Source organism: Lipophrys pholis (assembly GCF_963383615.2).
Source record: "Lipophrys pholis genome assembly, chromosome: 10".
NCBI classification, from domain to species: domain Eukaryota; kingdom Metazoa; phylum Chordata; class Actinopteri; order Blenniiformes; family Blenniidae; genus Lipophrys; species Lipophrys pholis.
This window is the reverse complement of record NC_137640.1, coordinates 5,438,318-5,509,514: the sequence shown is the minus strand read 5'-3', so window position 1 is coordinate 5,509,514 and position 71,197 is coordinate 5,438,318. Positions and strand designations below refer to the sequence as shown.

Below are 71,197 nucleotides of genomic sequence, written 5' to 3'. Positions count from 1 at the left end.
CACTCATGACAAGCGCCTCCATTGCTTCTTTCGTTCAGGCCCTTCATCCTGGAATTTTAGAGATATTTCAATAAATTGCCTTCACACAAAGAGTGTCTTTAAGTAGACCCAAGCTAAACAAGCCTGACAGCATCATGTGGATTTTTTTTATTTTAATTTTTTTTCTCCCTTTTGAATTATTCTGTCATTATTCTGCGCGGCGTCGAAAGGAAGCCAAGTGTGGCAGGTGAGAGTGTCTCGACGAAGACAGCTGTCAAAGCCACTCCGAATGCATGCAGGGGCAGAGCAGGAGAGCAGCATCACCGGCGGAGGCCTCACCGCTCTGACTGCTGAGGAGCTGGTACAGCCAGCGCTACAGCAAATACACACACACACATATGCAGCACTGGAGGACACATACACCTGCATGGGTGGTTTCATCACCATGGCAACCGGTGATTGATCCCCTGAGTTATGCCGTGTGAGAGAGAGAGAGAATATTAATGATGGAGGAGAAGCAGCAGCAGCAGGATGGGAAGTGATGGCACAGAAGGTGAGAAAACAGCTAATATAGCTCCACGTAGAGACCTGCAAAAATATACCGAGGGGAGGATCAAAGAAAACAGCATGTACGACGATTCGTGTTTGTCCCAGTCTGTGAGACGACACTGTCTGCGTTTCAACCCGCTGCCCGCCGCTGAGCGTTTAGACGACCGGTTGAACTATTTCGATTCATGAGTTCAATACCTATAGCTCGAGTGTAATTTGTAAAGAAGCCAACAGGGTAAAACTACAAAACAAAAGTAACTTTCTATACGGTAATTTCCGGACTATTGAGCGCACCTGAATATAAACCACACCCACCAAGTTTAAAAAGAAAAAAAGAATAGAAAGACAGCATCTGACCAGCTTGGTTACTTTGAAGTAATGAAGTGACCAAAGAGAAAAGGCAAAAATAATTGTTAAACTCACAGGCAAAGAACACATTTACATAAAATTCTATCCAATAAAACATTTTAGATATAAACTTAAATCTTATAGATTTCCCCATTAAAACATATCTCTTTATGTTTTAGCAGAAAAGGGGACACACAGATGGGCAGGAGGTAATACTCTCTCTAAAAAAAAAAAAAAAAGACTAAAATCAATAACACGCCATAAAATGTGAATCTGCATTTTACAGCACTTTAAAGAGAAAGCTAATTTGCACTATTGGCCACGGCCCAACAGCAGAGGTGTCAGTAGAGAAGCCCAGGATGTCCTTTTTGCACAATTCAATTTGTTAGCATGAATAGTGTTTGACTTGGAGGTGTCAGACTGGCGTTCCCCACGGAGGACAAAAATGAATTGCCGGTTCCTGGGAGGTTAAAGCGGGGAGGGTAACGTGCAAGCATTTCTTGGACTTCACCCAATCCGAGGACTCGGGATTTCTCCTCTTCTGCTGCTGCTGCTGCTGCTGCTGCTGCTGCTGCTTTACCTTAACTCAATATTTAATTTCTGATTTTAAACTTTTTTTTCAGCTCCGTATGAAACTTCTGGACAGAACCTGCTCAACATGGATAAAAATGAAGAGATCACAGAATCATCAGCACAGGATCAAAGGTGTAGCCGTCAGGCCATAGACAGTCATTACTGGAATGATAGTTATTGCACCAGCCTGCTTGGGTGAGAATCATTACCGTAGTTTTTTTCTAATGTTTTATTTAGCCACACTATAGTCCTGCATTGATTACCATGTCCAAATCTATTATTGGATCAGGAACTTCCTCGGACTGTACGCTCACTTAGATCACGACCATCTGTCTTGAAGAATTTCTCTTTTACAGCTTCTTTTCCTCAACATTTGGAAGCACATTAATGAGGCATCTGCAGCCGGCTGACCCCCCCCCCCCCGAACATTCCCTGAAAAAATAAAGAAATAAAGAAATCCAGCATCTACCTGAGTTAACACTAATGGGGACTACATGAGATACCGGAGCCTGTATTGATTAATCAGTGTGACCTGTGCTGTATGTCGTGTGTGAAGGTGGCAGCAAGTGTTTTCAATTGGAATCCATTCATTCATTATTTACCAAACACCCATTTTGTACTGCCTCTGCAGGGCCGCAGGAGCTGGAGGTCTGCCCGCATAAGGATTTACAACTGCAAGGTATTTATAGTCGCCAATTAACCTTTCTTTGGGCTGTGGAAGGAAAAACACCTGCTCATTTAAAAACATGCAAACTCACCACTTAACTTTCTTCTTCAAACGCATTCCCTCCTCACTGTGACTGAAGCTACTTCATCAGCAGACCAGAGCGAAGGCCTCAAAATGAATGTGTTTTACATTTTTAATAGAGCAGAACCGTAAACTGTCTGAAAATCACACAATTAGCTTACAATTCGAGGCGCCTGTTGGCCTAACACGGGAGTGTCAAACTCATTTTAGTCGGGACGACACAAACAACTCAATCTGATCATGAACAAATTGGCTGCAAAATAACACTGAAACACACATTTTTGGATGACCCCTGGTATTGTCTTTATTTTAATGCAAAGAGGTACGATACATGTTTAGATAATCTGACCAAATTGAGATTTATGTATTTTTTTATGTATATATATAGATAATTAACTACAATTTCAACAATGTGACATTTAATGACGCCAACGTGTGCAGAGGTCACAGACCAGGCAGATATCTGGACTACAGGCTGGAAAACCGTTTAACTATTGGAATATCGGTTCCCGAAGTGGGGGATGACGTGACATGTGACGAGGACATGTTATATAGCATATCTTAGGAGCGCAGAATGTTAAAAAGTCAAAATGTTATAGTGCAAAAATTATAAAACGGGATACTCTTTTAGAAACTTAATTTTTGATGTAATTTTGTTTGAGATTTATTTTGTCTGGTTTAATCATTTTGACATTTTCAGAAGACTTTCACATTTACATGGAAACAGCAGAAACATTGAAAATGATGTAGCCGGCTTGCCATGCCACAAGTTGGTGCTGTTGACTGTTTCTGTAATGAAACATCACTTCTATAGCGCTTTTCAAATGTGTGAGCAGTCCCAACGCGCTTGACAACGTTAATCACATTCACCCATTCACTCAAGGCTACTGCTATCAAAGTCAACTATAAAACTACCAGGTTTCAGGAGAAGATGGACTGGGAGTCATGACACTCTGGAGGCAAATGTTGTTGTTATTGTCCATCCACGTGCACATGTGCAGAAGAACAATTTACCGTGGCCTTAGTGCCCATGTGCAGTCGCAGCATTTCAAAAAGGTGCGCTTGCCCATTTACACTCCTAAAAAGCTACGAAAGTTTTCCATTTTCAATGGAAAATGTAGTGTGACAGCACCACCCTGTGGCCTGGCATGCAAACTACATCATTTTTACCGCTTCTGCGATTTCTGTGGAAACAGTCATTGTTTTCGAAAACATAGCTTTTTCACTTGAAGTGTTGTTGTGGAAATGAGGTCCCAGTTCTTTAAAAAGTTTCGACCACTGCATGTTTGTTTTTGTTTTTTTTACCTCAAAAATACATGGTTAGCATACAACAGCCAGCCTTTTCATCCAAACCATCCTCATTGGGGTTTTTTGTTTTTATAAATCCCAGAATACCTGTGTTTCTCACAGGCTCTCAAAAATATTACATAACCTTCAGATTAATTACCTGAAACTCAAATTTAAAATTTTGCTGAAAGGCAGAGAGTGCTGCTGCCGTCTCCTACACCCACAGGTGTGAATAGGGAGATGATTCGTTTCTCTTTTTTCTTTTTTTTCTCTAGAAGTACACAGTTTCTGGTGGTGGTTACTTGAAGTTTATTTCAACAGAAAGTTGTGGCACATTCAGAGTCATTTTCCATCGTATTTCCAACATAGTCCTGCGACAACAGAAATGCTATTCCTGCGAAGGTTTTGACTCTCATGTGCACCGTGGACGCAGGATGGTAGCACAGAACAGCAAAAAAACCCAGATAAGCGAAGTGTCTGGCACGAGGAAGAGAGTGATAACTGGATTATGAGGGACGAGGCATCAGGCTCATTATCAGCGAGGACTTGTATCAAATGCCATATCTGTCAATCACGAGTCAGTATAGGAACAAACCCTCATTCTGAAATGCTTGTAATACAGATGCAAAATAAAAAAAATAAAAAAAAGTCTGTTCCAATGCTGTGTAATAACACCGCAAGCACAACTCTCTGAGAAAACTGTCATTCACACATTTTCTCTTCAAAAAAAGACGGAATAAATAGCATGCATAATCACAGAGAACACTTATTATCCAACACCTGACTCCTCACTAGCAGAACACTTACATTATTAATGTGTTTTTCTTCCCTTTTGCAAGCAGCTATGAGTGTGTAAAACTGCAGCCGCAGACAGCAGATTTTTCATTCTGTTTCTTGGAGGACAATGAGTCCCTGCTTGCTGAAAACTTCCCCCATCTTTGACTTCCGGCCAGCAGAGCCTGTAACCCCCGCGGCGCCAACCTGGAGACCCGCTGGCCCCCGCAGCACGGTAATTTCTCCACCGCCGATGCGCCTTCCCCTGCAAAAGAAGATTACTGTGGTTCTGAAAAAGCGTTTAAGTTGCCGCAAGGTCAACGTTATTCCTGGTCCAGATAAAGAGACACATGGAGACCTGGCACTCTGCTCAGGGGCTCTGAAGCCAGTTGATAAAACTGTACTGGAGGGAGGGGGGGGCTGGGATTCAAAAAAAAGATAAGAAGAAGAAGAAGAAGAAGAAGAAGAAGAAGAAGAAGAAGAAGAAGAAGAAGAAGAAAAAGAAGAAGAAGAAGAAGAAGAAGAAGAAGAAGAAGAAGAAGAAGAAGAAGAAGAAGAAGAAGAAGAAGAAGAGGAGGAGAGACTTCAGTGACAATCGATTTCCAACAGCCAACCGGACGTCATGTGTGATTGCTGCAGGCCACCCACACGGGAACAGCAGCAGCTGCGACAGGCCGTTTACTTATCTACCTTGGCCCCACTGAGCCTCAGGAGTTGAGGATTATTAAAGATAAATGCCGCCTGTTCCTTCTGATGTGTGGCACCACTTACTTTGCTGTATTTGTAATTGTCCCATTTGTGCTCAGCTTTTCTTTTCTTTTTTTCTTTTTTTAACCCCCCATACAAGTCTGGAGGTTAACATTCATTTTAAGGGGAAACGCAAACCAAAGCAAGTGCTTGTCGACTGCAATTAGCAGCAGAGCTCGTTTCTTCACATATTATCAGACTTTCTGGGGTGTCTGGTGTCCCTGCTGCAAAGTTTTTCCACACCCCTGTTAATGAGATAATTTGGAGAGTTCAAGATTCACTGTGTGGCTGTTATACAACTCTGCCCTCTTCAGTACAAATATGACATTGCACCCCTCGCCTTGGGTGGGAACTGGAAAGGGAAAAAAAAAAAAAAAAAAAAAAAAAGGTCAAGTTATGTGAAATGAAAGCTGATTTTCCAGGCTGTTAAGGTTGAATTGAAGTCGACATGATAGCTTTGCAGTGTGAGTAATGTGTCAAATATTTAGCCAAAGCATTTAAAGTCTTTTGATTAATCTATTGATTTTTATTTAGTTTTAGATTTATTTTTTTCGTCTTACTGATTTTACAGAGCTTCTCTTTTATAACAGTGTTCATAAAAGTGCCAGATGAGTAAAGTTATTATTCTACATGTGTTTTTAAAGTGGTGTGTTGGTTAGCAGCCTAACCAATACACCACTCTGAGAATATTCCCAGTTCAGGTCTGAGTCTTTTAAGCTTGGATTTGCATGTTCTTCATGTGCTTGCATGGATTTTCTCCTTCCACAATCCAGAAACATGCATTTGGAATCAGCTCCAGCCCACCCGTTGATCCTCACTTAGACAGAGCGTGGAGGGCTGTTAGAATTTTTTTTTATCAAAAATGATTCTTCTGATACATTTCAAATGGTTGATTTACCCTGGAGTTGGTCTGTATCTCATATGCTGCGATATTATCAAAGAGTGTTTCACTTTTGATATTCCGCCTGTGATTTAAATGTCAGTCAAACACAAAGGGCAAGAAAGTGGGAGAGAGAAAGGAAATCACAAGACATGCAGCGCTCATTGAGCACCTTTTGAGCATTCAATTAATGTATACATTCATTACCATTTTAATGGGGAGCTTGTATGATTGTCTGATAAATGTGTTTCATCGATTTTGGGGCAGACACCCCCCCCCCCCCCCCCCTCCCCCAAAAAAACGAGCTTGGCAAGGTGCTGTTGACCCTATTTGTAGGGGACGAGTGCACTTCACATTGTGCTGTGATACAGATCAGGGGAAGTAGGGTTCAGTAAGTGCCTCAGCATCTTCCAGGGGGCCGTTTTATTTGCCATCTTGTATCAAGAGCTCCAGGATTACTGTGCTCAAGGAGCTGTGAAATCTCTTCCGACACCCCGAGCCTCTGAAACAACTGGTGTCCGCCTCTCCTATCACAGAAACACACACCGGCCAGCATCCATCCTGAATAACAAGGAGGCAAAGAACCACACACACACGCACAGTCAAAAGAATTGGGACCTGTCCTTTTTAGACTTTTAAACACTAACCTGACATGCCACCAATCCAATTTGTGTCAACCGCGGTCCCTCCACCAAACCCTTCCCTGACGACGACAACAACAACAACAACAACAAAAACAGCAATTTGTGTTGACAGCAGTCAGGGGGGAAAAAAAACTAACTTGACACGTTGTCAAGTAACCTTCCTTAAAACAAATGTCACCGTCGATAGCGTGGCCTGTCTCGGCTGACACAAGCCGTGTCCAGTCCTCCAGCAGAAACATTTAAAAACTAAAGATGACACACGAGCGGGAGAAGAGCGAGGATTCATTTGAGACCGAGAAATATAACGGTGAACTCATGTGTCTGATTTTTACCACTGTAATCCGTCATCTCGATGACAACTTTCGTGTTCAGTATGTTCAGAGAATATTTTGGGGGCGCTTAGTGAAGCAAGTTTTAGAATAGAATAGAATAGAATTAAGTTATTGATACAAGAAGGTAATTTTTTTAAACGCATTGCCCCACAAATAGAAAAGAAAGTTAAATATCACACGCACGCACGCAGGCACGCACACACACACACAAACATAAACACACACAATATAAAGCAAATTGATAAAATGATGAAATGTGATACAATATGATATGATGTACAATGCTACAATAGAATGCAGTACGAAACAGTGGTATACAGTATAATTTGATACAATGCAACAAGATATTACACAAATAGATATGATATGATATCATATCATATCATATCATATCATATCATATCATATCATATCATACAGTGCTATACGACATGTGATTCAAAATGCTACAATATAGTGCACTATGATACAGAGTTATAGATAAACAAAATTAGACTAAACTTAGTCTAAAATCAGCTGTAAATCTAGACTAAACTTTGTCTAAAATATCTTTTAAATTTGATGAAATTTAGTAATAAATCAGCTGTAAAACTAGACTAAATTAGTCGAATATCATCTGTGAAATTAGCCTAAACTTCCTCTGCCATTTTTTGAATCTTTACTATTGATTTAGTTTTCCCCCCACAGCTTAGATTTTAAGACAGATAATCTCTCCTATTGCACTTTCCTTTTTCTTTTTTAGCCAAAGTCATATTTATTTGTTACAGCACTCCCAGACGTGTGATAACTTTCTCCACATATTGCATTCTGAGCTTGTGGGAGCTCAGCACTCTATCCAGTGATGCAACAGCAAACTCAAGGAAGTGAACACGGTTACAGTTGCATTTCCAGTAGATGTTTTCTTATGTAAATATGGCCTGATGCACACAAAGCCCCCATTTGGATGTTCGTGTTTACATGTGGGTTTACTGATGATTCGCAATGTATTTGCATACCATTTTGCATGCTTTACACAGGCCTTTCGGTTCTATATTGTATTTGTCAAGCTGACACAGTTGCTTCCATAAAGGCTGTATTGTAGAGAGTAAGTATGATTTATAGGTATAGGAGCCATTTTATGTTTTATATGTTTTAGTCTTGCTTCTTCATGTTTCTATGTTCACCAGTCGAGCTGCCTCATGTGCGAGTACTATGTTCACCCAGAAGGGGGAGCTTGGGTAAGGAGAGGAGCAAATTAATTCCTCCAGGTGATTGAGGCCAGGTGTGCAGGACAGGGGTCAGGGAAATGTGTCAGGTTGGCTGATATGCAACGTTTATTTGGTGTTTGTTGGAAAATGGGAATCTAGGAACTTAGTATTGGGCTGGGCAGAACAAGGATGACAGGCATCAACTGTTCCACTGCTGGAAACTGAATGCCAATAAATGGATTGGCATATCCAAGGACAAACAGCACTTTGGACCTTGATCATTGTTGCTCTGTACACACCTTCTAAACCAAGTTACCCATCCTCACCAGAGCAGCACTTTCAATAAGTTAAAGTGCCGCTACACAGGTATATTAAGCAGGCCTTGATGCCATCTTGTCTAGTCTAAATATCTACAAGTCCCTGATTTTAGTTTCACAAGGTTTTTTCCTCCTCATCTCATTCAGACGTACGACCCAGTTGTTTGTATTTTCTGTTTTTCTGGGGAGGTAATAAAATGTGTTTTATTTTGACAGAGCTCACCCTAATGCCATTTCGATACTGAGAAGAAATTATGAGTTTTGTGCAGTGCGGCGATTGTGGCCCCGCTTGTCCTTGAGAGTGGAAAAACAGAGAGGAGTCACTTCATGTTGTGCTCGGGGTGGAACAACAATAAATCCTCTCAAACCATCAAAAAGCTTTGCCCGAGAGACAAAACCCCATAATAAGAAACTGTGTTTGTAATTGAACCACTTGGGTTTATCATTTAATGATATTTTGTAAAGCTGCAAAAAAAAAAAAAAACTGTCATATCATTTATCTACACGGTACATCACCCCACACGGCAATTCAAGACAAAAACAACATTCATTGCTGAACCGCAAAGCTTCAAAAACCATTGAAAAAACCTGAGGCCACAAATGAGAGGAAACAGTCATTATTATCAATTCATCTTTTTAAAAGAAAACACACAAAACAATACATTCATCAATTGCAGGTAAGATAAAGTGGATGGATGGATGGATGGATGGATGGATGGATGGATGGATGGGTGGATGGCATAATTGGATTTTACAAAGTTCAATCATATTACAGATGGTGTAAGGCTCATCATTAAAGAAGCCAAACCTTTGGATTAATTAATTTTCTTTCTTTTTTTTTTTATTTTTATAAATTGGTCAGAAATGCCTTTAACAATGTAATCAATATGTTTGTGACAAGTAGAACTGCCTTTGAGAATCTCCAGAACTCTTTGGAAACAATTTCCTGGGCCCTCACGGTGTAGTTGTTATTCCTGTATTTGTAAGAGTAATGAAAGATTAACAGCACTCCTTGTGATCGGTTTGACATTTGAACTCATTCAAGTGAAGTTTCGCCAATGAATCTAGACACACAACAATTAGAATGACAAGTGTTGTTATCAAGTGTTATAGTTGGAGTGTCACAATTTAAGGCGACCTCGCCACAACAAATTCCAAATGATTCCACTGCCAGACTTCATGCACTTCTATCTTGATCATTTGCTTTGTCTGAGTTCAATCGCATCACAAAGCATCAAAAGTTTTGTCTTCCTCTCTGAATTTCTGTAAGGCATCGCTGCATTGGGGGGCACAGCCAGAGAGGGAAAAGAAAACAAACCTTATGCATGATCACACCCTGACAGCCAATCGGCAACCTGAGTCATGAGTGTAATCAGGAACGGCTGCTGGATCTGCTTCGTCCTGCTGGAGAAACGGGTGATTGTCCGCCGGTGGAGGAGGTGGGGCTAGGGAGGAGGGCGCCAACGCAATTCATGACAAGCTTTTTTCTTCTTTTTTTTTTTTTTTTTTGCAGAACCTTGCAGACTGATTACACGTCCGAGAAAATGCATGAGGCAAACGCGGATATTAAATCAGCAGAGCCTATTTCTGCGCCAGTAAAGAAATTCCTGCACACGGCCGAGAAGCATGTGAAGCCAACCGCTGTCGAGGCAGTGTGAGGATTACTTTTCTGATGAGGCCCTGGATGAGTTCGGCAATCTCAATGGCAATGATCAATAGTGAAGGTAGCATAAATTGTTCTATCTGGGAATCTGCTGTTTTGCTCTGGGAAGCCACTCTGAGTTTTGAGGCCAGTGGTTGTTGGATCGGCAGTCAACAACGGAGTGCGGATACAGAAAAATAATATAATAAAATAAAATACTTTCACCCAACAGGAGAGCCACAGTAGGTGCACTGAAATGAAATGTCATTGGCCATGCACAGATTTGAAGGAGTTATTATCTCCTCCAGACCAAAAGGTTCAGAGGGAAATCTAATTTAGTCTTCTCATTTGATCTCTAACTCGCTGTGCTTGTACAGCTCGTTTTCCGTCATCTGCACTAAAGGGAACTTTATCTTTAGCGCATTCGTACCTCACATGACATCTTTAAGTGAAAATAGCAAACATCTATGTTTGTTTACACGACACTGGGATCACTGAAGGAGCTTTTTGAAAAAATGTTTCCCAGAGGGCAACGTTTTCAGCGTAAACAAGTAATATGTAAACTAACTCCACATAGCCTCTGCATGACGTCCATGTGCACCTCCAACAGCATTACAGTCTACAGTATCTATCTTTTAAAATAGCTTTAAACATCTGCTTTCTTTTAAAAATCTGACGTTCCTGAAGATGTCAGCAATACTCTTAACACTATGGTTTGAGTGTTAGAAAACACTCATCTATAGGCATCAATCAGATACTATCATCAGGTCCATGAATTAATTTGGAATTTGGACACTTGTTGGCGTTTTTGTTTTAGTTTGAGAATGAGTTTTGATTCAAGAATATGGAGAGAAGCATATGCAAACAAGTGGTTAACGTTAACATGAATATCTCAAAATTGGTGTGAAGTTGTCAGGAGAATTTCCTTATAAAAAATTTTTTTAAAAACCCATGCAGGGAGACAGAATACACAGGAATCAGACTTGAGAGCGATTTAAAAAGCTGAAGACCATTTTATTCCATTATTCTTGCAAGAAGAGACAAAGTCACAGTACAACCTTTGCATGAGTGTCCAGCAGTTTGTCTAACTATGAAGTCAGACAGCGTCGCCTTAAAGGTTGAACTCTTCTGAGAAAGAGCACAGAGGTTCCAGAAGTGCTGACCCAGGCCATCCTTGAAACTCAGACTGCAAAATCACACATCATTCTTTATGAGACGAAAACAGAGATTTATGTCCCAAAATCAACTAATTAAGCTTAATGGACATATACACCGACATAGTGTTATTTAATATATTCTTGCAAGGCATTTTTACACTTGGAGAACCAACTTTATACAGTAATATTAATAATATTGGTGTTTATTTTGCCCTGATCTCCTCTGACTGCCGGCCTGAAACGTTTGGTCCTGATTTGACAGACTTTGGATCTTACCTATTCCCTGCTGACTGGATCCAGTCTCAACTGACGGCTTTATCAACATGTAGAAATAGAGATTCTGGCCACAGCAAAGCCGCCTTCCTGCCTGAAACTCACACGGAGTGGAAAAATCCCGGTGACACACACTTTACGTACCTGCATGATAAGTGTTATTGATTTTGGTGTTAGCTTATTGACGAACTGACTAAAAATGAGTTATTATGCACTTTACCAATTGCTTGTTAAGCAGAAACTCCACAGCACTCAATCAAGCCGCAGCCAAGAGCTACACTTTGATCAATGGAGACGACGATTGAGGCATTTTTTTTTTTTTTTTTTTTTTTTTTTACCTTCTTCTTTTTCTTCAGCATCAGGCTACTTGGCCTGAGGCAAATGCAAACTGTAGAGAAAAATAAAGTCATGTGCCGAGGAAAATCTCACAAAGCAAACATCTGAAAGCCCACTTCAAACCTCGGGACGGCAGAAAGAAAACAACGCGTTGTGAATATAACAATTGAAGGCTGTTTATTTGCCTTTTGATCTTTCAAAGCAGGTATAAAATACACAAATCAAAAGTCATTTGCAAACAACAGTGTTTGAACATGCAGGAACTTCATCATGGACTGATTACAAAGGGTAATGTACAGTGGAAACTAAATTGAATTCATACTGTTAACGCACATGATTTTCGTATTTATGACCCCAAAATTACTCTGCATTACATTAAGCGCAGAGTAATTAGACTTGATATCTAGTTTAAATGTGGTTAAATTTACTTTCCTCTTCTCATCGCCTCTAAAAACCTTCATTTATTTCTGGAAATTGGCTCCTGGTAATCTGATAATGAATAAAAGGGCACATGTGGTAAACAAGACACTGGTGGCCATGTGTGGCAAACAAATAGCAACATCCATCCATCCATCCATCCATCCATCCATCCATCCGTTTCATCATTTACATTTACATTTTTTTTTTTTTCCTTTCTTTGCATTGACTGATTTCAAAAAAATCTCTGATGTGCATTAGATGGTACAATCTAAATGGCATTAATGGCTTGTCTTATCACAGAGCAACCTTACACTATTAGAAACTGACAATTTAGAATCGCTAATAACCAAACACGCTTGTAAATAGTCAAATTCACACCAGAAGGTTGGTATCTGAAGGAAAATCCTTAAATGCACAGGAGCCGTCCTGCTGTGAAGTATCAACCAGTACACGAAGAATGTGTTAATAGAAGAATAGAAAATTAACACATAGCCGCAATGTTCACAGTGACACAGCCCACGAAAGAAGGTAATCTTGATTTCCTCCAAAGAGTTGATGAAAAGACTTTATTCGTCACGCCTGTGTCCCCACAACGTGCATCACTTACTTTCCTAAACACAACAGAGGAGAGGCAGTCTGCATCCAATAATCTGACTCACTCCCACTTTTGACATGTAAAAAGAAAAGCATCTTCCATAAATCTTCCAGCATGCGTCTTCACGAGTGTTTGTTGGATGACCGAATAGCTCCTGAACGCCTCGCAGGAGAAACTGTGTGAAATTATACGTTGTTATCCTCAAATTTCCATAATAATGTGGCTCCGTCGTCTGCGTGATGGTCGTATATTCACTTGTGCATGGTTGTTTTGAACATTTCTAAACCCCTCTGATTTCCGATGCACACGTTGTGTAAGCTTGTTGTCATGGAGCGTAATCTGACCTTAACCTTTGTAGTTCACGTAACACCTCCCCGTGGAGGACATTTGGCTGGTGTTTGTGTAGAAAAACAAACAGAAATGGGTGAAACTGAGGCACCGGACCGCTGCTATGCATGAATATATGACGCCGCACAAACCCGACACGGATTAACGAAGCCCGTCCAAACATGGTGAATGTCCTCTGAAGATTAGCATCACAATGTTAAAACAGACCAGGCAATGTCAACAACTGAGTCCGTTGTTGACTCTAATTTGTCAAAGTGGAGGATCGGAGGACTAATGACGATAAGACGTGCAATATAGATCACTCTAATGGTGGTTCAATCTTTTCCAAAGACAAATTATACACAGCAAAGAACGTCAATTTTTCTGTCTGATGTCAAAGCTCTTCAAGCTTCAATTAAAGGGATAGTACGTGATATATTCACCGGACTGAGCGAACAATGACCATAAACTCATCAGAGAATGCCAAACACTCGCTTATCTGTGCAATCGGCATATTCTCCTCCCGAAGTCCGATTGAAGCAGAAAATGTCGTTCTGGTTTATTCACACCTCCCGCCCGTTGCGTGATGAAAACGAGTTAAATAATGCACGCCTCATCAGAGAGCCTGGCTTTTTAAACTGCAAACTGGACGGTTCTTAATCCTCATCGGACTGCAGGAAGATGGTGTCGGCTCTTTCTAAAAATAATTTAAATCCTTAATTTTCACTTTCTGGCAGCGGTTAGCACCTTCGCCTCACAGTAAAAAAAGTTCTACCAAGGTTTAACCAGAAAAACTTGGTTTGGTTGGTTGTGAAATAGTCCACATTGATTTTTTTCTTTTTTTCTTTTTTTTTAACCTCAAACTCTTCCAGTCTTTTAGAGTAGCTGCCATCAGATACAAAGTGAGCTGATATTTATAATTAAAGTGCAAAATACCTTACATTCTTACATCAAACACTTGGTGTATGCTAAATTGCCATGAAATTAGGAGTCTTTTTCTTTCATTTCTTTTTTTTACACTTTGCATTTTGTCACATCCTTTTTGGATCTGTAATCACAAACAATTCCTGACGAAATGTACATTTGCAAACTGCACACAGTCTGTGTCTGGCCTACTGTAGAAATCTATTGTTGGCCTTCCCATCAAGTGTGCCACAAATTGGATTGTTCTTTAGGGTTCAGTGGTGCGAATACGTCCACCAGCGATTTGTCAACAAATGCCAGTTTCACATGTCAGCATTTCATTTTGGCTTGAAATGTTTTTGCACGCTTCATTACCGACGTGTTTTACATGAGGTAGGGGATGCACACAGTTTCCAGAGTGTGTCTGAACAGGACATTGATTTATTTTGGGGTTGTTTTTCCCTTTTAATTTATGTCACTTTAAAGTCATGTAGCTGATTTCCATATCCTCTGGATAGTAAGATGTTTTTTCTTAAATACTGTTTTTTTTTTTTTTGCCGTCATGTCTCTCTTTCTGTAGCTGTGCATGAACAAAGGAAATATTACAGAGCTCTTTGTATGATACAAATGTGAGCTCACAAACCTCTTTGTTGCTTAATTGGCTTAGTGGGAGATTATGTAGTGCTTCTTTTATCTATAATAGCTACGTTAAATTTCATGACTTCTGTGCATTAAGGGGTTTAATGCCTTTTAGTGGCTGTTTGGTCATTTGGTCCGCCCGTGGAAATCAATTTTTCTCCCACCTGATGACTCGACCTTTGAGAAGACGACCTCAATGCAGGTAATGTTGACTTGACGCATTGGACAGAGGGACCCTACTCAGATTGTGTCGTTTAGTCGTCCATCTTCTATACAGCAAGAAATGTGTCTCACTCAGGCAATGCTGTAAACCAGGGAGGTTAAACATAAGGTTCCGATCCGGCCGGCCAATCTGCCAAGCAAATTGTAAAGAATTCCAAGACAACATTGATTTAATTTAATTTTTTTTTTTTAATTTCCAAAGAGTGTCGAACACAGCATTGAAACTCAAGCTGAGATTTTGGTGATGTTGGCATGAAAGCTGGTTACCTGGGGGGGCTGTGATATCACCGTTTAATCAAATTTCTATTTTTGCCATGAAGACGCACGCTATTTCAGATTTATCAACGCTGGGAGTCCGTTTCTACTATTTGTGGTTTCAATCTCCAAAAGCATTGGTTCATGTGGACAGAATGTCTGTTTGATAAAAAAAAAAAAAAAAACTTCTGAGGATACAAATGTACCTGCTTCTGTGTGGACTGAGCTGGCAACAGGAATGTGAGGGAAATGAGTTTTTATACACTGAGGAGGGGTGAGACACAGGTGAATGCACACAGGCAAAGTGACCTGATACAGAGAAGTTCCGAAATAAAAGAGGAAGTGCTCAAACAGAAAGAGAAAAGACAGGTAAGAAACGCAAACTTAACCAAGATTTTGCTTCCTTTCCTATCCTTTCCTTTCCTTTCCTTTCCTTTCCTCCTCGGAATGCACCTGAAAAAGGGAGGCCACCACATCTTTATTCTAGTGATGGCCAAATGAAGCTTCGTAAACTACTTTCTTTATTTTCTTCCTCCACCAGATGGCGGTCTTGGTTTAAAGATAGAGGCTGAACGACTGGAACTGATATGTGCTTTCACACACTTTTGTTGAACAGACACCGCCATCTAGTGTCTTCAGAAAATAAAGACAGTGGTTCGTGAAGCTTCATTTGGCCGTTACTACTTTATTCCTTTTCACATCTTCATTATCATGCATTTCTTCCTTCTTCTTAAGTTGTATTCAACTCTCTACTTCCTGAGGTAATTTTGAGAAACAAATAGGGATTTCGTATTCAGCGGGGGTCTAAACAAACAAAAAGGCACCTGGTACTATGAAAGGGAAAACTTATATGAAGAACTTTTTTTTTTTTTAATTTAAATTTTTAATTGAGTAAATGAGCTGAATCACCAGCTTCTCCTATTTTCAAAGAGAAAGATTTTCTGTAACTGACAAAAGATTTGAGCGTTTTGCCGCCTTTGAATGTAAACACTTGCATAAAGGTAATAGATTGCGATTCAAACATCTACGTGTCAGATATCCATCCACTCACTTCATAATGAACGAAAACCAACATCGGTTGTATCTTCAGCGCGCTTTATTCAATCATCGTTGTCTGTTGTCGCAGATGTTTGAGTCCCATTACTTTTCTCCGCCTTCTTTCATAACAATTTCTGGGTTTGTGTTTGAATGTTACCCACTCTAAAGTAAAACTGCTGATTCCTTTCATGGTTCCAATCCAATCCCGAAATGATTCATTTCCCTGCCAGCTTTGAAAAATGAAACCTGGAGGAATTCTTCTGCCGCCTCATCACATATCTCTAGATTTCAGACAGACTCTTCAGAAGTCTGAACTGAAACATTTCCTCCTGTAACCGAAGAAGTGGCGCAGATGAATACCTTTGAGGATAAAGAAGAAAAATAATCACCTTTTAAAAGAGGTTTCATATCTGTGCCATGCAGAGTGAGATAAGAGAGGCATTTTATTCAATCTTTTTGTTTCTTTCTTTGACCTCTGCACAGGTTTAATTGAGAAAAAAAAAATGCATTCACTCCGGGTTTTATTTATAGTGCACAAAATGATAGGCTACGTCATCTCAAGACACTTTACATCTTGAGGTCAGGACCTCACAGCATTATAGAAAGAAACTCAACAATTCTCCAGAGACCAAGCTCTTGGCAACTGTGAGGATAAACTCAACTTTAGACAAAATATCCAGACTTAAGGTGGGCGGCTGTCTGCCTCTGCTGGTTGTGTGAGGGGAGAGAAACAGGGGAGAGAAGAAGACAAAGGGGTGGCTGTGCATTTTCAGGGAGTCTGAGGGTTGGAATTGGACCGATCAATGTTTTTATTACTGAAGAGATAAGATAAAATAGTCCTTTATTACTTCCACTGTGCAGGTCACAGGACCATTGGTTAAGCGAAGGAAAGAAAAAAAAAAAAAACTAAGATAGAATAAATAACTAAACAGATCTCACGAGAGCACCGGACTGGACTGATTTTGTCAGTTGTGCGTTGTCGGGTTGGCAGGGTGCGAGGTTTATTGTAAAGCCTGACAACTGCAGGAAGGAAGTGCCTGCAGTATCTCGTCTTCATGCAGCACAGGTGAAGCAGCCTGTCACTGAAAGGGCTGCCCACTCCTGTCAGGTTGTCTTGCACGGGGTGTTTTCCATCAGGGATGATAGCTCAGCCATCATTCTCCTCTCTCCTACCGCCTTCGCCGGGTCGAGAGGCCATCCCAGGACAGGGCCGGCTATATTGCTCTTCACTCGTGTCATCGCTGATCCTATAGAGGTCTGTCTATTTTCTCACACACTCTCCTATTTCATTTTAGTTTTTGCAACAACGTGCTTATTCTTAAACATACTTACATATATCATCACCACAAAAACAGGCATTTACTGGTTGAGGAGAAATGGGGGCCAAAATAAGTAATGGAAGTTTAAACATTTCATATGCTCAAATTAAGGAAAAACATAGAACACACCAGCTGTTCTATCAGAATGCAGCTATTAATACATACAAGAAAGACACACGAGATCAAACACTGAGCGAAGGCCAGTTAGTCCATCCACAGAGAAACGACAGATAATCAAGTCAACTTGTTAGATCATTGCTCTCTCTCCTCTTCTTTTCTCTCTTTCTATCCTCTCATTCCAACCAGATTTGGAGAAAGTCTCCACCTCTGGTTCTGCAGGTTTACTCCTGAGTATTTTCTTTACAGTGTCGCCTATGCTTGCTCATGTGAAATTTTTTTATTTATTTTTCCCTGTAAAAGTGCCTTGAAATGACTGTGTTGTACTTGACACTACAGAAATAAGATTGAATTCAATAAAAAAACGATCTCATATAAACTCATATTGTTACATCAACAATTTATTTTTAACATCTTCTGAACTTATCATTGCTTTAAGGAAGAAAAAAATAAATAAATGGACAAATAAGCAACTATAGTCCTTTACTCATTAAAGGCTAAAAGCAGGGCCGGATACACGGGGAGCCTTCTCGGTGACGCGCGCCTGCAATTGAGAAACCGATGACGTCACGCGTTACGTTGCCTTACGTCCGGAACGTGCTTGTGCGTCGGAAACAGCTTCCGCCGGTCACGTAAGGTAGGCATAAACAACAAACCGCAGGTGTACGGTCCAGCCGACGTGTCTTGTGGCGTGAGAACTCGCTCGCACTCTAACCGCATGCTTCACCTCGGTTCGCAGCTCGAGACTTTCTTGGCCGTGTGTTCTCTCCTCGCCATGTTTTTCCGAGCAGGATGTCTTCCCAGGGCGGCTTGGAGCGGCTGCCGAAGGTCTCTCACGCTCACTGCTACAGCAACTATGCGGCCACTTCGTTCATATCATATGTTGATGAGTTGTGAAGAAATTAAAACATCGGGCTTCGTCTCAGTTCAAGTTGCGGTGACACAAATAAGCTATATATCTATATATAGAGATATATATAGTTATATTGCTCAATGTCGACGAGAAGGTCACTCAACTGTGCAGGTTTTAAAGACTATGTAAGGGGTGTCAAACGTGAGGGCCGCGGGCCAAAATCCGGCCACTCTGGCCCACGAAACGAGCAAATTGTAAAGATTTCATAGAAGCAATTAAGGTTGTTTTTTTAACAAACTTTTATTTCGTGGACATAACACAGCACTGAGATTCAAGCTGACATGTCAGTGAAAGCTATGTTGCTAACAAACCAGCCTCAAAGCCATGCCGTCACTGCATGTGCACCGCCGCCATAGTAAATAGTTCTGCACATGCAGATAATACAGTAACAGCATAGTGGCATGATGTCCATATTCTCTCCCAGTCAGCATATTGCTCTCTGCATGTGTGTGGTTTTATTAGAAAAATAATCAACTGCACCGACGAGTGGCATCACTTTCAGCATTTCTGCCAAACTTTTCTCAAATGAAAATACAAAAACAATGCTGAACAAAAACTAGTCTAGGTTGGGGTCAGTAGAAAGGACATATTTCTTCTTCTGTCGTGTGTCTGTCAGGAAATTTCGAATTTACATGTCTTATGTAAACCCCATGACAGGAGACAACAGTAAAGCATTATGAAATCTGTATTTTTGACTTTGAAATAAATGAATAAAATACTGTCAGCCCGGTGTTTCCAAATCTCGTTGGAGGGTGCGTGGCTCGCCTGTCTACATCAGATCTGGTCTAATTGCTAGTGCAGTGAGGAGCATGTGTCGCCCTCCCTTTAATCCTGGATTACCCAGAACACAAGCCTCAGTGTAGGTGTAGAAAAGGAGTTCTAGGTAGTGAAAGACCGACGGTCATGGACGTGTGTACACACAGAGCAGTGGCTTCACTTGGTTTAGAGATTTTTCTGATGCAAGTTATTTGTGTCCAGCTCGTCACCTGCCTCGATGTCTTCGCCTTTCTGAGGTTAAATGTGCATCTTCTTTCCGTGTGACAGATCTAATTAAACCCTTTAGTGCGACAAGACACTTGATCAACAGCTTTAAAGTCGTGCGGCTTCATTTTAATTTTGTTTGTTTGTTTACAGAATGGGGAATCTGACGTCCTCAGCCACAGGGGGTCTGACTAGCACCGCCTGTATGCAGTATGTTCAGGTGAGTAATATTAGTGCGAATACTCCTCTGTTAACGTGGGTGCAAAGTTCAAAGTGAGAGGCCATGTTGCTGCTATTAATGGAAACACATACAGGATAGTGGACCGCATGGAGGTGTAGTGGTTAGTACTTTACAACATGGTGAGGAAGGTCATGGGTTTGAATCCTCCTCAGACCAACCAGAATGCAAAAAAGGACATTTTCTGACTCGGTAAATTATGCAGCAGCCATATAAACCTTATAGATGAAATAATATGTTCAAAAGTGGGACTGAAACGGTTTCATTCTGATAAAATGTAAAATCGGGCAGGTAGGAGACCAATGGGGTGAGGGCTTGTTTGGAGAATATACTGTACAATACATCAGGATTGAGGTAAAGATGGATTGGTTGGCTCAGAGGTGACACACACACATATATATATATATATATTTATTTTTTTGGTAGTTAATAAATTGCAGACTTTTGGTTTCACACTCTGCGCTGCACTTTCCGTCTCACCTGTTATATTGAAGCAGTTTCTGTCTACTGTTGGTATTTAAATAAATCTTTTTCTATTTGATCTTTTAGGAGATGGTGTCACAGAACTGCGTCGTGATCTTTTCCAAGACCACTTGTCCGTATTGCAGGATGGCCAAAAATGTGTTCAACGAGATCGGTGCGACTTACAAGGTGGTTGAGCTGGACGAGCACAACGACGGGAGGAGGGTGCAGGAGGCCTTAGCTCAGATCACTGGAGCCAGAACGGTGAGAGATACATTTATTTATTTCTACATTTTTATTTTTATTTTTTATTCATTCCTTTCAGGCATGTGACATTCAAAAATTTTGTGCAGTCACATACATAACCAATATCCGTATATACATACACACGTTGTGTATCCAAAGTATATATACACCATTTGATGATAATAAATAATTATGTTATAGCCTATGAAAATATAGCTACACAAACTATATAATTCTATGTTTAAGTATATCCACACATTTTTATCAACACACACACACACACACACACACACACACACACACACACACACACACACACACACACACACACACACACACACACACACACACACACACACACACACACACACACACACACACACACACACGTATATCTGATTAACATGCCTGAAAAGAGGTTTATTTATTTTAGCTTTACAAAAACAACCACATTCAGATAGTTTTCCAAATTTGTTTTATAGTTACTCGTGTTTTGGTCGAGCTGCAGGTAAAATAAGGACCTCATAGCAAGTTCCAAGTTTTTAAAAACAAATCTTTACTCTATAATTATCAGTGATATCTTACATTACATTGGTTACGAGCGTCACTCATATTAAGTCTAAAAATGACAATTAAAAGACGATTGATTCAGCTTGTCCTGTGATCATCTCGCACATGAGAAAACATCCTGCAGCCAAACATGAAGACAAATACATTCAGAAACACACAAGTGTCAACAACTCTTCATAACACTGATGAATATGCTGTTTAGTAAACACTCTGTTTCAAGGTTTTTGTTTTTTTAATTGCTCCGTGCAGTAGTGCTGCTTGAAACTGTGTGGAATATAAAAGACAGCGCTCTTTATAAAAAAACAAAGCAATGGTGCAGAGAAGAAGTGTGTTATTGTGTCACTAAGTAGAGGTAAATATGATGTCCCACTATCTCAGTAGTCATGGGAATCAGATTATATTATATTCCAGATATAACGTGCGCCCAGGTCAGCAGTAACAGCTTTGGAACTACGGAAACTATCCCGCTATCAGGCGCTGTTCACACAACCATATTTTCAAGTGTGAACATTGAAATGTTGCTGTTTTGGCTGCTCATATGTGAGTCATATGTAGCTTTACTACATCATCATCTGGATAATTACAGTTTAACGGAGCCTTGATGTTTTATGAAGTACCGTAGTTTCCTGTACACAAGCTGGTGTAGTTTGTAGTACAAAAACGCAGCACCAACTAGTGACCCGATACAAAAACGCAGCACCAACTAGTGACCCGACAAGCAAACTGCAGCATTTTCTGGTGTTTTCTTTTCTCTTTTTTAACTTTATTTTTTGTATTTTTTCCACATTAACACACACAACAAGTGAGAGCAATAAGCAATTAATTACAATTATAAAAAAAAAATGCCATGTTGTCCAGCCGATTAATGCAGATTAAAGTATATGACTCAACGTCTACTATATACTCTCATCAGTTCTTAAGCGCCTTTGCAGCAGTCCCATTTTTTTTTTTTCAGTATTCCTCTCTTTTCTCCATTTGAAGTAAGAGTCTAAAACTCACAATTCCCATTGTGTGAATCAAGTTTATGGTGTGTTTAAGCAGCTTCAGGGTGGGTGGATCCCACTGCAGGCAGCATTTGGTTATTGCTTTTGTTTACTTGCAATCATAACTATTCACAGACCTTCAGGACGTTTTTAAAGGTACATTGAGACAAATGAAAAACACACAAGGATTCCGATATTAATTTTGCCACCTCCTACCATTTTTTTTTTTTCCCCTAAATTTGAGCAAAGCCAGAATATATGACAGAAGTCTGCAGAAATCGTTAAATACTCCCTCTAGCAAGACACCTGTGAACAGCTCCATCTTGATTTCTGAATTTAAAAAAATTAGTTAGATTCTTTCAGCAGAATTCGCGCCATAGTAAGGAACTTGTTGTTAGGGATTAATTTTTCTAAAATTGTAGCTATACCTTTACTGGAATTATTATATTGCCTCTGTCTGCCAGCGCTGTCTGTTGAACTCTTATTGGTGTTTCTTTACGGGAGATGTTTTTGCATTTTGGGTGTGCGTTTTCACGAAGACTGTGCTCAGACCCACTGAAAACGCAAATGCATGCGCACCACAGCTTTAGTAAATAGTTCCTCTGCACATGCTCAGTAGATGGATAACAACAATGTTTGCCTCATGAAGGAGTTGCCACGTCAACGTGAAACTTTTCTGAAATGAAACACTAAAATAATAAGTTTTCGCATGAAACAATGTGTAAAACGAGGCCCGAGTCTTGTATTGCATTTCAATTTTAGCTCCGTTTTAATGTGCATTTTGAGATTCATTCTGCATCTTTGTCTATTTTCTTCTATTCTTCTTTAATGTTTAGAATCTGCTCTAGAAAGGAGCTTGTCTTGCATTGCACCTTCACTCTTGACTCCCTGTGATGTCCAGGTGCCGAGAGTCTTCATCAACGGGAACTGCATTGGAGGCGGCTCCGACACCAAACAGCTCCATCAGCAAGGGAGGCTGGTGCCCCTGATCGAGCAGTGCGCCCCCTGCTGTGCAGGCAGTGGCTCCGAAGGCTCCGGCAGCGGACAGTTCGCTAAATGACTAACCGCCCTTGTATTTATTCTCAATCCTATATTTATTAAATGTTTGCTCGAGCTGGTGTTACAAGGTGTACACTGCTTGTGTGTAACTATGTTATTTATTTATCAAAGCATAGTAGGTACTTGATGGAAACCTTTTTTTTTTTCTTTTTTTTTGTCCCCTCTCCCGGGAATGTACATTAATATCACTATTGTTATAATTGTTATTAAAGCTGCCATTGTTTCACAAAACTGCATAGTGGAATTACTTTTCTTATTCTTTGTCAGGAAAAAAAAAAAAGCGAAAGAGAAAACTGCACATCAAGGCAGAAAAAATAGTTTCTATAAGAAGCAAGTTGTCTGATACTTTTATAAATGAATGACTGGCATAAAGAAATGTATTAGTTATATCGGAATTTTAGGTTCTGTTGTCACAATGTATAAAATGCAGCCCTTCTTTCTGGGCATATCATGAATGATTTAATGTTGGGTTGTGATGTTGTGATCATAAATCCAGAGTTATTTATCAGTGTCTTATGCTGAATGTGTGTGTGCGTGTGTTTAATACATATAAATAAGATACCGTTACCAACTTCCCGCGTCTCCGTGTGTGTTTGCGTTTGCTTCTTAAACCTCCCGAGGAGGCGGGTATTAGTTTTGGCTGGGTAGAACTGTATTTATAAATAGGTTATACATTACGCTTTTTTGCGCTTTTGTTCACGTTGTGTACGTAGTAGAAAAATACTGGATTATGAAATGTATACTAACGTGTATTAATAAAGCGCCGTCCTTGCGGTGTACGCTGTGTAGCAAAGCGAGCACACCCGAGGTCGACGTCATTCCAGTTCCTTGGTATAATTAGCCTGACTGCACACACGGCTAACAGTTAGGCGTCTTGTTAACACAAGAAAGCAGGTTTTGTCATAATATCTAAAAAAGAAAACGCTCCGTTGAGAATGGCCGGCAGTGCGGGAGAGTGGTGCCTGATGGAGAGCGACCCCGGGGTCTTCACGGAGCTCATTAAGGGTTTTGGTGAGTGACCGCTCCGCTCATTCATTGTAACGTGGCTAACCGACAGCGCGAGCTCGCTAGTTAGCCGCGCCGATGCTAACGGTGGCTCACAAACTGTTTTCTCCTCCTCTGGAGAACAAAAATGCCACGAGTTACGTATGTTTCGCCGCCACCCATCATTGGCATTGTATGCGGGTGTTGCGTGTCGCGATTGAGCAGCTTCGATTCACTAAACAAGCGTGCTAAACGGCTAGCATTACTCAGCGTTCAAAAACAACGGCGGGTGAAAACAAACCCGAAATGAACTCATTTGTTTTGCTCTGCTCTCACCTCACTACTGACAGGAGATTTCTGCCACTCTTGCCTTTGCCCGTCAATCTAAACCAGTTTGAACGAATCCCTGATGCTTTACTTTTTTTTTTTTTTTTTTTATTTCAGGCTGCAAAGGCGCCCAGGTTGAGGAGATATGGAGCATGGAGCCTGAGAACTTTGACAACTTGAAGTATGTCCATGCATGCAGCAGCTTTATTTTGTGTGCTTCGTGTTATACGGGCTATATTAATGTGTTAACCCCCCCTCCCCTTTCAGACCAGTACATGGGTTGATTTTCCTATTCAAGTGGCAGCCTGGTGAGGAGCCTGCTGGATCAATTGTCCAGGATTCAAGACTTGACCACATATTCTTTGCCAAACAGGTACATTGAGAGTGGAGTTGAGTATGTTGGTTGTTGCTTTGTCCCTGTTTTGAGCCAGGATTGGGCTTAGGGGTCTTTCTGTGTGGAGTTTACTCATTGACCATGGATTCTATTGGAAGCCTCATTTCCTCTGATAACTCTGAAATCACTGGGTGGACTAGCCCAGTTCATATGTAGCAGTGGTTGGAAAAAGCAGAACATGGTCCGTGTGAAGCTCCCACATTTGCAGCAGTGTCATGGCCTCACAAGGTCACTGAATTTTATGTGGAAAACATAGGAGGTAAACAAGACCCATCGAGCCACTCTGGGCTGGGTTTTTCTACTTGGACGGCCCCCACCAAACCCAGGTATTCCTTTTAAGGCTCTGGAACTGTGGAAAAGGCATTAGTTCAGCCTGCCCTGGTCGGTGTGCAGAGGCTGAAACCGTCACCGAAGGTGTTCTTTTCTCCCAAGTCCAAAAGGAAAGGAAAGGTTGCACTGCCTTCTGCCCTCACATTTAAAGATAAAGGAGCAGTCTGCAGTGGCACCGTCTGTGTCCCCTCATTTCACCACAACTCTACAAATTACCGTCATCCGTGGCATAGTGGTTAGCACTCATCTGAAAACATCTCTTGGAAGCCAACCTGTGTGGAGTTTGTATCAGCCTCCTGTACAGTCCTTAGTCCCAAAATATGCATGTAAAGCTACTTGGTGAAGTTGCATATAACCATTGCAATAATGTGTCTCACAACATTTTAAGTGAAAATGCATTGTTTTTGCATTTTTTGTTTCAGAAAAATTTTGAGTTTACATGGCAACGCTTTGAAAACAATATCCATTTTCACATAAATGGTAGAAATGCAGAAAACTATAGGTAGCATGCAGAGCCGTGAGTTGACTCCCAAACTGGGAGTCATGACCCTCTGGAGGCAAACGTTGTCGTTCTGTAAATGCTCAAGCATGTACAGAAGAACAATTTATCACAGCCATGGTGCGCATGCTCAGTAGGCGCAATTCAGAAACATTGTTGTCACATTGTCACCACGAGCACTTAAAAAGGAAACCGATAAGGGACTTAAATGTAGATCAGCGTTATTCAATCATCACATTTCATAAATATGTTAATGTGTTAGGCACGATTATTGCAATGTTCTGTCTTCTCCCAGTTATCGGATTCTCATGGTGAACATGCTCAGTTGTAGATTTTCACGTATTACAGAAAAACCAAACCAGACCGAATGCGGACATCCTGCAGAAATCCTGCCCCTGTTAACCAGCTAAATATCACTCTGTAAAGTGTTTATGCTGCTTTGTTTTTTTTAAATTTGAGTGATCCTCCAACAGTGTACATTTACTACACCATCATCTACATACACGGTGACACGTTTCTTACATACAGATACTGAGTGGACCTGTCCGATGACCAAGAGAAGCTGAAAGGAATGTTTACATTGTACCGTTCCGTGGTTGTATTAGATAAACAAACCAGTGGCCTGACATGCAAACTGTGTTGCAGTCTGTGTAAATATTTCCTCAAATAGTTTTACGAGCATATTCATTAAATTACAATAGTATGCCTAATTAACACTTTATCTGTTAGTAATACTTTACTATGAAACATTAAAGTGTAACTCATCCCTTCCGAATGAATGCATTTCTTCGAGTAAATATGAAGCATGTGGTCACTGCACTCGTAGGACAAAGTGAACAAGAGTGTAATTGCAAAATACTTTTATCTGTGCGGTGGTGCAGTTCATCCAAATTGAATTCAATAATGAATTGTTGTGCACTTAATGTCCAAGGTCCATTCAATTAAGTACCACAACAGTGGGAGGATGGAGTCCTTTATTCCATCAATAGACCTCTTTATTGGTGCTAAATCTTGAATACGTCCAGGAGTGACATGTGGGTTCTTCACACTGCCGTGTGCGCAGTCATGATTGTACAATGCCTTGCTTTAAATGTACAGCAGAGTTCTTGACTTTGCTCTTTATCTGTGTGTTTTCAGGTCATTAACAACGCTTGTGCCACGCAGGCGATAGTGAGTGTTCTGCTTAACTGCACCCACTCTGACATGGTGCTCGGAGACACGCTGACGGAGTTCCGGGAGTTCTCACAAAGTTTCGACGCAGCTGTATGTCACTGGTATTTTTTTAATTAATTTTTTTCTTTTTTTGGTTTTCATCCTGCTTGACATATTATCATCAAACATTAGAGCTACGATCCTTCAAACTGTAATCGATTAGACAGCAGCCTAGCCTTGCTGTGGGAAATGAGACGTATAAAAGAGTTGATAAATTGCAGTTATATTCCCAAAGTTATTTGATTAACTAATTACTGCACTCTGGCCATCAGGCAGAAGTCAAGATGGGAAATATTTAGAATCGACAAAGTCAAGAAGCTGTTCTGCATCTGAAATGATGCTGGAGGAAACTAGTGATGGCCTAATGAACCTCAATGAACCGCTGTCTTTATTTTCTAAAGCCACTAGATGGCGCTGCCTGTTCAAATGAAAGCACACTTCATTGCCAGTTATCTAGCCTCTGTCTTTAAACCAAGAGCGCCACCTGGTGGAGTCAGAAAATAAAGAAAGTGGTTCCTGTTTTTTCGGAGGAAGTCATAGCAGATTTCTTTCATAATTGAATTTGTGTCATTTTTAATTAAAGCACAGAAACATAATTTATCATCTTTTATGATATTTACGCTAGTCAATGAATCACGATACATTTCTGATATATTGTGCAGAACTATTTCATACAGTTTCAATTAGATGTTTGTATAATCAGTAACGGGGAACATGAGGGGAAACGGTAGTAAACAGTTGTTTGCCCACAGCTGAGTTTCTTGAGGAAAGAGTTACACAGTCAGCATTATAATCCTGCTTCTTCGGCTCTCCTCAGATGAAAGGTTTGGCTCTCAGCAACTCTGAAGTGATCCGACAAGTTCACAACGGCTTTGCCAGGTAAGCTTCCCGCTCATATCACATCCAGTGAGAAGAGGGTCCGTCTGATTGGCTTCACGCTATTTTTAGCTCCCCGCTCAGACCCGGTGAGAAGCGATTGGCTCGTCTGTTGCTAATGCACCAGTCGGCTTTTAAAAATATGAATAAGTGATGATGATTCCTTCAGCGGTCACAGCTGGTTCGGTTAATGAAATGCCTAAGAAAACGGGTGTTTCTTTTTTGCTCTCAAACTTTGTTTTCAATAGTTTCATACGCTCACCAACCACTTTGCTGGTACACCTACATAATTACAGTCGGCCATTTTCCTGTAAACTGATTTTTTTTCTTGTCTATTCACTGTAATTATTACATCCTATTTCCCAAAACCAAAACAAGATCCTGGAAAAGACTGCTTCAAACAAGCATTTATTATCACGTTTTTTTAAGTTCAGTGCAAATATGAGTCCAGACGTCTGTGAAGAGTGTCGATGGATAAAAGGCAAACACCTTCACGTAAACACTTTGACATGAGTTACATTTAACAAAGATTTAACTCTCATAAAGCTGCATTAAATAGTCCAAACAAGAAATTAACAGTGAGATCATTGATTTGTATGGAAAAATTAAAATTTTATTATTGTACGGGGATTCGTTGTGATCACTCGGTTACAGAGAAGATTATTTGGCTTGAACTCAACATTTACATTATTCTTATGCATTATTAAAGTCAGGTGCATTACGCTGCTGGACGTTGTTGTTGTTCTTGTTGGGGGTGTTATGCAAACCAGGGAACATCTGAAAATGTTTATTCCTAATTTATAATGGAGGAACATTTTACATTTTCAAGGACATTGTTTTGTATTAATGTTGTGTGTACAAGCCAGTTTTTGCAAATATGTCATCTTAAACAATTTGACTGATTTGGAATAAGAGTTTTTCTGTCCTTGGAGGATACTTTGGGTGTTTTCACGTCGAGCAGATGAGGTGAAATCAGAGGCTCCGTTTCCACAGAAGCGGCAGAACCACCGATGATAAAGTAGTTAGAATGCCGGACGACCCAGTTGGGTCTAACTTGCGCAGACAGTTTTAGGCACAAACGCGTGTAAAGACTTTCCCTCGTGAGGAGTCGTTCACCTTTTTACGATTTCAACGCCATTTCTTTCTCGTCCGCAGACAGCAGATGTTTGAATTTGACGCAAAGTCGTCTGCAAAAGACGAGGACGCCTTTCACTTTGTGAGCTACGTTCCCGTCAACGGCAGACTGTACGAGCTGGACGGACTTCGAGAAGGACCGATTGACCTTGGTAAGTTGAATTAGTTTTAGTTTTGTTCCTCCTGAAGTTTTTAGTTTTGATTGCCGGCCTATTGTTTAAAAATCCCTCGCTGTGCGGCCCTGCTGTGCACAGCTGATATCTGTCTTCTTGACCTCTGTGCGTTTCCTATAAGGCTGCCACTTCAATGTTGACGTGCAGCTCTGAGTTGCTGTAAACGGCCCCATGCGCCGTCTTACTCATTTCTCTCTTTTTGTTGTTTCTTCTTTGCCACCAGGCGCCTGCAACCAGGACGACTGGATCAGCGCAGTTCGCCCAGTGATCGAGAAAAGGATACAGAAGTAAAGATTTTCTTTTATTTAACCGATCTCCGCTTCACCAAACTATGTTCTCCTGACAGTTTGTCGGTCGTGTCTTTAGGTACAGCGAAGGAGAGATCCGCTTCAACCTAATGGCCATCGTGTCGGACAGAAAGATGATATACGAGCGGAAAATTGCAGAGCTCCAGACTCAGCTCACTGAGGTGAGTGGCAGCAGAAGAGCTGCAGACATAACAGAGAATAATTTATTCTTTTGCTTTCTCTCCGCCTCCCCCCCTCCCGGAGGAGACATGTAAAATGCATCAGCTGGCAACTTTTAAAAGTTCGAGATCATAGCTGCAGTGTGCTCAAGTTAAAAATACACAGACTCGCACGTCTTTGTGTCAGATTCGGCCTCAAGCCGTCGAAACTTGCCGAGATGCAGCCGTCTTACAGCATTTAGAAGAAAGTCGGTTTCATAAGAGATCTTAGAATGACAATGCACTCTTATATTGTTTTTACCACACCCGTCAACGTTGCTAAGGTGTACTGGGCGCGCTCAGAGCGCACTCCACCTGCTTTAGTGAAGCAGGGTGACACATTCAACTGATCCACGTCAGGAAAAACTCGACTTTTCAAGAGTTTAGATCAGAGGACTGCAACCTTGATGACCGAGAGAGAAATTTCTGGGATTTAAAAAAAAAAAAAAGAAATTTAACTGGAGAGTTTAACCTTTAAATTGTGTTTCATAGGTTATTTTTTTTTTCTTTTTCTTTCTTAAGCTTTTTTATAGCATTTTAGTTTTTGTGCTTTTTTTTTTTTTTTAACCTTTTTATCCAAGAGATTGGTCTGTAAATAAATGAAAATAAGAAAATGTGTGAGACAGATCCCCACCAGAGGGTGCCAGATAGAATGAAACATCTGATGGTTTGCATCTAATGTAAGAAAATAATTATTTTACAGATTTTTCTATTAACATAAAAGAGATATAAAGACATCATATCTTCTCAGTATGTGTCGGGGACCATGTGTACAGTTACTTTATGTATAATTCTTTGTATTTTTTAAGGCAAAAGTAGTTGATGACAGCCAGGAAAGTTTTTACTGGCAGTTTGATTAAAGGATAATAAGTTACACAAAGTACCCTCGACGAGACCTGGTACTTCTGGCTTGTGAGGCGAGAGTTCCAACCACTCCTCCACCTTCACCTCAAAGTTTAAACTCTCTTCTTTCTCCTCCCAGGACGAGCCAATGGACACTGACCAGAGCAGCACTTTCCTCAGCTCCATTCAGTCAGAGATCGCCAAGTACCAGCTCCTTATTGAGGAGGAGAATCAGAAGCTTAAAAGATATAAGGTGGGTCTCTTCAACAATACACTCCTGTGTGTTCTTGGGGGACTTAAGATTAATAACACACACACACACACACACACACACACACACACACACACACACACACACACACACACACACACCCGCTTTGACCCACATTCGTGTTCCCAACAGATTGAAAACATTCGACGAAAGCACAACTACCTTCCTTTCATCATGGAGCTGCTGAAGACGCTGGCAGAGTACCAGCAGTTGATACCTTTGGTGGAGAAGGTAATGCACCCTCTTTCTGTAGCTCTTTGCTTTCAGAGCTTAAGTACTTTGACATTTCGAAATCAAAAACATGCACATTGCTTTAATGAGTTGTTTGGGTGCTGCCACTAGGTTTGTGTTTGAGGGGAAGATGATGAAAAAACGGCTGTAACTGTGACGGATGTGATCAAGTTCTTTCTTTGAGAAAAATATCTGAATTATCTTAGAAGCAGAGCTGCAGTTAGACGTTTGTCCACCAGAGGGTATACCTAACTCTTAAATATTGTTTACAGAAGAGAAATACCTTACTAATCCCAGAGAGAACCTCCTTGTTGCATCGCTCCACACAAAATAAACAGAATAGAAGTTAACATATCAATAAAATGGGTATTATTACTTCTATATATTCTGTGAATATAATTGAAAAAGATTTCAGACTTATTGTAGTGAATTCTCTAAATTCAATCAACAAGTATGGATTTGACGGTTTCATTCTGAATTAAAACAGAAACACGAGTTTCATTTGATTCCTGGTTCAACTGTGCTTAAAATGACCTTTACTGGTGAAACCGGACATAAATAATAATTTTGGAATTTGGCTGGCGGGCTTAAAAATATGTGGAGGGGCTGCACGTGGCCACCATCTGTTAAAGATGGCCGCCGTGCATAAACCCTGTGTGAAAAATCTTTTATGTGTAAACTTTGTTTTGTGAGATTTTCCTCGTTTCAGCCTCAATCACTTCTTCTTACCTCGGAGTTGCTCTTTATTTGATTCTGATTGGACGTTGCGCTCCTAAGAACACGAGCAGAAGAGATCGGGGCCTGTGATTGGTCGAAAGCAGGGGCGTCAAACATAACGCCTGCAAATTTGCACTGGCCTCCAAGTCATGCTGTCAGTGTGAGCGAAAGTTATTAAGAACACCCATAATGCAACAGCTATAGAAGAAGCTTATTGGACATTTCACTTTATTTTTTACAGGTATTTATTGAAATTATCTTTATGTAGTGATTGTAGTCTTTCAGTTGTAATTTTGTTTTGCTTAAATATAGACATTTGCATTACTTGTACTCTGCACCGCAGTAAAAAAAAAAAAAAAAATTTAAATTTAAAACTTATTGAGCCACCAATCAAGATGAAATTGGGCTGAATGTGGCCATCAACCAGGAAGAGTTTGACACCCTTGATCTAAAGACTGATCAGAAGTCTCCATTATTCACTTTGAGGCGTTAAGTGGAGGCCCATTATCAATATTTTATTACAGAAATGAAAAATTTGACTTTTCACCAAGTCGTCTCAATGCATTTCCTGTCAAACGTTGCAGCTGAATTGAAAACTTCCTACAGATGACACGATTGTCCAGTGCTCACCATAGATTGACCAAAGGGCTGAGAATTCGTCCCTTAATATTTTAGTTTTAATCTTGCAAACCAAACGACAGGAGGTGTCTTGTAAAGTTGACGCTCAGCTAAATTAATCCACATCGTTCCTCTGCTTGTTTCCCCAGGCGAAAGAGAAACAAAGCGCCAAAAAAGCCCAGGAGGCCAAGTAAACAACAACCCCCCCCACACTTCACCAGAGAAGCCTCCTACCACACCCACACACACACGTGTCCATCCATCCATCCAGACCTCCACACTAAATCTTGTCATCTACGAGCCACACAGCAGCTACTGGTTATATTCACACTGATGACCGTGGAGCGTCTGTGTGAACCATCCTGACGTGGATCGGCGCTGCAGGTGAAGCAGAGACTGTCGTCCGGAGGGAAAAAACAAACCGTGTTGTTCATCAGCTCGTAATGCATGAATCGAGGAAAGCTGTCCTGTCTTATTTTCATAATAAAATGTATTGATGTTTGTGAACTGCTCTGCCTTGTTTTTTGAGTCTAAACAAACCTCTCACTCCAACTTAATCTTGAGACTTAAATGGGGTTTTTTTCTCCTGCCTTCTATCACTGGTGTGAAACTTATGGTCTGTGTTGCTCAATCCGGGTACAAGGTGGAAACGCTGTTACTGTACATGTGCACCACGACCATAGTAAACGGCGTTTCCACAAGTTTCCTCTAGACATGTGCCAGTAGTTGGACAAGAACAATGGTAGACTCCAGAGAGGCATGACTTTTCTGCCATACCCAAATAAATGGACATTAGTGGCAAACCATGAGTAAAATATAAAAGGGAAACTATTAATATGCATACACTCATGCACAGTAAACAGAAATGTAAAAGAAAATACAAATAAAACAGGTGGTAATTGGAGAGATTTGATGTTTTAAAAAAAAAAAAAAGTCCCACTTGATATGAAACTTCAGTTACGTTTCACTGACTTTGATATTCTCCGGCTTTAGTAAGTACATTAAAATAAATAAATGAGGGGTTTATTGTACACATACCCAACAAACTGCTCCGCATGTGCCCCTATTGACGGACCTTTGGCTCCACCTGCTGGTCAAGCAGTGGAATAACAAACTTGAAGGCGTTTCAAACTTTTCCACCTGAACAAACCGTCATGGATTCAACTAACCGGAGACAGTGTCTCTTCTTTGAAACATTTCACTGTTGACTCATGGTTGGTATGAATGTTGCTGTGTTTTGACCTCCTGAGCTGCCGGCTCCTTATAAGAGCATCGTTAAGACGGGGACATGACGGAGTTTAATGACACTTGTTTTTGTTAGCAGGATTCCCGTAACGGCATGTTTTGAACAGGAGAACCCATGGTGGTGGTGGTGGTGGTGGAGGTGGCCCTTCCGGCTTTCTCCTGTAAATCGACTTTCTAGGTCGAACAACAGAGAGAGAAAGAGATAGAAAGATATGTGATCATTTGAACGAGTTATATCTGCACTTGAGCAGGTTGTGCGTACATTCTTGACGTATCCCGCCGGTCCGCCGGCCAAAGTAGGACGTGGCCCGTTTCTAATTTTGGAGCGTGCGTTTTACGTACACACCTCGAGTACGTCCTTGGATCTGGTCCCAGTCTTCCGTTGCCAAGATCGTGTCTGGCAACAAAAGAAGACCCACAGGTTTTACCGCCGCTGGAGGGGAGACCGGCGGGGACAAAACATCTCGTCCCTCCTCCTTGACTGTCGGGAACACGTGGCCGAGCGAACGCCTTCAGTGCCACGCTGACTTTTTGTTGTCAAACTGGCATTGCTCTTTAACCGCTATTCTATCTGCTCTGTTGGTCTGAGGTTACAATTTACAGGATGTACCGCGCCATGGGACACCACAAACCTTCAGAATAACAGAAGACGTTCAGGGCACGTGTGCTTTGAAAGCGCAAGGGGATTGTAACAAAACAAAACAGCAAAAGATTTGTTTGACAACTATGGTGGTAGATCAAAGGTCAAAAGGTTTGTTCATTTGAAAAATAAATGTGATTGAAAAAAATATATATATTTTGAATCTGATTGTTCAAGGTTTGATCTTCAATTTTGAAAAATTAAAAACACTGTACTCAAAATAAAAACAAGGGTATGAAAAGTTTTTTCACTTTACATATAATTTTGGTTCAGCTCTGGAATTCTTTTGATAAAATCTTTTATTTTCATTTTTCACTCTTAAATATAGGTGTTTTTTTCAGAAATGCAGCCCTTTCTTTTGTAAATAAATTATCACATTATTGGTTGCCGTTATTACAATTTGAAAGGGTTTTGTTTAATGGTTTCAATCATGTGACGTAAGTGGCCATTCCATAGGTTTTTTAAAAAGGAAGACACGAATGATACAAGTTTAAAATGTTTATTAGTGATTTATTGTTTGTAGGAGCAGAGCTGTGTAAAGAAAGTAGTTTAAGTAAGATTGTTTTTCTAAAATGTTTGAATGATTGAAATGTTGTTACCTGTTTGTTCTGCCTCTGCTGGTGTTCCGACCAAAAGATTCCCCCGGTCGGCCGGTGCATCGAAAGAAGGTTCCGGGTTCATCCACTCTGTTACTACAGGAGGGGTGTCCTGGGTTTTACCTTGAATGAATGTTGTATATTTGTAAAATACAAATGTTCATTGTTAAATTAATAAAGATATATTTTTTTGCGGAAATATTTGTTATCACCGTTTTAATTGTTGAGAAAATTAGAAACGTTGTAAATGTACCTACCTGTACTTACCTGTGCTGGAGTATGGTGCAAGCCAATCAGTTCCATCTGCTATAAAAGCAGCCCTGCTTCCTCTGCAAGCGGTGGATTCTACATGGCATGTTAGGCTGCACAACGTGTGTGTACACATTTTATTGTATATATTGTAAAGAAATGACACGTGTGGGTCTCCACTGGAAATCCGCCTCAGCTCTGCTTTGTACCTCCAGAATGCAGTCGTACTATTTTGACACGACAAGCGTCACAATCGGTGTCAGAAGGTGGGCCTACGCTACAGGGTAACTGAGGATGACGGCCAGAAAATGGCAGACTGGATGACGAGATGATCCTGACGAGGGGGTGAGTGCACCTGCTGACCAGAGGGTGGAGGTAATTAGCAGCCAGAGATCAGCACCTGGAGAAAGAGAAGGAGTTGGGATGGAAACGCGCGCAGCACCTAATTCAACAAATGCAGTCTTTGGTAAACCAATCTACCAGACCAAGAGCAAGATTTGGCTCCCCCTCTAGACCAAACCGACGATGAAGATGAAGGTACCGGTTATTGCGACCATATGTGCTTATGGATACTACCAAAGTCTGAAATCACATCAGAGACTTGCCGTCAAAGATTTCGGTCCACTGAAATGTTCCCTGAAGAAAAACCCTAAAGAAGTGCGACTGAAGGATTTGTTCTCAAAATGGGTGAAGCCTGGAAAATCTACAAAACAGGAAATGTCAGAGACGCTGATCTTGGACCAGTTCCTGACGATGATGAACCCTGAGCAGGAAGTATGGATCCGTCAACGTGACCCCAAGACGGCAGAAAAAGCAGCGGAGCTGGCTGAGGTCTGACATCCAACGACGCCACCTATGGATGAAACTCCCCACATTTCCAGGGAAGTCGAGACAGAGGACATGGACACAGAGACCAAGCCCAAAGTAAGTCCAATGGGGGGGGGGATTATGACCGTCTAAATCTAGGCAATCTACATCTAGCAGCTACCAAAAGCCAAATCCTACTCACTGGTCTCATAAGCGCAGTGAAGAGGTCAGATGTTACCTGTGTAATGGGTTAGGCCACACCCAACACTTATGTCCACTAACCAATGAGCCAAAACCTTCCCTTTACTGTGCAGCGCCTCGACCTGTTTGGTCCAGTCGGAGTGAAACAACCCAGAGAGCTCCTGCTGCTCCTGTACTGATTAATGGCCACCGCACTACAGCGCTTTTAGATACCGGCCGGTTTCAGTCTGTGGTTTCTACCAACCTGGTGTCAAGGGGGAAGAAAATGGAGTTGAGGACAAGACCTAATATTGGCTGTATTCATGGTGATGAACACCAACGTGTGTACATATTGTTTGTATATATTGTAAATAAGTGACACTTGTGGGTCGGCACTGGAAATCTTCCTCGGCTCTGCTTTGTACCTCCAGAACGCAGTCGTGCTATTTTGACATGACAAGTGTCTCAGATGTCTTATTACACTATTGGGTTATTACGTTGACGTCGTGGTACTTTGTGGTTGAAGTGAAAGGCAGAGAAAACTATATTGACATATTTCTATAGCATTGCAGATTAAGTGGTTATTTTTAAAATGTAAATCTTGCACACTGAACTGTTTCCATGATGTCAGGTATCATCGTTTGTTGTTTGGATTAATTTTGTTAAAATTATGTGTAGAAATAATTACTATAGTGGTAAGAGACGTATATTATATAGGATATTTTTAGTTGTGGTATGTCTCAATATATTAAACATGAAACAAAGCACAACATAAAAATTAATTTAAATTTCTGCTGAAGAAATTCTTTCAGTTCTTATTTTTAGTGATAAACTTCCCTTTTCTTGACTGAACCGTCTGAAATCAACCAGTGGGTTGTTTGTTTGTCAGCTTTAACTTGTTTACCTTTAGTTGTTAGAAATGACAGACAGTTGGTTTAAAAAGTTTGTGAGGTTTAAAAAAAAAGGATTTACTATTTCTCTTATTGTGGATGTAAGAAAATAACAGATGGATATAGTTTTGCAGTACTTTGGTGAAATTGAAATAAAGGTCCTCGATGTGCAAAGAGAACATTGACGTGGCCTTTACATGGTTTAAATTACAATCTGTGACTAATACATTGGGTACAGCTGTGAGAAGTAATACTACATATAATTAAAGACCTTCGAGAATAATGAACAAGTGACAGAGTTTCCATTTGAAAACAATGCAGAGAGGACGTGTTCCAGATTAGACTGACATTTCTTGTTTGCTTATTGTGCCAGAGATTCAGATTCACTGTTATTCCAGGAGGAATTACCTGCAACCAGATTCAGGTCCCGGGTGGGGGCGGGGCCTCGCCCGCTGTCACTCGGTGTCCTGTACTTTAAGCACAGAGAGGCCATTGTCACGGTGTGGGAACTCTGCTAAAGGAAGAGGAATGCAATGTTCCCAAAAGACGAGGAATGTTGTGTTCGCCGCGTAGATAAGCACCGAGCTTCTCAAAGCTGACGCGCAAAGTACACGGCGTTAAAACGAGTATCTCAATGTATCTCGTCATTTCCAAGAATAACTTTGTCCATGGGAGACGCATTGTTAGTCCTCGGTTTTCCCAAGGGCCTGGCTCCTTTATGAACTTCAATAGAGGTAGTAATTCTTTTTTTTTTTTTTTTTTTTACAAATTTCTCTTATTAATGAAATGCCAACAGAGTATCTTTCTTTTTTTATGTCAATATAAAACGTACTTATTTCAATTGGGTTGAAGCGGCACAAAGAAACTCTTTTAGCTCCACAGGAGCACGTTACAAGACACAGACTGCAAGCAATTTTAAATATTGTAAAATATCTTGCAACAAATGAGACTGACGAGACCTCAGGAGGCTGAACGTTGCAAATAATATCAATATGAACATTTCCTTTTGTCCTCTGTTAAAGAAAGCTTTCCATTTGGTCTGATAGAGTTGCTTAATAAGAAATCTATAATAACCAAATTTCTATAGTTTTATCATCTGGAGTTTCAATCCCTCACACCTGAATATCCTCCATCGCGGCATCCGTTGACCACCTCGCTGGCCTGCCTTGTGTTACTCACTATTTTTCTTTTTTTTTTTTTTTTACGACTATATTTTTGGCCCAAGTGGACATCATCTCAGTCATGGTGAGCTTCTCAGAGATAAAAAAGAATTGGAAGCAGAAAATAAGCGCTGTAATATTCAAGCTGATGGTTCTAATTCTAATACCCTGAAACCTCCTTTACACAAGTCTGAGTATGTGTGTGTGTATATAGATCAGGCGAAATCCTTGTTAACACTTTACCAGTGAATTATTTAAACCGCAAACATAATTAAGCAAAACCTTTGTTGCATTTAATGTAACCAGAGTTACATGTCGCAGTTCTATCGAGTGCACCCTTACATATGAATCCATTTCTCAAGGAAGCTTTATCATTTCAAAAATAAACGCAACAGACACACTTCAGCTCAGGGAATATGTTTTTATTTTACAAGCAGTCCAGCTGCTGCCAGCTTAAATTAAAATCACACAATGCAAAATCCAATAACACACCAACATTTTACAGTACGTAGTGTTCTCTCAGTAGTCACATTTAACGACAACAATGGAAACAGTGGATATTGTCAGTCAAAGTTGCGGCGTTTTGTGTAAACTGGTGCAAAAACAGCAGATAAATGACAACAGGGCTGCGCAGGAAGTTTAAACAACCCCTTCACCGAAGTGTTCGGGGAAATCCTCAGAGAAAATACGTTGTGACAGCAGCGAGATGTAAAGTGTTTTGACAGACTGCTCAGCTCTGGATGTGTTTTCTTGAAGTGCATCATTGCCTGAAGACAGCGCAGCGAGGAAAGTGCAGGTAAATGGCCGCGGTGATGAAAATGCTATCTTAATCCCATCCGCTAGAAATGGAGCAAAGTGCAGCATCCAACCAAATCATCTCACACATCCGCGTGGAGAGCGGCTTCGGTTTTTGCATTTTCCACCCTGTCCGTTAATGCTAATGCTCTGAATTTGCATTCGGGTCTATTATCCTGACGCTGTGCCGGGAAATGAACATCATCTGCAGTCTGTCCAATTCACCGCAGTAAACAAACGACTCCAGGAGTGGGCGTCTGCGTCGACTAGGACTGGATGTACTTGCCCTCTCCCTTTGACGCCGCACACAGTTCTTTGTAGAGGTCAGAGTGGATAAACCTGGGGTACGAGTTGTTCTCCATCAGGCAGTAGATTTTCCTCTGAGCCACCAGGAAACTACTCTCACTGGGCTCATGAAGGCACTGGCTGATGGCGTTTTTGGTGTGGAAATCCAAGTTTATCTGTGATCAAAGAGAAACATGCATTTATTAGGAATTTAAAGCGGAGATGACAATGACATAGTACAGATATTTTGTTTTTCAAGGGCAGTCCCAAACTCACTCTGACTCTTTTTTTCATTATACATTATTGTTATGATACGTTAGCAGTAAACGGCTGTCGTTTTTTGTTTGTTTTATTACCTGCTAAGTCTTTTTATAAAGTCCTAATAGTAAGTATAACGATTTATGGCAGGGGTGTCAAACATAAGCTCCGTGGGCCAAAACTGGCCCAGCAAGAGGCTCCAGTCTGGTCGAACCACCAAGCAAACTGTCAAAATGTAAAAAAAAAAAAAAAAAAAGATTTTGTTTTTTGTTTTTCAAACCAATTTTTTATAAGTAGTGGACAAAACACAACACTAAGACATTGGTGATATAGCGTCAAAGTCGTGCTGTCAGCGGAAGTTTGTAAAAACATGCATAATGCAACAGGTAAAGGAGAAGCTTTTCGGACATTCAACTGTATTTTGCACAAGAAAGTTAAATTAAAATTGGATTTAAATTGAGATTCTTGTCATTTTCCATAGTACTTTCTTTGGGGTTTAGTGAAAATATAAACATTTTCATCATGCATACTCTGCACTACAACATAGAAAATCTTTTGTTTTACCGGTCCAGTCCACTTACGATGAAATCAGTATAATGTGTTTGATACCCCTGCTTTATGGGATAAAACACCCAGCTTTTACATCGTTTCTGTAAAATTAGCAATGCAAGTAAATCTTTTCTGAACACTTGTAGCATGTTGAAAAAAGGATTATGAAAGCATTTTGAAGACATCCATTGAGGATTTTAGGGATTTTTTTTTTAACTATAAATTGTGAAATGTAATGTATTTTTGATCAGTTTGACACCTTACAACAAAAAGCTCTGGGTGAAACTGCCCATTACTAAATATCCTAATGACTGAACCCCCCCCCCCCCCCCACCCCACCCCCGCCCCCGCCCGACAGCCAGCTCTCCTGAGGCCCCTTCCACTACCACTACAGCTTTAAAAAGCCCTTTGCCTTTACCTCTTTTGGAGCTTCGTTTTTTACGAACTCCTCGTAAATCTTGTTGGCCTTGGACGTCATGTCTTTCTGCAATTTGAGTGCCTTGAAATCTTCACATGCTGTCCAAAACTCGATGTTCTCCTCGCAGAACTCTGTCTTCAGAAAGATGCGAAAGGCAGCTTTCCCATCTGTGGGAGGCAGAGAATAAAGATACACAGAGAGAGGGAGGGGGGGGGTTAAGACTTGGCTTGCGACATGGTCTGGCTCTTTGCCCATTAATCTGAGGTACAGTAAGAGCGAAGCCATCACAGGCTTCGTTTTATTGGAAGCCAATAAACGGCTTTCCATTCTTCAGCTCACAGTTACCGTGTGACCTTTGAGACTCTTATGGAACAATGCACTGACAGACAGGGTGAATGATACTTACATTTATGACTTAGCAGTTTGTCAAGTGACTGTGCCCATTGGTTGACCTCATCGCCGCTTGGCCTAAAGGGAGAGGACAGGAAACATGCAAGGTGTAATTATCGGGCTACGCCTGTAAAACGTCACCGCGGAGCCTTTAAACTGATCAACGGAGTCTTGCATTGCAATGAGAGATCAATAAAAGTGCTCGTCTCACGACATTTTTACTGCACGTGTCATTATTTAACACGTTAATCTTAATAATTAAGATACATTCATGTGCATGTAGAGAAGGTAAAATAACACTCCCATCAATATATTAAAGAAAAATAACTCCCTAACTTACACTTGGGATCTGTGTCTCTTGGGATGCATGATGGACTGGGGAGAGTTTGTCTTCAGGAGAAATCCTATCCTGTTCCTCCAGTTCTTTCTCCTGTGGAAGCCAAAAGGGTTCACCCATTAGTGCAATTCTTCTTTCACAAGGCCGACAGGAACTCCCTCACTAGAACAGTGACTTACTTCATCCCCTTCTTCTCTGCGGGCTGGTCGGTGGGTTTCACGCAGTCAGTAAACGCCATGTTTTGGGCTGTGAGTCCGGTGAGGTGCTCTCTCATGATTCAGTCTCCTGCTCCTTCTCCCTCTTGACTTGTCTGCCAACTTTATAGCTTCCCTGCATACAGGATCCACACAGCTGGGGCGGAGAGGTGGGCCCTGGATGACAGCTCCTCAACCTGATTGGCCCGCGCCGTGTAAATACTGCGACTCGCCCTGGTATGACTCCCACAGCCCGAGGCAGTAGTAGGCTATCGCTGCATAAACTTTCCCTCCCTCAGTATCCTGCGGGCTCCATTTTTTATTTTTTTTAAAAGAGTAACATCAAGATGTGACGTACGTGGCACACAGAGTGCCCGCATTCCTTAAATGAAGCCGTGTGGAGAAGTAATGGAACTTGGTTCTCATTTCAAGTGTTTTCCTCCTTTTTAAAAATCTTTTATCTACGCTTATGTTAAGATTTTTTTACATAAACACACAAAGAAAAAAGGCTCAAGGAGACAGACAGGGGGATTTGTAGTTTAAGAAAAGCATGTTAAATATATAATTAGTGGAGGGCAAAACGGATTTATTTTATTCAGTCTGTTTACATGAGTCTGGCTTTATGTTGGACCACTAGTGGGTGCTGTTGTTTGTTTTTTTAGGAATGAAATCGCACACGCAGAAAACAAGATGCTGTAAATATTAACGATGGTGAGTTCACACTTCCTATAGTTACTATGGCCGTAGTGCTCATTTACAGTAACGGCATTTCTGAAAAGTTGCCTTCTACCAGGTTTCCATGGAGCACGAGTGAGATTGTTTTCAAAAGGTGGCGTTTTTCCCGTTTCCGCAGACGGGCTGCGCTTTAGGAAAATGTTTTGTATTTCGTGGCTCCAAGCACAGACAGCCAAAACTCTTGTTTTCTGTTTTCACTTTAAAATTCTGTCCTGTAAACGGAGCTTAAATGACACATTTTGAAAACATGTTTCATAAAAAAAATTGTTTATTTATAGTCCACAACTGTCTCACTAGAATCTATTACATAATTAAAGGTTTATAGGGGCGGGTGTTTCAAGGCATCGAGCATGAGAACAGCTTGCATCATGGACAACAGCCTAATAATATCATATAAAATAAACTTTTAAAAGTACACCAGCAGGAGTAATCTCAGGGCCAAGAAGCTGTCTTTACGCAGCAAGATAGTTCCCTCCTTTCCATTTTTCCATGATAAACAAACACGGAGCAAACTATAAATTATTTTACTCTTTACTGGAGAGAAATTAGAACATGAAATAAGTTTAACCCTTGTGTGGTGTTCGTATTTTTGTTACTCAGCCACTGTTCATGGGTCTGCTGGACCCGCTGCATTATAGAAAAGGGACACTGGAGGGGGGAGACTAGAGGGAGAGCCACACAACTGAAGGAGAAGGACGGGGAAGCTCCATGGGGGGGACAAAGAGGCAGGGGCGCTACAGGTAGGAGAACCAGGGACCGGGAATCCAGAGGTTGCGGTTGAGGAGATGCTAAGTAGTACGTTCTGTAGCTCTAGTGGGTTTGTTCAGGTGAGGCACCAGCAATCTCCTCCTGAATACTCCTCTTGGTGGCTGCAGAGGTAGAGTTCTTGGAAGATGTTTTCTCTGGATTTGAGGCCTGGCCACACCTTCCCCAGTTCCTTGAGAACGAGGCATCTGGAGTTTCACTCTGGGTTCAGTACCATCCAGATGACACAACATCCAGTATGTCAAAGAATATTGGGTTTTGATGCTACTGGCCACACATTCTCCTGTCCCTGTGTAGGGTACTCATGAGTTTCCCTGTAGAACCTTGTAAGTTCTAAGGAGGAAGTGGCGTCATGGGCAGCCCAGAACTTTATACCGTACTGTCTAAAAGGGCAGTGAGATTGGTTCCCAGAAGACAAGAGGGTGAAATGTGCAGGAATGTGGGAGCAGACGGGTGGTAGTGTAGGGGGGGGTGTACAGTATGTGGACATTAAAAATTTGTTCTGGTATATGATCTTCACAGAAAATGAGCCAAGGCCAATAGGTCTCAGTTTACAGAATTAATTAACAGTATGTTTTTTTCTTTTGAAAAAAAATGAAAATGGGTCCCACAGACCCGAACACCATACAAGGGTTAAGTCAGGAAGAGAATTTCTAGCTACACACACAAAAATGTTTCGACATCGTCCAGCATGAAGAAACTGCAATGATAATAATAGTAATAAGAATTCACGTGCTACCTTTTTTCCACTTTCAATTTTTTGTAACTAAACCATGATAAAAGAAATAAATGGAGGACACAACTGGGAACTTTCTCATTTAAACACATTTTACATCAGAAAGTTTCGGTAGCAGACTGCTGGAGCCACCATCAGTGTGTTCAACAGCAGGATCGAAATGATAAACCACTTAAATAGCACTGTTCTACTCTGAATATTGTAAATAATTTACCTTCACCCCCATGTAAATCCCTGTGTATGTATATGCATATATATTTATCTGACTATCTTTTTATATATACATTGTGTATTCTCTTGTGTGCAACTATCCTGTCCGTCTTCAAGTATTTGTGTAATGTTGAGCTGCTGTGATGACGGAATTTCCCTGTGTGGGATTAATAAAGTCAGATTTTATCTTATATCTCACGTGCTCACTTTTTTTTTTTTGCAACAAAATCACGATTAAAAACAATCAAAATTATGAATTATCTCATCACAAACATATTCATGGTAAGGATTTCATATGATAAATTAAGCTTATATATTTTTTTTTTAAATGTTTTGCAAATGGATTATACCATCTGATGATGATAATCCTATAAAGTAACTCGGATTATGGTGTCTGGCATTTACCCAAGGACGAGACAAAGCGTGTGCAACGTGAGAGCTGATACAAACTCTAAGGACGTATTGTCTCTTGTATTAGCTCGAGCTTTGAAGCAGTACCCGTGCTACTTTCCACGTTGAGTGAATTACTCAGTCAGGGTGTGGATGAGTGAAGCATCATGACTTTTGCCATGACGGCTCGCCGAGACATGACGGCTCAGTACAAAAGTGATGATGCAATATCCTCCTCGCCACCGTGAGCAGGTCGCTTTCAAAAATGACAGCGTCGGCACTGATGAAGAAACTGTTTCACATTCCTCTCATACAAACGTCAGTTTATATAAAGCCCACACAGAATCAGCATGTTCATCGTTTTTCAGTATACTTTTGTTTTATTTGTTTCTTATTGGCCGAAACGTGCAGGAGGATTACACACGACTTGCTTTAACGGCATTTAATAACCATATTTCTGGGAGTAGTTTTGACATGCTTCACTTCAGTCAGTCACCGACACTCCAAGTTAAGCAATTGACCATTTATAGGAACAGGCTATACGGACGGATTTAGCGGATTAGACCTTTTGAGGGAGCTCTGACAAGAATTTGAAGAGCAATGTGCTGCAGCTAAGGAGCCCGATCCTCCTTCAGCAAACATGCAAACATGAGCTCTTATTAAAGTCAACACCACCAAAAGCTTCGACGCCACAGGAGGAGATTTGGAGGGTGCAGCAGAAGCAAGTCTGTTGGCATGAAGGTCTCTGCCTTTGCAACGCATCCTGGTCATCAAGTCCATCCTGTGCACCTCCGCCAGCAGTATGAGGATAATGTCCTGAAGTGGATGATAGAAATTAGATGAGAGGTCAATGTGTTTGTCCGTTTCCGTGATGCTTCAAGTGAAAATGCATGCGGTTTTTTGTGTTTTCACCTCAGAAGAGTTTTGCCTTTATATGGCAACGTTTTGAAAACGACGTCCGGAACTCTGACAATGATGCAGTTTTCATGCTGGGCCACTGGTGGTGCTGTTGGTTGTTTTTTGTAATTTCTTGTCAAAAAGTTGCATCATCCATCATTTGCACTGAGACAAAGCATTTTCAAGAAGTTCCACCTTGGAAGCCATTTTCAACAAGTTGCATTTTCAGCGAAATAGACTCCCAAAATACAACGAAGGTTTTGCTGTCGCGTAAACCTAAAATCGTACCGTCATTTTCCTTTTGGGTCGGTAAAGTACTTAACGGAGCGGCGATATCTGTTCACGTACAGTTTTGCATTGTTGACAAGTTCAGTTAAATAGACTGTATTTATTATAACATTGTAATTCAGTTATTTTTTCCCCCATCTATTTCACAAAAATTTGTATTTATTTAGTAGTAATATATCAAGACTATTTAAGCACTATACAAATCTGACAAAAGAGCAAGATAAAGTACATGATCGCTTTCGTGTGTCTGCCATTATGAGGGATGTATGTTAATAAATCAGTGTACGTCATGCATTTTGAATTACAATGTCTTAAAATCTTTGTTTATGCGTGTTTTTAAAATCGGTAGAAATCCTGTCGCTAGAGTTGAAAGACAAATTTCCTCTGCAGGCTCCAAGCGACTTTTATTTGCTGACTTTATTTTAAGATATAAGACCTTCTGACCAATCTTCTCCTGTATTGATTTAGATTATCGTAAAGTTCCCAATAGAAGAGCGCCGTCTGATACAGCAACCCCCCCCCCCTTTTTTTTTTTTTTTTTTTTTTCAAAGATGTGGGAGAAAGAACAAACCTCACTACTTGATCAAATATATTTTGCACTGGGTGCAAAAATGCAGAAACGTCGATTCATTTGTTTTCTTTTTTTTTTTTTTTTTTTTTTTTTTTTTTTTATTCTTAACACCACTCCACCTGGGGCCGGGGGCGCAGTCGCTGTCACGCTCCAGTATGTTTGATGACCTCCACCATTACAGCTCCATGGTGTCACGTGTTGTTTTGCACTTGTTTTATACAGCATTCCTCCCTGTCACTCCATGATACCACGAGCAAAGGAGCAAGGAAGTGATACTTGTTCGGACAGATCGTTTTCATGTGCGTATGACCCGAAGCACACAAAACCCACATTTGCATACACGTGTGTGGCATTGAAGGTGGTATTGTTTGTTAGTGCATCACCTGCAACACATGCACAGACTGAAAATGTGATCTCTTTGCATGAGCGGTCATGATCTGGTTTTTTTTTTTTTTTTGCATGACTTTAGACAATTAGGCCAAGTGAGCTCGGAACAAACACTTTTGCAATGTTACCGCTGAACCAAACGTTCTGACGGTAATTCGAGTTCTATGAAAACTACGTGAAAACCAAACATCCTAGGTTTTCCTGATTTGGCCTTTCACCATCTTGAATAGCAGCATTGCCACTTGCAGCTCTAGGTTTTTGTTCATCTTGTTAAATTTAGCTCAAGGTAAATGTTATTCTTTTTCTATTACTCCTATTATTTTTATTTCTAATGGAAAAAAAAAATTTGTGAAATGAATTTGGGTGGGCTGTAATAATAATAATAGATAAGTGTCAGCCACTGGTTTTGATTCCGTCTTTTGAATATTTCCTTGCATTCATGCTGCTTTTTTCCCTGCCACATCAGCCCTGACACTCATCTTCTTTTTCGTGCCTCACCGCCTTGATGTCCTGCCCATTGTTGTGGATGTTTGACTCGAGGTCCTCTAACTCCTTCTCCTTCACCTTCCTCCCTCTGTCACACACGTATTCCGTCTTCTTTCCACTGCCAGACCTCCATCAGGTTCATTTTCCACCTGCTCTCTACTCTTACCTCCGATTACGGCGTCGTCTGCAAACGTCATGATCCTCCACCTTTGTGTTTTCTATGGACATGCATGCAAAGGCAACAATATTGACATTGTCTTCTGGTGTTGAGGTCATTGTGAAAAAATTCACTGCGGCCCAGCACATTGTTTGCTACAGATTTATTTATATATACTTTCAGACACGGGTTTTGACCTGCAGTTTGTCCAATCAATGGTACAACTGTGATGAGTCATTCAGTCACCTTGTTTTACGCGCATATGTTTGCAGTTTTGACCTTGCTCTTTGTTTCAGAATAAAGTTGAATTCCCATATAACACCTTGTTTTGTTTTTCACTTTTGTTTCAAGAAAATTCCCACTACTACTAAACTTTTGCACCCTTTATATAGTGTGCATCAGGGCCCATTTGACGCATGCAGCCACTTCAAATGACACGACGTGTTTGCTGTTTATTTCGCTCCAGCATGTACTTGTATGCAGATAACACAATGTACTGCGTCGTTGTTCATATTTCATAGATAGGCTCAACCTGCACGTCTGGTTTGTTGATGAGTAACCCTCACACCACTCGCTCTTGGCAGCAATCCGGTCAATTTTCCATTCGTCAGTTATTTGCATTCTTGTGCACGGCATAGTTGGCAGGGGTTTGAGGAGGAAATGGAAAACTACATGTAAAACATGTAGTTCATCTATTCATCTTTTTAATAAAACAAACGTACAAACAGCAGAGCAGCAAGTATAAAAAAAACAGAAGTGTGATTGTATGGCATGGTCAGTTCTGTTAAACAATAACATAACAGTTACCAGCCAAATGTGGTATTCCAGTAACAATATGGCCCACAGTGACATCACATCCCAGAAGCAGTAAAGGGAAAAAAAAGGGGTGTCTTTTGTGGTGGAACAGGACAGACGTGCATCCAGAGAGAAGAAAAAACCCCAAACAAACTTGACATTTTGTTCTGCATTATCAGTGCTGTAACACATCTGCGTCACCTGCTCTCTGGTGTTGTGGTTATCGCCGGCCGCTGTCTGGCCGCTGCACCGGCTCGGAGCAGCTCTGCTGGGCTGAAAACGTGTGTTTATTATGATGTGCAGACTGTGTGTAAGCATCTGTCTGTTTAGGAGTGGATGAAGAGCAGAGCCAAGTTTCCACTAAGGCACGAGTTCTACGCAGAGGGCCCGAAAAAGAAGGTGATTCCCAGCAACGGTTTACAGAGTTTGTCCTCTTGGTGTTCAGTGCTCTCGGGGTTTTCCTGAGATATACTTGATTACATTTCTCGATTTGAGCTTGTTTTAAAAGATTTTGCCACTCCAACCATTTTATACATCTTGGCTATTTTAGCTTTATAGTCGCCGTGCGTTTCCTAATGGTTTGAGCAGTTTTAGCTATAGCTTCTAGCAAAATGAAAACAATATGTTTATTTACACATCATTTTCTGAAAGTTTCAGGAAGCTGCTACTGTGGGGAAGAAGAGCCACATGTGGTTCCACAGCTGCAGGTTGCAGACACCAAGTATAGGTGCATTCCGTATGCACACAGTTTCTTTCTAAAAAGACAATCATCAAAACTTTTAGGGGGGGTGGGGGAAGCTGCTTTTCTTTCTGAAATGAAATGGCTACCTGTGTCACTTTGCGTTACCGAGCATAATTTCCTGAGCATTACAATTTAGTACACTTTTAAACACAAAAAACCTGAACTTGTACTGCCTGCGGTATACAGGATAAACATACGCTATACGACTACGGTGGCCTTTGAGGTAAAAAAGAAAAGCCTTCTGACAACATCTCCTGGCCACCCTGATACTTTCTGGTTTTGTTGAGGCTGTGTGACGTCTGATACCTTGTAAACCACACATATATAGTACTGCTGGTAGCTTTGATATGACTGTGACTCCCCTTTCCCGTATCTTACGATGTCGAGCAAGTTAAGACAAGAACTGTAGGTCCTTTCTCTTTTTGTAATGATTGGGCAATGCCAGGGAAGCGGCGGCAGAATCAGGTCATGACTTGTCTTGCATGAAGGTGAGACTGCAAAGTTCAGTCTCGGGCAAAAGTCTTTTATCCACATTATAGGAACAACAAAACTTGATTTATCGTTGAATACTTGAAATGAGAAATAGCTCAAATAAAAGACAAAGCCCTCGAGGGTGTCGAACATGAGGCCTGTGGAAAAAGAGACATATCAGTTATAGAAGACGTTTTTAGACATTCCATTGCATTTTGGACCAGTATGTTGGATTGGATTTATGTTGAGATTTATAGTAATTTTTGGTTGTAATTGTTTAGTTTTGCACAAAATACCCTTTCTAACCCTTTTATCATATATACACAAGAAGAAATTGGGCTGTATGTGGCCCCTCAACTTAACTCAGTTTGATAAGCCTGATGTAGAGTATATATATTCTACCATATTATTGTTCATGAAGTTTTATCATTTCGTCAGGACAGAGAGGTTAGGCCAGGGATCTGCAACCTTTGACTAAATGATTCGTTTTTACACTTTAGATAAAAAACAGATGAATTTGTCTGGAACTTCAAAACATGTTAATGATCAGAAATGAAAAAAGAATATACATATAGATATAAAAATTTCCCAAAAACTGATGTTACCTTTATGATGGGTCAACACTAAAATTTAGATCTTTTCTTTTGTTTCTTTGCTGTTGTAGCCAATTTCAGCAATTTCTTCTGTTTTTTGGGGGGGGGTTTCCCACTTCAGCCATTTAAAAATATTTTAGACATTTTAGTAATTTTTTTCAGCCCTTGTGCATTCTGTAATGGTTAGAAAAGTTTTAATCATATTAGCCATTTTAACCTTTTTTTTTTTTTACACTTAAATGAGTTTATCATCACAATTTTGGCTTTTTTTTTTTCATTTCAGTTTTTTTTGAGTCGTGTTAGCTGTTTTGTTAGTTTTTATCCTGGAGATTAGATTTTTTTTTTTTTTTTTTTAACTGTCGTACGCACATTAAAAACGGTTCATTTTTTCCTTAATTTTTTTTTTTTAAACGAATTACCTGAGAGCTTCATGGAGCCCCAACAGAGGGGCTGAGGAGCCGCAGGTTTGACAGTATATCAAAATTGGAATGACTCCCATGAGCTTGAAGGACTAAATCCATAAAACTTGGAAGATGAAACAGAATTATCGTGATTATCTTTATCAAGAGGCTTTTCCAAATGATTCCAACCTTCCTCCATCTTACACATGCTCGGTGTTATTTGCTGTATTTGATGTACTTCAATGGACGTCTTATTAAAAAAAGTCCTCCTTCTCGTCCATCCTTTCTAGGAGCTGTGGGCTTTTGCAAATGCAGCACAATTTTTCCGTCATCTGTTCTTCGATTCAGGGTTTTAGGTAGTCGGCCAGTAACTCTCCTGTAGCTGAAGAACTTTAGACTGTCGAACCAACAAACAGTCCCCTGGAACAAATGTCAACGGTTTCTTCAAATATTTGTCTTATTCTCTCCACTTGACATTTAGACCCACTGCAGATGTCTGCCACCTCATGATGATCTGCAATTTTTAGTCTGTGGTTGAATCTTTGGTGTTTTCAGAGGGCAGGATGTATTTCACATGAAGGCTCGACAGCAGATCTGAGCATCTTCAGGCCCGGGGGCCACATGTGGCCCTTTAATTCAACTTGACCCGCCCTCAGGGTGTACCTGGAAACTCTTGAGTCAAATGAAAATTACTGTTATTGATTTTATTAAATCTAAAATGGTAAAATTTTTCATGTTATTGGCCATTATTGCATTAGTTTTCTTTAGAACCTTATTTAAATATTAATATATACAGGGCTTAGCGGTGACTTGGAGTGAAATTAACAGAAAAAAACTATTTACAAACAGTTATAGAGTCTTAATGTATGTCAATCCAAGTCTCAGTCCTGCTAATTACCTTCGCCAACGTAAGTTATTTGTCAATTTAAATGACTATATGCTTATATAATTGACTGTACACTTGAAAGGTGTTCATCCTGTGGTCTGTGCCTGTAACAAATGGTCTTGGCGGTCATGGATTTGATTGTTTTTCTCCACTCCTTCATCTTACAGTCATAAAAATCATAGCTGGCCACTGGCAGTGGCGCATAATATCCTTCAACAATCCTCCGAGAGCAATTCAGTCAGTCAGCAGCATAAAAGATGGCTCTCAGCAGTGAAATCACACAAATAATAAAAAAAATAAAACGTGTCTGTATAGGAAAGTTTAAAAACTCCCCATGGCAACAGTAGAATAGAAGATGAATAAACACACTTTGATTAGTATAATAAAGACTATTTCAAAACCAGACCTGCAGCCTCTTTCATAGCGACTGAATCAGACAAAACAGGGTTTGGGAGCCGTGAACGCCACGACCCACGCACAAGCTGCCGTCTCTGAACACAAATGTTATGGGTGAATGGACACACCTGAATGGAAACAGAGTGCTAACATTTTACAGAGGGAGGGGGAAAAGTGCAGCCAGTGAGGTGGATATATTTAATTTAATTTTTAATCACATTTCCTACAAACCGGAAACGTCCCTCTTCTCCGCTCCATCGCTCATCATTTGCCCGTGGATGCCGAAATAATCACATTAAATCCCATCATATTGACAATGTAGGGTTGATTACTGCTTCTGAACGTCTTATTTTTACACCGGATTACCTTGTTTAATATAAATACATTTTACAAATAGAATAAATAGCACCCCGCAGTGATCAGAGCCCAAATCCCCTGTACTCTGTAAGAAGTCAGTGTGGAGAGCTGCATGTTGTACTGTCTCTTCAAAATCCTAATACTGACAATAACGTCACTGTGTGGATGAGTTAAAGCTGGTTCTGAATCGTTGCTTCACCAGTTCATCAAACTGCCTGTAATGCAGTTTGCAGAAGCATTCACATGTGCTGGCTATTTAGACTTTCTTTCTACGCAAAACTCATGTCACCGTTGACAACATCAGATTGTGTGTGAAAGGTGGATTGTTTTATGTTTTATAATGATGATAATTATAGTGCAGTTTCACAGGTGGGGATGGGAGGAGTTTCTGGGATAAGTTACTCCTCTTCTACTGGAACATTTTGATCACCGGGGTTTTTTATAATGTGTCTCTGCTCTCAAAGTGATTAAGGGCCCGTTTACGCGTAGAAAGAAACGATATTTAATGCATTTGGGCCCTTCGTTTACACGTAAACAAACGATTAAGTGAAGATTGGGGAAAAAAACTCTGCCTTTACATTCGTAGATGGGGGAGATGGAGTTTAACGTCACATATCAATATGTGTGTGTGACCTGCGTTTACAGTTTGGCTGCTGTGAAGACGCTGCTACAGCAGTGCCTGTTTTTAACGTTTGTGCAAACGCTTTAATTCTTTTTGAACTTTTAACGCCACATATAGGAGACGCTCCACTTCTCTGTCTGTACAAACAAACCACCCGTGTGCCGTTATCGCTAAATGAACAGGGTTTGTTTACGTTACACTGCCACCTATAGGTTTGGTGTGTTCATAGCAGCTCTTAACAAGTTGTTTGTGTAAATGAACATTGTTTGAAAATGATCTGTTGTGAACACTTATTTTTGAAAGCATAAAGGGGGAAATATCCTTTCTTGTAAAATATCCAGCTATGGGTAAACGTGGCCTAAAGCGACTTCACACGCAGCGCTGAGAGAAACCTTTTTGTAAAGCAGAATAAAACCTATTTTCTCTCCCAAACCTATGAGTGTACACATGAAAAGTATGTTTATGAGAATTGACATCCACAGACAAGTGGGTTTTTACTGTAAAAGTCTGACAACTTTTTCACTCTAACCTATTCTATAATCTGCATCTGATTCACATTTTAGTCGCAATTTATAATAAAACCAAAAACTTCTCTGCTTGTTTTTAATAAGGATGTGTAGAAAATGTTTTGTGTTTAAGTTTTTGAAACGATAAACACTTTAAAGCAGAGCTCTGATGCCCCGTTTTCATGTCATTTCAAGTGAAAACTCACACATGGCAACAAATTGAAAACAATCTTTATTTACACAAAAACAGCAGAAAGACTGAAAACGAAGGAAGTTGGCATGTGGGGCCACAAGTTGGCGGTGTTAGTACAGAAACCAGTGCACTATAAACATTAACAATGGCGGACATTTCTATAAACATGGAAGTTAAATTGCAATTCCAGGAGAATATGACTTGGGAGTCGTGGCACTCTGGAGGCAAATATTACATTTGTTGTCGAGCAGCTTTTTATATTTTGTACAAAAGCCTTCTGGGCCGAGCTTCACTCAATGAATCCTTGACTCACTGGAAGCATTTCTGTCTATAATATAAAGGCATTATGGCAAAGTGTCAAATGGACAATATGGATGCGTCTCTTGGACGCTTGTTCACTGGAGGAGGCATGTGAGTGGCTAACTGAATCCTTAATCTTGACTTTGAGGAGGCTGAGGGCCCCTCTGGCGGGTTTAAGATCCATACTGCGAGCATAGAAGAAGATACAGAAGAAAGGCAGCACATACATTCATGTTGTGCCTGATACCGGAGTTGTTTTGCCAAGACAATATCATACAATTGTATTGTTTCTAAATCTGTGCTGTAGTCCTCCAACACAGTAGAAGGACATGCAATTACCTTTGTTTAAATTCATTTTGAATGACTTTCATTTCTTTTTCCAAATGCAATATTTGTTTTCCCAGCTGACGTTGCGAACACCTAATATTAGAACACAAGGCTTTCCCACAAACGCTCTCCTTTATTGCAAATATTTGACTTGGTTAGGTGCGTTCAGGCTGCTCCCTTCCCGGGATGCCACGGCGGATCTTGTGATCCACATGTTTGATTTGGCACAAGTTTCACACCGGACGCCCTCCATTACATAACCCGAGCCGTTGGGTTTTAAGCCTTTCAGGACTCTTTGCAATACTTGGAAATTTTCAATCCTTGAGAGTAGTTTCACCATATCTTGAGGCTATTTCAAATATATGAAAATAAAATGTATAATTCGATAAAATCACACACATTTCATATTTATTTTGAATTGAATTTATATAAAAAATACACACACAATACCAAGTCTTATTATTTCACTATATATTGTGACATTTGCGACCTAAATAAGACTAATATATATTTGATTTAAGGATGTCTCTATCAGAACTTTTTTGCCCCCCCGATACCACTCTGATTTTTCAGATTTTAGTGTCAGCGGATACAACACTTTCCCATTCCGATGCTTCCATTTCTATTGCAACATTGTGAATAGAATATAATTTATTATAGTAGAAACTAAGTTGTGTAACGCTACAAGCTTAATTCGAGGAGGCGTTGCTTAATTAGGATTATTGTAAAACTCCCTTATATCTTTTTATTTATCTTCACAGAATGATGCAAGAGCTTATTTCATCTTTATTCAGTCACAACATCAACAACAAAATATCACAGTTGCACTCTGACCTGTGTTGCAATGCAGACTATGTATTTATTTGTAATCTCTGATTCACTTAAACTGGTATGATCAACGTCACCTGAATTGTGACATAAAATTATAATTCAAAACATCAATTCTACATAAAAGTGAAACAGTTTGACTAAAATATACACTATAATAAACTACAACATAAACAGTGTGCAGTGAAACCCATCAGAAGGTTCTAATTCCACTTCAAAATGGCTCAAACAGGTTGGCGTAGAGAAAAAAGAAAGGTCCTTTGAAAACAGCGCTGTGCTGTGACCGCAGCCCACCATGAGCAGCCAGCTGGACCCTGGACACCAGCATTTCTTCCATTGCCTTCTTTATACTCTTTCCGTTGTCACACTAAATTCACCGATACCCAATCAAACTAAATTTGGTAATAGCCCCTATCCAGGATCTACTGATCCGATCGGGACGTCCCTAGTTTGAAATTGGACATGCTGCTACTGGCACTAGAAAGGAAGACATGCAGAAGTGAGGAAATACGGTCAGTTGCCTCGTGAAGAGTTGGGGGCCTTGCTCATGGATCATCAGCAGTGGGATTTAAACGAGGTAACATCTGGTTATAAATTTGCTGAGATAATCTGTGCCCTGAGGATTTAATCTGAAAGTTCCCTTCATCATCTGAACTGCTCTTTTACTCTTGTTCCACATAAGATTTGCATGAAACCTTACTGCCGTTTGGAAATTAGTGAGTGAGTGTTAATGGTCGTGTCCCCTGTATTGGTGTATTCTCTGTGTACAAGTGATACCTTTAATGGGAAGTATATTTTAAAGATTTTTTGGGGTAGAATAACTTAGTTTATGGCCATCTTTGGTGCTTTTTCTCCCTCGTTCGTCTTTCTCCCTCTTCTTATGCTCAATTATACATGGACTATTACTGTTTTCAATCCCAAGATTTATTTATTTATTTTTATTTTTATTTCATTTGCTGTTGGTGCAGTAGAGTTTGTAAGAAAAACTCATTGTGGTCAAAACAAAAAAAAAAATTGCTCAATGTAAAATTCCAAACCTGCACGGCTGTGTATGTTTGTAGGATACAGCAGTAGTACATGATAAACACACGTTTATCTCCCTTTTTAACAGAAGCTGACACGAGCTCACGGAACCTGTGAAATGTGGAGAGTTTCAAGAAATAGCAGACAGTTGCTTTTTTTTTTTTTTTTTTTTTCTCCAGCCATCCGTGTTGGATTGTTGACTTCCTCTCAGACAGAGTCCAGTTTGTGAGACTGTGATCCTTCCTCTTCTGTCAGGCCTGTCTCCATTCCTGTTCACACTGCAGTGGTGTTTAAGGGTATATGAGAGGCACAGTTGATAGACAGATTAGTGGAGCGGTGCAGCAGGAAGTTCACCTCTTCTCGAATGGGTCCAAGGTTATGGACCTGCGTCGAGGATTACTATCATCAGAAGGGAGGTCGACACCACAACCAGCAGTTAGGCGTCCACATGATCACAGTAATGGAGGACCAACGTAGGAGATGGAGGAGCAGACGTTACTTTGTGAGTGAGCTCAGATTCACTCCACACTCCATAAGACAGCAATACCTCGCCTCTGTGTGACAGACCTCCTGTCTCTACTGTCCTCATTCACACATACAATGTGTACATTGACTTAATTGGTGGAGAAGTGAACTAACTCAGTCGTCCAGAGAGCGACATAAAAGATCTCACATGAAGAATTTAGGTGAATATCGACATTAATGCACCTTCCGCCGATTAACTAATGGTATTTCACCTCACATCCAGAATATAGAGCATCTTCCCCCAGTAACTGATGTAACTTCGCATAAATTAAACGAGTGAATCACTCGTGGAAATGACCCACACATGAATGATTCTACAATTATACATCTATGTACACATTATTAGGACATCTTAATGGAGAGAGGTAATTAACTTTTTATTTCCAGTAACTACTAAAAATAAGAAACCCAACTGGGCTCTATTTATAGAAGCAACTTTTAATTAACTGCAATCATAACGATGAAAATACAAAACACTGGTGGAGACACATGCTTTTCCCACACAGGAGAGTTAATCTGTCACTGATATTCAAACGGAAGAATGAAACTAAGACAAAGAAATAAAAACAATTAGAATTTTCAGACGGGAAGAAAAGAATGTAAGACAAAAAGGAAGATGGAAAAAAACAAAGAAAATCAGAATGTTAAAAAATAAAAAAATGTAAAATTAAAAAAGAAACGAAAAAAATATGCAAAAAGAAATGACAGAAAGAACAAAACAGAAATGAAGAAAAGTAGAGGTGAGAGAGAGAGAGAAAGAAAGGGGAAGAAGGAATGAAGCAATTCTAACTTTATTAGCAGCTGATATTATAACCTGTTGGTTTCTATTCATGACAAACTGGATTTACACTTCATGTATCCTACTCTTTCTTCTTTTTCAACTGGTTTATTGATAAATGTCTGATGGATCTGAAATCATCGGACGTCAGGGGCAGCCAGTTACTGTAGCGAGCTTGTGTTCACAGGTTCAAATCCCACTGCTGTCCGGTTCTGACTGGATGCAACGAGCAAGACCCTTGGCCTGCAGCAGAATGTGTGGTTGAGGTTCTACTCTCCATTGCCTCTGGATTCCAACAGTTAATAACAGCATGAAGTGGGAGAAAAAAAAAGAAGATTAAATTAGGCCTTCAATCAAAAGTCACCACTTGATGTGAGACAAAGCATGCGTTTCACGAGAGTATAGTGACGGGGGTGGCTCATCCTCTCATACTTTTAGGATTTAGAGTATTGGCTGCAGAAATTCCTCCATTGCACAAGCTTGTGCGGATATGTTGAAAAGAAGGGCAGTGGTGGCTTATTGTGGCCGGAGAGGCGGACTTGGGATCGGAAGTTAGCGGGTTCTATTCCCACAGCCCCAAGGGGATTAATTAAGTGTGATTAGTTTGGTCTAAAAATACATGTCGTGTCCTGTATTTGTTCCAGACTGGTTTAAATAAAACGCACCAAACCTAATTCCACCTCATCAGAGAGAGAGGGGCTAATCAAACAACACTGACATAACTCGCTGCCGCGCCACTTTTGTTGCGTCACTTTCACAAAGTTGTGAAACTGTTCGACTCATCAGAAAGTGAGGACATACTGGGAAGTAACTACAAGGAGGCTTCTTTGTGGTATTGCAAATATCAAGTTCTGCATAGCCTTTTTTTTTTTTATATATAGTAGACAAATAGTAATTATTACTGAGAATGGATCTGGGGTACAATATACCTCTCAGGATTTTAAAGGTTGGTAAATATACTGCATTAAGAAGGAAAATCCACATTGAGATGTTTTTAATCTGAAGCAAGTCTTTGCAACTGTCACAAGTGTCCTTTTTGCACTGGATACGGTTATATTGATTAAATGTAACTTTAAATTAGACTAAACCGCTATAATACGGTGAATGATTAATAATTCCACACCACGCTTGAGTGTTTCATTAGTCGCATTAATACTTTCAATCACATTCCGTGGGAAAATCACATCATTTTGTAAGAGTTTTGTTAATTTGCTCGCATCATGGAACTAACTGCACCCTCTCTTAAGGAACAGAGAAATCATAACGTCAGGAGTTTGGATTTCTCAAGAAACGGCAACTAAACGCCTTCCTGTTTTCAAACGGCAGCATATGCGCCTCATTTTTGAGTCATGGTGTGTGCCAATCATTGAGAACCAATGCACCTGTTTTTGCACTATTTCTGCCTGTTTATTCATGCATGGATCATAAAGGCAATATGAACATGTAAAAGGAAACGTGAAATGTGTTTAGTTTAAATACAGTCCCACAGCATTCGCGCATTTCTGGCACAGTCTTCTTATTTCCAATGCTCATGTGCTGCTCTGTTTCTTTAAGCACATATCGGGCTATCGTTTGCAAACAGACCATTTATTTTTGAACCCCGGTGTTTTTGAAATCGGTTTCGCTAAGAGGGTGTTTTAACTGTAAACACCAAGGCATTGTGGAAAAAAGTGCACTCTCTCACAAGTAGGGCCATTCAAATAATTTAATGTCATTCAAATCACTAACAGGTAAATCAACACCGCACAAACTCTGAACTCAAATGGTGACAATGAATAATAAATAATACCACATTTAACTGTTTAAGTTAACTTTGAAGTCCCTACATACATTCACACGGCATGCTTTGAACATCGGTGATGATAATATTCTTGGGGAATACGCCGAGTTTCGCCAATCCCATCATGCAAAATTAAACATCCTATCCCTATGACATCAAGCAATTTATGATACAAACACTCATAACATTTCAGTGCTGTAAGAATTTAGTTTTGCATTCGTGTGAGGAGTTAAACTATGTACTACTGGCCTAAACTGGAAACCTCCTGGTTGATTTAGTGCCACATTCAGAAAAGATCCCACACAAATATGTGCGTTATTAAAATGCTAATATATCATAAAAATATATTAATCAATTATATTCTTTAAAACTTCTTGCAAATTCAGTTGTTTCAAAGTCATGATGTTTAAATAGACACAAAAATATCTGCTATAGCAAGGGTCTGCAACTTTCACCACAAGCATTTTTTTTTTTTTTTTTTTGCGAAAAGACCAAAACTATGTTTTCTGTTTCAATTATGAGGTTTATGCTTTTTAACTCTGAAGAGTAGTAAAGTCTTAACTTTGCTAAATATGGAACCAAAATATCAAACTTCAATTTGTGATATTTTTTGCCAATTTGGCTGTTTTGGTCCTTTGGTTTGTTTTTCATTTTTCCCTTTTTTCATGTTTTTTCTGTATAAATAATTTTGCACTGGAGCTGATTTGCCATTTTAAAATATTCTTGTTACTATCTATTATCATTATTATTATTTTTTAATCTATTTAGAAAAATATTTGCAATTTCGGCCATTTTAAACCCTTTTTTTTTTTTTTTTTTTTTTTTTTTTTTTTAAATCCTTTTTCGCAAATCTAGCAGCTTTGTCCATTTAAGCTGTTTGGACTCTTACCAGCTTTGTTTCTTGGTTGTTACCAAATAATTGAGCTGTTTTAGACACTTTCAGCAATTGTAGCTGCTTTAACTTAAAAAAAAGTTAAGGCTAATTTAGCCTCTATTTATAAATGAGTTTTTTTTTTAATCAGGCTTCATACATTTCAGTAGTTTTCATTGTTTTAGCTTATTCTTAAGCTATTATGGCCATTTGAGCTTTTTTCAGATTTTTTCAGCCAAGTGTTCTTAAAAACAAAAACAGTAGTGCAAATAAAATAAAGATAAAATAAAAAGGACATAATTTTGTAAAGCTTAAGGGAAAGTCTAAAGAGGGGCTGAAGAGCCATATGAGGCTCCAAAGCCACCGGTTGCAGACCCCTGGTCTATAAGCATCCACAAAAACAAAACAAAAAGTGTATCAGTTTTTAACCCCCAGTTTCTATCACACCTGGACTATAAAGCGAAGAGAGATCCGTTTAAAGTGTCCCAGAATTGAATCTAGCAGAACTCAAAGGCCCTTGACAACATTTTACTAAGGATGACACATCAGTATTGAATATAGCATCCACTATAGATTTCTTGCCTTTCCTACTGCTTTCTTGCAGCTTATTCAGAGTCTGCGACAAAACTATAATGGAGCTACTAAGTTCTGTCTCTCTCTCTTTCACAAATACACACAAACACACACGCATGCAAAGTTAATCAAGTGTGACCACTACATCTCACATCCTCTATCTTTACATGCACAGGAAAAACCTCCGCAAAGAAGGCCAAAGGGCGTCCGCTGAGCGGCTTCGCGAGGGCGAGCCACCGGTTCAGTTCACAAACGCATCATCCGGGTGCAAACACGCTCGTGAGGGGATCATCCCCGAGGGCTGCTTGTTGTGCGTCCTCTGGCCAGCCTCAGGCAGTCCTCGGGGTGGGTGGGCGGGTGCTAAGTGTGGGGCTCCGTCAGTTCGCTGCTCCAGCAGCGCGGAGCTGCCAGGCCTCTCCGTATGTTGTCCGTGAAGCCGCACTCGCCCCGCTGACCCTCCTTCCTTCTTTGTTGTCGGTCCTTCCTCCTTGAAGGAGCTCAAACATTCCAGTTATGGTCTCCGTGTCCTTGCTCTCTCTCTCCTCCTGGCGTTGCGCTTTTCACCCCTTTGTGGCGTCGGCGGCCAGGTTTTCCAGGAGAGTTCTATAAATGTCCGAGCGGAGGAACCGCGGGTACGAGTCTCTTTCCATCAGCCCGTAAACTATCTTCTGAGCGTCGTCAAAGCAGTGCATGGTGGGAGTCTTGACGTTCCTTTTGATCTGCTCTCGGGTGTGATAGTCAATGTTGATCTGGAATGAGGCACACAGAGAGGAATAAGTGGATTTAAGCCAAGAGCAAAAAAAGAGTCAAACACTTGAGCTGGCATCCCCCACCCCCACCCCCACCCGTGAGATTCTCTGCTAGTGCTGAATATGTTTAATGTTAACGCTTTATATACATGTATATATAAAGATGCTGGTATTTAGAGACTTCTCCGTATTGGACTCACCTCTTTAGGCGATTCGGCTTTAATGAACTGCTCGTAAATCTTCTTGGCTCTTGAGGACATTCGAAATGAAGACTTGATCTTCTTGTAGTCCTCACAGGTGAGCCAGAATTCAATGTTCTCATCGCTGTATTCCGATTTGAGAAAGTTGCGAAAGGTAGCCAGTCCATCTGAGGGACAACACCAGAAAACACCTTACTCTTTCAATACTTTCTTTCTCTAAGGGAAAAAAAAAAAAAGTTTTTCTAATGTTTTTTTTTTTTTTTTTTTTACTCAAAAGAAATGAAACCTACATTTAGACTCAAGAAGCCTTTCCAGGGACTGTGACCATTGTTGGGTATCTTCTAAACTTAGCCTGCTGGGAGAGAATGCAACGTTGGATTACTTAACTTAAAAAAAAAAAATAATAAAAATTGGGTTGAATAAACCTGCGAGGGCCTGGAAGAACACACAGACTGTCTAATTGAGAAAGCATAGCAGATGTGCTTATCAAATTCATAGAAAAACGTCAAAGCCTGGGATACGCTGGCGTGCCGGGTGTGCTGTGCCAAAGAAAACATAAGTGTCTCTAGATCATTTTGAATCCTTTCGTGATGCCATAGATGGAAATGATAGAAGCGGGCCCAGCTATTTTAAAACTGAAATGTATGCAAAGCACTCCATAAGTCTCCTTACCTCTCAGAGCTTGACGAGTGTGAGAACATGCACTGGAGCCGGCACATGAAGTTCTTTCCGCTGTGTAGGAATAAGAAAATACATGAATGCACATCCCAGGCGGATTTGCCGTCGTTAAGTTAGTCGCCGGTGGAGCCATAGAAGCATGTGGAGCATGGAAGTAATTAGAAGAGAGAGCGTGCGGCATGTGAGGTTAGATGAGGATGATTGGGACATCCTAAGGAGCTGGCATTATATCGACATTTATGCTCTTGCAGTTGACTTGATTGTGCTCGCTATGGTTACAAAATCTTGTGTGAAATTGGTAAATTAGATTCAAGTATTATTAGTTTTTTCCTTCATTAATTTGAAGTAACCAGTCAGCAGTACAACCAGAAAGCTTAGGGTAAAGTCAAAGTTTCACTCACATGTTCTTGTTTCTCTTCCTGTCATCTCTGTCCATGATGAAGTGGTGTGTGTTGAGTGGTTCAACGATTAGGCTGGGCATTGTTTTGTTAAGTCCAAACTCTCGGGCTCTCGGTCCTGGTCATGCTGCGGCTGAGAGACACTTAGGAGGGTTCCCCCTGCGATGCAGCTTTTTATACCGAGGTTTTCCTGTTGCTAAGTGCCAGGACCGCTGGGATACATCAGCAGCTCAGCCCAGACGTAGAGGAAGCACCCCTTCCTCCTCCTCCTCCTCCTCCTCCTCCTGTTCCTCCTCTCCTCCTACCTCACAGCTCGAAACAACACATACTCGCACTGTACTGCATGTGTGCCTCCCTCCTCCTGACTCCTCACTCCCTTTAACGTCTCTCCGTTTCTTTTCTTTCCCTCTCTGCTATTGCGGCTCCCATCTCCTGGGCCGGCCGAGGAAACGGGACTCTCGGTGGCCGCTGCCGTGCTGCGTTCCCATTATTTTTAGTCCGTCAGCACAGATGCAAATGACAGTAAACGGTGACAGAGCGAGGCAAATCGTGACCTTTTCCGCGCCGTGTGTTTAGACAGACGATGAAATGTCGCTGAAACGTGACGGCTGTTGGAGACAAACTGAAGGGCACTCCTCCTGTCTTTTGCACAACGGCACCATTCATCGATGCGAGCAGAGTGAAATTCGTCCAAAAAAATAATAAAAGTGGCGGAAATTCCCTCAACACAAGGCCCAGAAAACACATGTGAGAAAGAGGAAACCGCAAGAGGATTGCAACAGACGTTCAGCAAGGCAACAGGAAGTTAAAAAGACCGTCTAAACGTCATATCACGACCGCTGCCGTTTCACCCACAAAGTTATTACTCCGTTATCAAAAATCCTTTTTTTTTTTTTTTTTTTTCCCCCCTGTAAGATGGGATGAATTTGGTACTTTCAGGCTTCAGACATCTGCAAAAAACTCACTTCCTCACTCAATAATGGTGTTTTCCCTGATTGAAACTAGATGTTGCACCAACGTGTAGACTTATTTCGATGTTGTTAATTCAGCAACAGAATGAAGCACTGTACCATTAAATCACGCGAGGGAGCGATCTCCGACAACGACACATACCACAACGGCAAACATGCAGGTTTCCTGCCAATGTCAACAGACCCACACACATTTTGATGGACCGCAGCTTTTCATATTTGAGCCTGCTAGTTGTTTTGGGGGGGGGGCTGGGAACAGATCGGGGTGAGTAGAAACAACTGGGGTCAGCCAGAGATCGAGACGTGGTGTGAGAACTGAGCAGTGAGCTGGACAGTGTCGCGGCCAGAAGACAAGCTTTAGCTGAAATTAGCGTTGGTAACGCTGACCCTTGACACTTCATGTTTCTCTCCAATCAGCGGTGATCTGTAACGGATATTTCTGGCCGGCGTGTTTGAACACAGATCGCCGCTGATACAGCAGCAGAAGGGGCTGTGGGAATTCACAGGCCTCTGAGTCTGATCCTCAAAACATTATTATACCATAAGGAGGCAGCATGGTTGTTGTGTACGAGTGTGTTTGCGTGTCATTTGGCCATGAATAAGACAAAAACATAATTGTTTGGAGAGCAAATTAAGGTAAAAAAAAAAAAAAAAGTGTCATAGAAGCCCCGACCATTCTTCAACGTTGGATCAGGATTAGTGGAGTATCCTGACACTTCCCTGGATTTTGACCCGCAAAGCCGTTTCATGGTATGAAAAAGTGACATGGACTTGTTTTGTGATTGTTGAAGAAATCCTTTCTTCTTTCTTAAAAAGTGTGCAGTGAGTCTCGGCAAAGAGTCAAACGTCACTTCCTGTTTCAAATGATCTTATATATCGTCACATACTTTGTTGTACAGCTCAGACAAGGAATGGTATATAATGTGGAGACATCAAGACATACGAATGTCTCCTATGGGGCTTTTCCACTAGGTCCTACTCAGCCTTACTCGACTTGACTCTACTCGACTCAGCCTCGGTCGTCTTCCATTACAGAATAGTACAATCACGGTGTGGGCGGAGTCATCGGAGCGTTTCCTTGTCGTGCATAAGTAATCATCCCCGATATGATATGGGGCGAACATGCGTTAGATATCAGCTCAAATGATAAATTAAATAGTAGATATATTTATAAAAAATATTACAAAATGCGGATTGTTACGAAGACGCTTCACTGTCCAGTGTTTCGGTTTCACTGGTTCCCCTGTTAACAGGTGACTTCTGCCACAAGCCGTTAGTAGCAGCTGATGTTAAAATAAGACAAACTAAAGGTATGATTCTTTAAACTTTAATGGAATTGGTGGTAAAAACACAGCGGGGTGAATGAGCCGCCCTCTGACTCGTTTGCGTCGTGACGCGCAGAAGGCCACCAATTAAACCAACATGCATTTACACCAGGAGCACTGGGAAAGCCCTCAGAGAGACTGTGCAAACTCCACACATGGTTTTCATGATTTCATGCCCCTTGGGTGGCCCTTTTGAACAGTTCAAATACTATATTTTTTTTATCAAGTTTGCACCTTGTTGAAAACGCTTCCTGGAATAATTATTGCAGACATGCAATGATATGTTGTATTATAAGAGTGAAAGGGAATCCATCTCTGTGCAGAACATCAATAGGTCACTTGTTGTGTTTTTGGTAGAGTTTATTTAAAAAATGAGATCAGGTGTAATCAGCAAATGTCCCAGTAGGGATTTTTAGTATGAATATAAATCTTGACACTGACAGACTTATTGTCGTCATAAAGAAATGAGTAAATGCAATCACAGTGGTAAATGCATAATGTCTAAAGTCTGTCTGTGTGTAGACAAATCCCAACATTTGTAGAAAGAGGTGTGAATTATCAGTCTAAATGTATTTTCGCACGTTGCCTCCAAGGTAACACTTTCCAGTCCATCCGATTCAAATGCCTTTAATCCATGTAGAGCAATGCCTTTAATGTAACCGATAATGAACGTTCAGAAAAGTCAAATACAATCTTATGAAGCTGTCTTGAAAAACCACCTCTGCTCTAAACCTGCTGCCATCCCCTGCCTTCCCACCATCTGCCCTTTGGCTTGGCTTCACTGAAGCTGCATTCCCTCTTTTGCCCAAACACGGTTATAAGTACTGAGGCGTTACGAAGAGACACCAAACACTGTGAACTCGGGGCTTATTCTGTGGCCATAGTTACAGTATTGAGGGACATAGCTTTGAATAAGGAGCCTGATTCAGGAGCCTTTGCCTTTTGCATCCAGATCTGATAGTAAAGTCCCTCCAACTGTGACTCTCTGGACTAACGCCGTGCCACTGACTGTGCTCACTTCCTCATTGCTGCCATGGCAACGGCGCTAAGGGAAAACAGTGACAGATTGTGTGTGAAGAAAAGAGCATGCCATGTGATGGGGGAGATGTGAGATCTTTGTCAGTTATCGCGGACACCCCCTGACATCCCCATGTACTCAGACTCTGTGACGTAGAACTTCAAAATAGCTGCCGTGCCCATAAATAAAAGTGCCTGGAGCCCTTTTCTGGCGATACCTGGAAAACGTTTCAGTCTGTAGTCTGTCGTTTGGAATCGCAATCACTTCAGTATGTGTTCATAGATTTATTTCCAATGATGATTTTCCAAATTAATCCTCCACTGAAGGCTACAGCATTATTAAAGTTTCATGGCAGGCACTGTACTTGCTCAAGGTTAAAAAGAAAAAAAAGATATGAAGAAAGAAATGCTGAGGTTTCATGTTTTCAGTCAGTTTCAAACGCTAAATATAACAAATAGCAACCATTCCCCAGGCTAAAGTACTTTTGGTGCCTAGACAGGCCGGCATGTGGATTTCAGGATGCAAACCACAAATATCCCAGAGGCAAAATCCATCAGGGTTTCTCAAAACGGCTCAGACGTGTGAAGTGGCAGAGGGGTTCTGGGACCTAAAGGAGAGAACGTAAGCAATGTTTACCAGGGAAAAGAATGGGAGAAGACGTAAACTTGCTCAAAATCTTACTTGCAGCAAGCAAGAAAACTTTCATCAGGAAATGCCCCAAAGCAAGAATAATGTCTGGACACTGTCCAGGAGATTCATTTGAAAATGACGCACATTAAAAGGATCAAAGAGAATACGTTATATAAAGGGTTTATAAATGAGAAAACTAAATTTAGTCTGACGAAGCATAAAAATACTCATATATAGCTATAATAGTTTCCAGAAAAACATTTTCATTTGCTTATTTTGTTTGTAAATTGTTCTGTGGTTTCGTAATGTGATTTTTTTTCATGAAGGATGAAATAAACATTAAGGGTTTCTGAAAAAAATAGAGCTAAAGAGATGAAACGCATCTTAAATTGCATCATGTAAATGTTTGACTTGTACAGAACTTTGAGGGTGGAAATTGGAGCACCAGGAATTGAGCCCTTAAATACACAGTATAGTAACAGTCTGAAAATATCCAAGTTTAAAGTCACACATTTAAGAAAAAAACAGAAATTTTATTGAAAATAGGTCTTTCTTATTGAAAAATATGAATTTTAATTCAAATTTTAAGTCTTCGTCCTACAGCTTTTCCGATGTGTAATTGAGAATGACTGTCCCAGCCTTTGTGTTGAGGCTATGAAGAAAGTTAAGAGCATACAAGCCTATATCCATAAAAATAACTGCAGTCAGCTGCAGTTGAGGTTCAAAAGGTGGTTCCAGTCAAACATGCAGTCAGACACAATCACGTGCGCTGGATGTATAAGTGATCTCGCCTAAAGTTGCACAGTAAGTAGCCTATGAATATACCCCCATCCTTCATTTTAATCTTGTCGTCCTCCCTTTTTTTTTTTTTTGCACCCTGACATTTATTGTTGTCGAGAAACCTCTGTTTTAACGCGATCACGCCTCCAGTGCACCAACAACTCGTTTCACGTGGATCTTCCCAACACAAAAAGCCAGTTTCTTCATCTTTGGATGTTTGTTTTTGTTTTTAATTCTGATAGAAGAAGGAAAAAAAAAAAAAAAGATCTCACTCTCCCCAGGTGTTTCTCGAGGCAACAGCCCAGGCATCTCTCCTATCGCTGTCCGTGGGTGATGAGATTATTTCCCTAACAGGGCAACACGTTCAGGCTGATCTGCTACGCATCTGGTTGTCTGATGACTCCAGTGTTGTCGTTTAAGCCCCCGAGTTATTATTAGCTGCCTCAGTACTCCTTTTTAAGGCACTGTTTTCAGGAATAAGGCCATTTACAGAACAGAGTGGGATCAAGGGTTACTGCAGGGTTACTTTTTTCCAGTTTGGTAAACCCTATTGCTGGTGTATGGAGTCATCCCTGCGCCTAATTAGAGGATATATCAGACATGTGACCAAGAAGAGAACCTCTTTGCTGGGCGAGCTGTGGAAACTCTCTCTCTCTCTCTCTCTCTCTCTCTCTCTCTTTGACTCATGTCCATCTCCGTCTACTACTTAGTCAATCAGATAAATATAAATTCTGACGAAATGGAAACAGAACAATAGGAGTAGTCGTAGACGATGAGTGCGAATGAACACAGAAGTCAGGTGAAATTTGGCCAAACTTGGTCAAGAAGTTTTAATTCGGTGCCCTTGTACGAAACTAGGTCTATTCATCCCACGCATCAAAAGCCATCTACGTACCATTTATCACTCTGCGCGCCGCACCCTAACTTACTGAAACTTTCACATTAACACATTCGGCATACTCAAACGACCCTCAGACTTGGCAACAATGGTTATAATTACCGGCGCATTCATTTTTCTCTTCGTCCATGCATTAAACAACTCCACTCACATCACTTTCTCTCTCACGCTCTTTTCCTGCTGCTTTTTTCTCCTCCATGGCATTTCATCAATACATCACCCCACCATCAAATAAGTAAAAAAACAAAACAAATGATCGATGTTGAATTTAGGTGAAAACATCGTTCAAGGTTAGGAGAAAGTACGAGACGCTCTGCACTGAGGAAAGCCTCGTCTCATAAAGAGTGTGGAATAACTTTTCAACAGAAAATTGGGAGGGGGCGCTCCCTCGCCGCAACTTAAATGTACCACATGGTCCTGGATTTGCGCTTCAGGCTCAGGTACGAGTTGGAGCTCAGGAATCTGGGGCAAGAGTCTCTTTCCATCAGCAGGTAAACTTGCTTTTGAGCCTCGTCGAAGCAGGACGTTGTCGGTTTCTTCAACGACATCTTGATCTTCTCTCTCACTTGGTGGTCCACATTGATCTGGCGAAGAAACACACAGGCAGAGTCGGCATTGGTGGTTTTAGAGCCCAGCCATCGGGGAGGGGGTCAACCGAGATCACATATTGGGGCCTCAAGGGTTGGTCAGCTCTGAGGTTGTGAGACTTTATATAATCCTGAGCCAGACATGAAAAATATCGCCTCCTGCTTCTGTATGTTAGTGAGAAAGAGTGTATCTGCCGGGGTTTGCCTTCACTGTAATGAGTTAGCAAATTAAACTTTGAGAGGAGAAATTTGGCCTTTAAATACGAAAAAAAAGTATTTGAACCGCTGATGTAGGGGAAATGTAGAAAGCAAATAATCATTTGTTAGTACCGATTTTCTACTTGTTTACCCAATATATATGTTTAGCAACTTTGGAAAAAATATCTCCTATTGTTGTTTTATAGCTCAGATATCAAGCCTCACAAATAAGTAACAATATAAACAACGTCATTAATGGTTGAAGCGCAAATGTACATTCAAAATTTGTTCACATTAAATTAACTTAACCAAACCTATTATAAACAGCCTAATTTATTTATTTTTTTTTTCACAATCTTCAATATTCATCAAACTTAGGCACTGTACACGGCAACATTTCAAGTGAAAGTGCATTGTTTTTGAGTTTTTGCTTCAGAAATGTTAATTAATGGTAGTGGTAAAAAAAAAAAAAAAAAAATCTAATTGTTTCATATATTCTCCTTTTATACCAGTAAAGTGACACTAGTGCTCCAAAATACCAACAAATTGACACTTCTGATGATTTCAGTTTTTATATAGTGTTGTGTTGAAATGTCAATATTTACATTGTTGTTAATATTTTTATATACAAGTATGTACTTTTGGATAATGTTATCACATTATGCAAATAATAATGTGAACTGGATAACGCCACATGTTTTTGTCCAATAACTGCAGTTTTCTCATTATTACTTCTTATATGTGGGCACATGTGAGGTTAAACGTTGTATTATTATCTGGTATTCGCACAAGAATGTATCTCAAGCAAAAATCGTAGGCCAATGCGAAAGTAATTGAAGATGTTGTAAGTCAGTGTGTATTTTACCCCCTTTGGTTTATATATTCCTGCTTCTACTGTATTATTGTTTTATTGCTGGAGATGATAACATCTTTTTCCCCTGAGGGTTTATGCGACTTCACTAACAGACCAGCCAAACCACAAAATAAATAGATTTTACACTTGAAAGCTACAAGTGGGCAGTATAGGAGACACGGGGGCGACTTGTTGACCCACTGTCCTGTAAGCAGGCTTAGTGATTTAGTTCGTCAGTTTATAAAATAGTTAGTCTCCCGGCAGAGGAAGTTTGCTGCTCAGTTGGTAATGACACTGCAGTTAAAGATTCACATCCAGATCTATAAACAAAAAGTATTGTAGGAAAATAAAATAAGTAAAAGCAAGAGAGAACAATCTGTTCTTCTGGGATACTTGAAGAAACGGGACAGGAGACAGTCTCAAGGTTTTTATGCTGAAAATCTGTTGACCATGACAAAAAAGTAGGCCCGGAGACGACTAACTACCATCGGACCTATAGCCCCCCCAATAACAAGCTGGAAACCCATTTGAGAAAAAACATTGAACTTTTCAAATGTTTTAAATATGTTCAAACTCAAAATAATCAAGTAGAATATTCCAGCATGCAGTAAATAGAAATATTTATGATAAGTGACAAGATGGATGGGAGGCGCTCAGTCGGCACAATTGTGACAATTTCTGCGAAACAATGGTGTGCATAATAAGATTATCTAACTTTTCTCTGAGCTCCCATGTATTGTTGCTACGTCTCAAAGCAAATAAATCACGCCAAATGTCATGTCTTGAAAGCTGTGTTGCCCCAAGTGGCTTAATCAGTTCCTGCAGTGCCCTTTAACTAGTCTGGCGACGTGGTTCTCGTGTCAACTGGGCTTGACCGCTTGTCTGCAGTGAGGATATTATAACTACTTAGAATCTAGTCTAAATTACTGATTTCACCTTCAGAGATTCTCTATTGAATACTGCAGAAGCACAGCCCACACTCAAAGACGACATATTCATAACCGCGGAACATGTCCTGCATGTGGCACAATTAGAACGTTGCGACATGGTGGTGCCATCAGAATTGCTTCACTGGCTTTGTGAATCTTCCACCATTTCCAGATGAGCTGCTAAGCTTCTCTATAAATACCTTCCCCTGCTCTGTAATGCTGCTCTGACAAATTACGGGTTATGTTTGGGATTAAGTCCACCACGAAAATTGTTCATCCTTTGAACTGAAAAGCCGCGACCTGATACCACTGACAAACTGACCTCTCTGCCGGCTGCAGGCTGGATGAACTCCTGATAGATCTTCTCTGCTTTCCAGCAAAGGTCGTCTGGCGATGTGGTGGACCTGAAGTCTTCACAAGCCAGCCAGAACTCAATGTTTTCCTCACTGAACTCAGACTGTAGGAAGGAGCGAAATGCGGCCAAATATTCTACAGAGAGGAAAAGAGTTAAAGCCACACAATTATTCACCATTAAGAAGGAATTTTTGAAGATTAGGAGGGAAAATATAATTTAACATCTTACTTTTATCCTTGAGCAATTTTGCAAGAGTTTGGGATTTGCCGTCAGCCTGCCTGCTGCAATGAGGAGATATAGATGTGTATATATATATATTTTATATTCTCATTACAATAAACAACACGGATGTCAAAAGAAATAGATCAACACACACTACCTTTGCTTTGACGGATACATGTCATTGTTTAATTTTTGTCCTGCGACGACCTGGATGTCATTCTTGCGTTTCTTTCGATTGAGCACAATATCAATCCTGAAAGACAAAATTAACCTAGATGCTGGAGTGTAGTTTCACCACAGTAAAGCAAAACAAACATCAATCCTCTCCCATGCACTCTAGAGATTGTTTAACGTCGGTGGTCCGTTTGACTTACCTCCTGGGCCTCTTCACTCTTGGCATTAGATCTTTAATATCAAAGACCCCAATCTTTGAAAATAAAAGTTTCGGCATTTTCACATCGCTGCTGCTAACTTCCTCTGAGGGGATGCTATTGTCTGTTTTGATGTGTACTGGCTCGCCCTGTACCTGGCAGGAAAGGTATAATACCTGTGACGCTGAGGGCCTGTTGGTACAGGTCTCCAAATGCCATCTGCATGCAGACGGCTGCTCCTGTTGTCAATGAGTCACAGCTTTAACGTTGCAGTGGGAA

General features: G+C 40.5%; 4 protein-coding genes across 7 annotated transcripts; 2 read left to right on the top strand and 2 right to left on the bottom strand.

Annotated features, from left to right (window-relative positions):
* Positions 1–18,200: 18,200 nt before the first annotated feature.
* On the top strand, positions 18,201–23,634 carry glrx2 (glutaredoxin 2). Of its 4 annotated transcripts, XM_080473312.1 has the most exons (5): positions 18,201–18,245; positions 18,348–18,436; positions 19,656–19,722; positions 20,290–20,466; positions 22,903–23,634. In XM_080473312.1, the coding sequence occupies exons 2-5, from the start codon at positions 18,384–18,386 to the stop codon at positions 23,059–23,061; spliced, it is 456 nt and encodes a 151-aa protein (XP_080329438.1). In that variant the 5' UTR covers positions 18,201–18,245; positions 18,348–18,383; the 3' UTR covers positions 23,062–23,634. The 4 variants fall into 4 exon arrangements, with proteins under 4 accessions (XP_080329438.1, XP_080329439.1, XP_080329436.1 ...); XM_080473313.1 differs by lacking the exon at positions 18,348–18,436 and having other exon boundaries at positions 18,239–18,269; XM_080473310.1 differs by lacking the exon at positions 18,201–18,245 and having other exon boundaries at positions 18,259–18,436.
* Positions 23,635–23,877: 243 nt separating this feature from the next.
* Positions 23,878–32,684, top strand: uchl5 (ubiquitin carboxyl-terminal hydrolase L5). The gene is made up of 11 exons (XM_080473309.1): positions 23,878–24,071; positions 24,489–24,552; positions 24,639–24,744; positions 26,732–26,857; positions 27,624–27,685; positions 28,838–28,968; positions 29,213–29,276; positions 29,356–29,458; positions 30,477–30,590; positions 30,741–30,839; positions 32,324–32,684. The coding sequence occupies exons 1-11, from the start codon at positions 23,996–23,998 to the stop codon at positions 32,366–32,368; spliced, it is 990 nt and encodes a 329-aa protein (XP_080329435.1). The 5' UTR covers positions 23,878–23,995; the 3' UTR covers positions 32,369–32,684.
* Positions 32,685–38,348: 5,664 nt separating this feature from the next.
* On the bottom strand, positions 38,349–41,408 carry LOC308115485 (regulator of G-protein signaling 21-like). The gene is made up of 5 exons (XM_080473040.1): positions 41,153–41,408; positions 40,977–41,066; positions 40,653–40,714; positions 40,247–40,413; positions 38,349–39,197 (listed from the first exon to the last, which is right to left on the bottom strand). The coding sequence occupies exons 1-5, from the start codon at positions 41,245–41,247 to the stop codon at positions 39,003–39,005; spliced, it is 609 nt and encodes a 202-aa protein (XP_080329166.1). The 5' UTR covers positions 41,248–41,408; the 3' UTR covers positions 38,349–39,002.
* An 18,762-nt stretch (positions 41,409–60,170) lies between these two features.
* On the bottom strand, positions 60,171–71,162 carry LOC308115505 (uncharacterized protein). Its single transcript, XM_080473062.1, has 11 exons — positions 70,922–71,162; positions 70,705–70,800; positions 70,554–70,606; positions 70,293–70,459; positions 67,812–67,987; positions 62,087–62,257; positions 61,785–61,856; positions 61,378–61,437; positions 60,996–61,060; positions 60,706–60,872; positions 60,171–60,505 (listed from the first exon to the last, which is right to left on the bottom strand). The coding sequence occupies exons 1-11, from the start codon at positions 70,996–70,998 to the stop codon at positions 60,317–60,319; spliced, it is 1,293 nt and encodes a 430-aa protein (XP_080329188.1). The 5' UTR covers positions 70,999–71,162; the 3' UTR covers positions 60,171–60,316.
* Between the last annotated feature and the right edge of the window lie 35 nt (positions 71,163–71,197).

What these genes read in the sequence shown, in the direction of transcription:
- LOC308115485 (XM_080473040.1), bottom strand. Translation starts at nt 41,247, where the DNA reads ATGAGAGAGCACCTCACCGGACTCACAGCCCAAAACATGGCGTTTACT. An exon ending in GCAGAGAAGAAGGGGATGAA is followed by an intron (nt 41,067 to 41,152) that starts GTAAGTCACTGT and finishes TGGCTTCCACAG; the next exon opens with GAGAAAGAACTGGAGGAACA. An exon ending in AAGAGACACAGATCCCAAGT is followed by an intron (nt 40,715 to 40,976) that starts GTAAGTTAGGGA and finishes CTCTCCCTTTAG; the next exon opens with GCCAAGCGGCGATGAGGTCA.
- uchl5 (XM_080473309.1), top strand. Translation starts at nt 23,996, where the DNA reads ATGGCCGGCAGTGCGGGAGAGTGGTGCCTGATGGAGAGCGACCCCGGG. An exon ending in GAGAACTTTGACAACTTGAA is followed by an intron (nt 24,553 to 24,638) that starts GTATGTCCATGC and finishes CTCCCCTTTCAG; the next exon opens with ACCAGTACATGGGTTGATTT. An exon ending in AGAAGGACCGATTGACCTTG is followed by an intron (nt 28,969 to 29,212) that starts GTAAGTTGAATT and finishes CTTTGCCACCAG; the next exon opens with GCGCCTGCAACCAGGACGAC.
- glrx2 (XM_080473310.1), top strand. Translation starts at nt 18,327, where the DNA reads ATGCTTCACCTCGGTTCGCAGCTCGAGACTTTCTTGGCCGTGTGTTCT. An exon ending in GCTTGGAGCGGCTGCCGAAG is followed by an intron (nt 18,437 to 19,655) that starts GTCTCTCACGCT and finishes GTTTGTTTACAG; the next exon opens with AATGGGGAATCTGACGTCCT. An exon ending in AGATCACTGGAGCCAGAACG is followed by an intron (nt 20,467 to 22,902) that starts GTGAGAGATACA and finishes TGTGATGTCCAG; the next exon opens with GTGCCGAGAGTCTTCATCAA.
- LOC308115505 (XM_080473062.1), bottom strand. Translation starts at nt 70,998, where the DNA reads ATGCCGAAACTTTTATTTTCAAAGATTGGGGTCTTTGATATTAAAGAT. An exon ending in GTGTTGTTTCGAGCTGTGAG is followed by an intron (nt 61,857 to 62,086) that starts GTAGGAGGAGAG and finishes AACAATGCCCAG; the next exon opens with CCTAATCGTTGAACCACTCA. An exon ending in CACTCGTCAAGCTCTGAGAG is followed by an intron (nt 61,061 to 61,377) that starts GTAAGGAGACTT and finishes ATTCTCTCCCAG; the next exon opens with CAGGCTAAGTTTAGAAGATA.